This window comes from Thrips palmi, unplaced genomic scaffold (assembly GCF_012932325.1).
Source record: "Thrips palmi isolate BJ-2018 unplaced genomic scaffold, TpBJ-2018v1 HiC_scaffold_7, whole genome shotgun sequence".
Taxonomy (NCBI): Eukaryota; Metazoa; Arthropoda; class Insecta; order Thysanoptera; family Thripidae; genus Thrips; species Thrips palmi.
The window spans coordinates 31047-100890 of record NW_023144634.1 but is presented as its reverse complement, the minus strand read 5'-3'; the positions used below and the strand labels follow the sequence as shown (position 1 = coordinate 100890).

The following is a 69844-nucleotide window of genomic DNA, read 5'->3' as shown; positions in this document are numbered from 1 at the left end:
GACCAGGTCCATTCATCTTGTCTCGTCGCCCCGATTCCAAAAATACCCCTATGTGCCCTGCTAGCACCAATAATGGCGGAAATCCCCCTCCCGCTCATGTAAACCATGATGCACCTGCAGCAGCCCTTGTGCGACCCGGACGGGATTTGCACCACCGGATTATTTGTTTGGACGGTACTCCTGAAGTACCCTCCAAATCTGGTTACTCTAGCTCAACTCCTTCCTTGTACACAGACGCCAACAACAACAACAACAACTACAACAACAACAACAACACACAGACACAAAGGCAAATGCATAGGCCCTCCCCCTATTTTTTGAATAGAAGGGCGGGCCAAAAAGTACTGACAAAGTCTCCGTTCACCACTTGCATAGCAAGGAGTTGCTGAAACAACCCTGGGACAGTTTTTACAGCAGCATCTACGTGTAACTCGGCCTGTCTAGTACCATCATTGATCAATCGTAGAATTTGAGGGCTTCCAAAAATGACGTGCATGTACTCGCCGGAAGTGACCGTGTCCAGGTGCAACGGTTCACCGGCTGCACTGTGGTGTAGGGTCAGTTGGGGTAATTATGGGACGCGGGGTAAAAATGGGACAGCTGATTCCCAGTCAAGAATCGAGAGTTTAGAACTTGTGCCGTAGGAAATATTATTTTCTCAGTAAAAACATCACATTTGGTATGTCATGGGTTCAAAAATGTCAAATCTTGACTAAGAATCAGCTGTCCCATTTTTACCCCGTGTCCCATAATTACCCCAACTGACCCTAGATCAGGGCGTTGTTGGAGGTCCCCGGTCGAGCTGCTCCACAGCGTGCGGCACATTTAATCACCTTTTACTCATTGCCTTGCCGATGGGTGACTGGTAGCCATTCCACGTGATTAAATGACGCACTGCGGCATACCTGCAAAACGAAAGGTCAAATGTGACATGCTCCTTGAGAAACGGTTCATGCATTATGCTGCGAATAAAAGGAATGCAGGGGCACACAGTAAAATTTTCAGAATTTATTTTCTGTGCGTGCAGTTCCAAATACTAACGCCTCATTTCAACCTCTCATATCACCCAAAATTGAGTATTTTCGCTCTCTAAAGCGGCAGAAATCCCCTCAGAAACGCTCCCTGCGTCCCCCCCCCATGTGTGATTTATCGTTTTCCACAGAGCGCGTGGTACACCAAATTATCAAAACAGCGAACGCTGTTAGCACAGACATAAAGCGCTGCAAAGTCAAAATCGGTGCCGCAAGTGCAGAAACTCGATGTCGCTAGTTCTAAAGGCCGGTCTGTGCTAATTCCGCCCAGGCGGCCGACCGCAGCGAGGTTGACACCAAAACCAACCCAAAACCAGCCCAAGAACCATAACCAAAATTAAAGTCGGCTCTCATCCATAGGTGTAGGTGTATCCTTCCTTATAACTCCACGGCGTGGTGTTATCCTGGTGCGCCCCTCCGGGTGCGCAGTAGTTCGTCCTGTGTCTAAGGATGTGGCAACACGGGACGTTGTCGCGCTGACCACGAGTGGATACGCGCAGGAAGATGCCGCGGCACCGCCGATCGGAGCGCCCCCAGCGGCAGTGGTGGGGACCTGCGCGGGGCACCGTGAGACTAAGGCGCCTCTGGCGGACGAGACGGGAAGAATGGTGCTTTCAGATTCGCGCGAAATTTCAAACTGGCGCGGGGGAGGGAACACACCGCTTGAAAAAGGAGGGAACTAATCAAGTTGGCAGAACAAAAGAAGTGAGTAGCAAAACAAATGTTGGGGAAAGCGATTATCGGTCATTTCTGTTCTGTCTGTCAACCTGTGAGATGTCGTCAAAGGAAGCATGTTCACTGTGAGTAACAACACTGGCAGCCTTAGACTACTTTGATAATTTTTCTATAAAATATTCTCTTGTCTGGTCTCAGGTGTCCAGCTACATATGCACACAAGAAAACCTTGTACAGGCACATGCGCTCCAAACATGGTCTGGATCCAACAGAGTCAAGCAGTGAGCCCAAGAAGGGAGCGGCTAGTTACGTGTGTGACAAAGTTTACTCTAGTGTTTCTGCGCTCAACCGCCACTTAAGAGTCCAACACCACCTCAGTCTACACACAAGTCGCAGCAAGCTGCTCTGTCCCGATTGTTCGGCCGAGTTTCCAAAGTCCAGCAGTATGGACTTACACTTGGAACATGGTCATGGAATTGAATTATCTTCTTCTCACATTAATTTTGAGAATATGGATGGTAAGGATGATAGGACTGTTCACTTCATATTGTTTCACAGGTACTTAAAAGAAACCTTTTTCCTAACAGATTTCTAAGCTTGGAAAGAGGAGACGGAGAGGAAGACTCACTCTTTATTTGTAAAACATGAAGGAACGAAATCAGTAGAGGATGGTGACCGAACTTATTATTACTGCCATCGACCAGCACTGAAATTCCAAACGCTATGAGTATTGCACTTGTGGTGCAATGCGTCGAGATATCGCACCATACGTGCAATGCCTCAGCCATATTGCACCTTACGTGCAATGCATCCCGAAAATGCCCTATGCTAATGCATGGGAATAGAGAGGCATTGCACTTCATGTGCAATGCTTTTGCATTGCACCAATTGACGCTATACTCATAGCGTTTGGATTCTCAGTGAGGTCACTCAAGAAAAATGCAGGATCCAGACCGCATCAGGTGGAAGGGGTCTCCAAAGACAAGCCATTACTGCCCAGCAAGACGAACTGCAACAGAATCAAATGGAAAAGTATCGGTTATCTACAAAGAAAAACATGTTGGTCATGACTTCAATTTGGGTCATTTGCGTCTCCAGGGTTTATACGAACCTTGAAAACCTTGAAATCAGGGAAAAGTCAGGGAAAAAAATAAGGTCAGGGAAATCAGGGAAATGTCAGGGAATTTCGCAAAATGCAGCAAAATGTCAGGGAAAAATATATTTACTGCGACACTGGACCTGTTTGATGGACAACTGCGGAGGGAGCGCGAGACATCGGTCATTCGAGTTCAACTCAATCAATGTTTTGATGCGCTCAAATGTCAGGGAACTTTGCAATTTCGCGTCAGGGAAGTCAGGGAAAAGTCAGGGAAATTCTCAATTATTTTTTGTATAAACCCTGGTCTCTCAAAAAATCAAAGGGCCATCCTTGCTGCCAAACCGCAATCGAAGGTTAAAATGGATGACATTCTGGACGAAGTAAGAGACAGTGTGAGTGAAGAACACGGACTAACAAGAATGCACCTGCTTGAGAAGCGTGACCTGCTCAATGTAATTTGAGAGTTTAAACTAGATAAGAACCGAGCTCATGATAATGATGCCTTAAGTGTAGAGTTGTGGGTTGCAGAACAGCAAGAAAAGATCCCGAACATGGTAGCCTATTACAAAGGTCAGCACAAACAAGATCCATCTGAAGTGCTAAGAGACGAAGATTTTATGATTGTTTTAATGACAGAATATCAAAAGGAGCTCGTTCGAAAGTATAGCAGTGACAAAATCCTTATTGACAGCACTCATGGAACAAATAGCTATGACTTTCAACTGACAACTCTCATGACTGTCGATGAGTATGGAGCTGGCTGTCCAGTAGCGTTCTGCATCAGCAACCGCATTGATACCGAGAGCATGGGAGTATTCTTTGAAGCAGTTAAAAACCAAGTTGGCAGAATCAAATGCAATCACTGCAATTTGGATGGAAAGACTTCACGCCAAAAAATGGCGAGACATTAAAGTCTCGCCAAGATTTGGTCAGATCTGAAAGTCTCGCCAAAATTTGGTCAGACAAAAAAGTCTTTAGGCCGTAACCGTCCGGCGCATTACGGCCTTTCGGTGGTGGTCAGACACAAAAGTCTCGCCATTTTGGGGTCAGACTTTTGTGAATGACCGTTTTGTGGCGAGACTTTTTTGTCTGGCCAAATTTTGGCAAGACTTTCATACCAAATCTCGGCGAGACTTTGCCTCTGGAGTGGCGAGAAGTCTGACCTTTGGATTTGTGATGAACGTCTTCATGTCTGATGACTATCCAGCCTACTATAAAGCATGGGAAGTCGTGACGGCCCCAGCAAATCACAGGCTGCTATGCACATGGCACGTTGACAGATCCTGGAGGACGCAGCTGAAAGAAAAAGTTAAGGACAACAAAGCTCCTGAAGTATACAAAGGATGTAGAGTGCTTTTGGAGTGTAAGCAGGCTGAAGACCTGGAAGAGCTGGCTGAAAGCTTCATTCAGATGTGTGAAAATGATCCCCCTCCCCCTCGTGATTAACCATAGTAGTTTGCATACACCCCCCCCCCCCCAAACCGGTCACGTAATATGGGTACGACCTTGGCTCGCCACACACCAAAATTCAGCTTTCTATCTCAGTCCATTCGGTCATATTAGCCAAAAACACTAAAAAACGGCAGAAAAAAGACTACTTTTAAGGTACTTTCAACTTTGTGCCAAGTTTCATATCGTTTCATATGTTTTTGAGGCTGCTGATGTCGCAAATAAAACTCGTTCGTACCCCCGACCGAAAGTTGAATCCCATTGATGTAGATTTTAAAGACCAAATGCTAAGTTTTGAGGGGATCACGCCCATTTCCACGGTCTGCCTAGGCAAGCAGCCTCCCGAAGGCAGGTTAGCGCCGCAGGTCAAGGTAGGTGTATACGCCAGGCGTGGATGGTCGAAACTGGCGCAGCATCGCGAAGCCTGTTACGACAAGACACGGTCTGGCGTACGCCTACCTTGTTATTCTGGGCTGCCTTACGAGGAGAACAGCGGACTGGTGGTGTTCTAACTTTAACTTAGTTGTTCTTCTTCTTCTCTTTTGGGGGTCCCTCAACACTCTGGTCGTTGCGTTTGCTTCCTCCACTGAAGCTCAGAGACTTCACCGCCTTAACAGAAGAGCCCTGAAAAACATTGACAGAATGAGAGATGAAACTTAAATACAGCCATTAAAATGTCCAAGAATGTGGTTGTCTGTTCCTTATCAAAGAGTTTTAAAATTTACTTCAGTACAAGGTAGGTTTACGCCAGACCGCGTCTTGTCGTAACAGGCTTCGCGATGTCTCGCTGCCTGTTCCTCCAATCTAGATAGTTGCTTTATCTACGAATTACACGATCTTGACCCTTGTAACTTTTTAACTTGTCGAGGCTGGGGGGCTCCGCCGCCCACACCCCCCTACCATCAAGACAGGGGAGATCTGTCTGCAGAAAACTAGATTTTTCGCCCTTTATAGTAGTTTTTCGGCGATAAAAACTGAACCTGTTGAGCTAGGATAGAAATTTCGCGTGTGGCGAGCCAAAAACATACCTAATGACCCTGCTAAATCTCAGCCAGATCGGCCGAGCCGTTCAGGAGGAGTAGTGCGCACAGACACGTGCACACACACACACAGACAGAAAAGGTTTTTTAACCCCACTAGAGTAACGGGCTTAGTGATGTGACTCGTTTGAATCAGAGTATTGAAGCCTACGTGTCCAAGGTAACATTCTTCCCTGCTTTTGTCTATGTATGGTATTAAAAAGATTTCTGTATTTCTGTCTATTCTAAATTGTCTTGCCAACTACTGTCTCAGGTTTGTGGTCTACAAAATGAGTTCAGGGAAATCACTGCGGAGAGAGATCAACCTATCAGCCAGATGTGAGTCTCTCCAAAATAATAATCGCCATGTCACTCGTTTCAATGAGAGTATTGAAGCCTACGTGTTGGAGCTAGCAATCCCGCCTGCTTTCCCCTCTTGCATGTTTTTTTTTTTTAATCCATCTTGCTTTTTTCTTGCCAACTAATTTGTTTCACGTTTTGTATCTTCAGAATGAACTAAATAGAATTATTAAGGAGAGAGATGTGTTATCAGCCTAATGCAAGTCTCTTCAGGAAGGAAAGGAGTTAAAAGAAGAAATGAGGAAAATGAACAAAAGAAAATTAAGTTACTCACAGCAGACCCGCAAGTAGCAAGAGTGAATGTTTCAACAATGTATCCAATTTTAGTGTCATTAAACCCTTTTTTGTAGTGAAATTTCATTAACAGGACAAGTGTTATGCTGGGTTTACATTAATATTTCATTAGGCTAAATGAATATATTCAAATTCATTTAAAAATTGTTTTAAAACAGTAATTAATAATAAAAAATGTAGAGATTCCACGTGGTAAACAAACACCACAATAGTCCAGAAAGGTATACATTCAAACACAAAAGGATCACTAAAAGCCACTGAAAATCTATCGGCGTGACTTCGTGCCGCTGCAGGGGCGTGAATAAAGTGTCACGCCATTAAACGGCATGACAGAAAAGTCACGCCAAAAATCGGCGTGACTGAATTTCTTGTCATGCCGCTTTTTGGCGTGACTTGTCTCAGAAAACGCGTTGTCATTCACGCCAAATGAGGGCGTGACTCACATGTCACGCCGTTTTTCGGCGTGAATTTCGTGTCACGCGAATTCAGTGGCGAAGCGGATAAAGGGGATAAGTCGAAAAACACGATATTCAGGAGAGGCGAAAAACATGTTCCCGTATAATATTCTATACTTCGGGTGCGCCATCTTGTTCGCTTTGCAATGCTGATCAACGTAGAAAAAGTCATTTCAACAAAGCGTTAATGGTTTTGTAGACATGTCAAGACTCTGACTTATCTCGTTTGGTCGCGCCTGTCAAAACGAGACAAGTCGATTTGTCCCACTGCCCACTCACGCACCCAACGAGTTATTTCGACTTATCTTCCCGGACCTGAGAGCACTTGTAGCTATGTCGACTTATCCACTAGGGTGGGCCGTGAAACACGATTTTTCGATATCGCAAACGTAATAGCGCGCCAAAGTTACTTCATGGCCATACAAACTCAACGCGATCCGGGCCAGGTCTGTAACTTAAAGCTTGACCCTCGCGCATCGACGTTGAAAATTCGAAAATTCGACTTTTACGGATTTTTCTAAAAACAGCCATAGAAACTGAACCAGATGTCCAAATGATGTTTTTGAGACGGAAATGGAAACGTCTGATCATGCTTTATCAGTTTAAGACCACCGGGACCCTCTACGAGCAGTAGGGGGCCGATGGGAGACAATCACAAAATTACAATTTTTTTTCGCTTTTTACCAAAATGCAAAAATTGGCTTCAGGGTTTGATACGGCCATCCTGACGTCACCGTACCCGAACCATACCCCGAATCATCTTCTCTAAGGGCCCCTTTCCCGTTTTAAGCACACGGGGTACCCCGGGATCCGTTCACACGTTAGGATTTGGACGCCGAAAACACATGTTTCACTAAAAATGCAAATTATCGGCACTCAGGGCACTGTAGGGCACTCGTCTCGTCCGTATGAACTGTAGTGACTCAAAATCGATCACTAGATGGTGTCTTTGCGTCGCAGGAACCCACCAGTATATAGACAATCGGACGAAGAGACCTTTAGAACGCTATTTACACTGTAAGTCTCGTCAATCTGGAGTTTAAACGTATTTTAGGCCGTAAATGGGTCGTCTGGATTAACGACAGAAGGTCGCTGCACGTTTATACAGGTTATTCTTATCCATCGTATAGATTCTCATTTCCTTTCTCTTCGTTATGTCCGCTTGCAACGGCCCAGGGGACATACTTACGCTTGGTGCGCTGGTAGAGCTGAGCCCCCCGTAGACACGCCCCTGTTTCGTATGTAGTTTCTCAATACCGTTAAAATTTGTGCGTAGGACTGCCTGCGACAGCCGCAGGGACATGTTACGCCAGTTGACCATTTTTGGAAGTGATGTCTTCTCACAGGTAAACATTTGCCTTCGTTCTAGCGTACTGTAACTTTTGCGTTTTGCACCATTCTCTTGCATACAGTATCAAGGTGTCAGCTTATACATGCGCTGTAGGAAAAATCCACGGGAAAAAATACAGGCACAGTCTGGTAGAACATTTGCCTGGTACCACCGTACCTCAGCCAGTACGGCTTTTGGGGTACGGAGTACCGTTTTTCATGACATGGGCTCTCATGGGAAGCACGGTTTTGGGGTACAGCTGTTCTGTACATCGTGTGGTACGGTCTAACCGTGCCTTTTTCCTTGAAATGTACGGCCTTTATATCAGTGTGTCGCAGCCCCACCTGTGGTTGGTTGGGTAAGGGTGGTGGTGAATCTCAACGTGCTGCCACCGTCTCGTGGTGAGGGCTGAGTCGTCCGGAGTCGTCTCGGATTTTCCGGGCAAGCCAAGAGCAGTACAGCGGAAACCTAATGTTTGGGAAATGGATTTAACTGAACCCTTTAATGGAAATAGCGTTCTAAAGGTCTCTCCATCAGATTGTCAATATACTGGTAGGTGCCTGTGACTCAAAGGCACCATCTAGTAATCAATTTTGAGTCACTACAGTTCATACGGACGAGACGAGTGCCCTACAGTGCCCTGAGTACCGATAATTTGCATTTTTAGTAAAACATGTGTTTTTGGCGTCCAAATCCTAACGTGTGAACGGATCCCGGGGTACCCCGTGTGCTTAAAACGGGAAAGGGGCCCTTAGCGAAGATGATTCGGGGTATGGTTCGGGTACGGTGACGTCAGGATGGCCGTATCAAACCCTGAAGCCAATTTTTGCATTTTGGTAAAAAGCGAAAAAATTTTGAAATTTTGTGATTGTCTCCCATCGGCCCCCTACTGCTCGTAGAGGGTCCCGGTGGTCTTAAACTGATAAAGCATGATCAGACGTTTCCATTTCCGTCTCGGAAACATCATTTGGACATCTGGTTCAGTTTCTACGGCTGTTTTTAGAAAAATCCGTAAAAGTCGAATTTTCGAATTTTCAACGTCGATGCGCGAGGGTCAAGCTTTAAGTTACAGACCTGGCCCAGATCGCGTTGAGTTTGTATGGCCATGAAGTAACTTTGGCGCGCTATTACGTTTGCGATATCGAAAAATCGTGTTTCACGGCCCACCCTATTATCCACTGCGCATTCACGCGCTGAAAGAGTTAAGTCGACTTAACTCTCTGAAGCTTAAGGTTTTTACGGACATGTCGACTTGTCCCTTGTACACTCATGCACTCTATGAGAGTAGTATGGCTACCCCATAGTCCCGGCCTGGTCCCGTGGTCCCCCATAGTCCCGGGTCCAACCCAACCTGAAAAGTTTGGGGGTGATCATTTTTTTTCGATTTTTTTGGTGATTTGTCCAAGATTCGGGCTGTAACCCAACCTAACCTAAGTCGGTCGTCATCTTTTTCGGCTGTAACCCAACCCAACCTAAGGTGAGTCGGCATCTTTTTTGCCGCTAACCCACCCCAGCCTAAGCCCAGGCGGTGGTCCCCCATAGTCCCGGGTAGCTGGCGACCGTCCCGGAGCGCCGTGCACGCCTGGGTCGCGGGTAGGAGGGGGAAAGGGGGACGTGGTCCCCCATAGTCCCGGGTCTAACCTGTCAAGTAGCGTTGTTGTCAATTTTTTTCTAAATCATGGACTCTTCGGACTTTCTGGAAGAGGACTTGGAATTATCGGAGAGCTCGTCTGACCCCTTATCTGTCGGAATGAATCTCTCCCAGGAGATTTACGCTGAGGTGAGTTTTCTGAATTGTGTGAGTTCATTTTCGCCGTCGTTTCGCTGCTCGCCCCTCAGGCCCTCGCCTTTTTGGCTCTTTTTGAGCTTTCGTCTTGCTAATCCTGTGTTTCCCCCTGTCGCGTCGTGCTCGCGGCGATCTCAAATTCATGAGGGAAGTGTTATTTCTGTGGTGCTAAGTGTGTAAGCGGGGCGTTGGCGCGTCGGGCCGTTCGGGGTCGCACGTGTTTTGGAGGTTGGAATCTTTCTGGCTAGTTGATTATTAGTTCTGGAGCTTCGGCGTGCGTTTCCGAAGCGAGGCGCGCACTGTTATTCAAATTGCGATAACCACCGTATATATTTTGCAATAAAAAACTTATCACATTTTTTTTGCTTTAATGACAATTAAATATCTGCAATAAAAAATTTATAGCTAAATTTTGCAATAAAGTATCACATTTTTGCGATAATGACTACAAAGAAAATGCAATAAAAAGTTATCGCAGAAAAAAATGTGATAAAAGTTACTACAAAACGGAGATGGGCTCAACTCTACCATGCACGATCGGCCGAAAAAAATAATTAAAAACCCAAATTTTTAAATTTTTTTTATTTTTTTTTGCGTTTAAATTTTAAATTTTTAAAAAGTCTTAATTTGTAATTTTTTAAATTTCTTTAAAAATAAAAATTTAAAAAAAAATAAAATTTAAAAAAAAATTTTGGCCGGCTGCAGGAAGATGAGGTTAAGCAGCGGTGGTGTGATGGGCGACCAGGCAGATGTTTCAGGTTGGGGTACACCAAAAAGAGACCCCCCGGACGAGGCTACCTGTTCGCGAGACGTAGAGAAAAATTTGAAGTTGTCCTCTATGGCCCCTGGGTGCGAGGGTACTGTGTCCGGGAGACGGTGAGAATTACAGCGTTTCACGCTACTCGACGCCAGCACCCCAGGGAAAGGTGCGGTGAGTTCCAACAAGCGTCGCAACTTCGCAAGTGAGAGACTTTCATGAGTGAGGAGGGTATCGTCGGTATCAAGAAATCGAGAAATCCAAACAAAATCTGTCATGTGAAATGAGCAGACGCGGATCCGGGTTATCACAGACGCACTGCCCAGGTCACACTGGTCAATGCCGCAACCCCCGGCCAACGTGTGATAGGGTGGAGGGGGGAAGAGGGGGTGGCGGCTGAAAGGTAGGCAACAAGTCACACTTAGCCCCTGTAGGGAGGTAGGCAACCCTTCTGCGACATCCCCGAACACGCCTCTGGATCCGCCTTTGGAAATGAGACTATCACAGGTATTCCTTAGTTTTCTCCTAGCAGTAACACACTCTTCGATTGCTGACGACACACTGTGGCAGGCAGTGCGGATGTCACTGGGACAGGAACCAAACGACCTTGTGGTGGTGGCCGACGGCAAGGGTGCGGCAGGGCGTGCACCACGAGGGCAGTGGGGCGTTGGCCCTTTTATTTGCCTCATGCGGCACGGTGACACAACTTTTGTATCACTTCGACCCTCCGAGGTGGAGTCGACTTTGCCGCATGCGTATCATCGTACCGGGTGTACCGGGCATTCACAACAAGTTTCCGAGGTCACCGCGGCGATGTCGTTGCGCACCATGCGCTGCCCTCGGCCTGGGCACCCTCTGCACGGGTCCCCGGCCTTGCAGTGGCGGATCCAGAGGCGGCCTATGGAAAGGGGGAGGGGGAAAAGTAGCTCTTTTCGCCTACTTGCAGGGCAAAGGAGCACTTTTTGCCTGCCTTTCAGAAGGCTTTCTAGTGGCTATGAGGGGCAAAAACCACACTGCCCCCACCCCCCGAATCCACGCTTGCAGCCTTGGTGCGCCAGCAAGATCGGACTTGCGTCATCCCTTCTGTGAGTCTTTGGCACTGCGCTGTGGCGCTGCGGCACTCCCCGGTTCGGAGCCAGAGTCATTGTTTCGTCTTTACTTCGGCTTTCTTTGGTTTCCGCAGAGAGTCCGTTTGAAGCGCGGCAGAAGACGAGAGCAATGGTTATTCATGGCGCGCGCGAGGGCTACACGAGGCTTAACAAAGGTTGAGAGCAGGCGGAAAAGAGACACGGCGCAAGCTTATCTGTTTCGTCTTGAAATTGTCTATGTCGCGTTTGGATTTAGGCTCGCGAAAGCCGAAAAAAAGGCGAGAAAAAGACGAAAAGAAGACTCGTACGAGCGCGGCAAAAGAGCCAAAAAAGACGAGATTGAGCGCTGCCGGCCTCCGGTCGGCAAAAGGGGGGGGGGGGGGGGGGCAGCGACAGCACTGGCGAAAAGTAAACACATCTTGCGCCTCGGCGCAGCGTCGAACTGTGAACCATGAGACTCGGAAATCAGTGCCGCAAGCCGCTGGGCCAGGGCGACTTGTTGGAGGGTGGGTGTCTGAACTTGAGTCCTGTCTCACGCTACCGCAGCGGCTGGGTGTTGACGAGAAACTCGACGGCTGTGGTGTGTCGGTTCAATACCATTTATTCACTTATCGTTCGATCTATTCAATGCGTATGATTTCGCTAAACGGTAATAGAGAGCACGAACAGTAAAGGCAATAAAAAACATTATGAAGTGTAAAATAATATTAAACTGACACACCACAGCCGTCGAATTTCTCGTCAACACCCAGCCGCCGCGGCGGCAGCGTGATACAGGACTCAAGCTCAGACACCCACCCTCCAACAAGTCGCCCTGGCCCAGCAGCTTGTGGCACCGATTTCCGAGTCTCATGGTTCGTAGTTCGACGCTGCGTCGAGGCGCAGGCGCGATACGCAATAGAGACAATTTCAAGACGAAAAAGATAAGCTTGCGCAGCGGCATACAGGACATGAGCCCTGTCCCGTTTGAGCCCCGATGGTCTGAGCCCCGACCTGAGCCCCCTTTCATGACCATAGCTCTCGTCTTCTGCCGCGCTTCAAACGGACTTTCTGCGGAAACCAAATATAGCCGAAGTAAAGACGAAAATATGAATCCGGCCCAGACCCGGGTCACTTGCAGACTACGGCGCGTCGACGCACACTCGCGTCGGGAACCGCATCCTCTCCGATGGGACGGTAAAGGGTGGTAGTGACACGGCGCCGGACACGTCCTTCGTCACCACGATCATGTCCAGGAGACGTGCTTGCTGCCATTCCGCGTCATTCCGCGTGCCTGGCGGAGCAGTGCGCCGAGAGGATCGGCAGGCTGATTCCGAGCATTGCTCTAAGCACGCAGTCTCTCTCGCAGCTGGGAACGTCTTTGTCATTCTCGCTGAAGGCTCTTACGACGGTCCTCCTTTAACGACCGATCTTGCTGGCGCACTAAGGCTGCAAGCGCGGATTCGGGGGGTGGGGGCAGTGGGGTTTTCGCCCCTCATAGCCCCTAAAAAGCCCCCTGAAAGGTGGACAAAAAGCGCTCCTTTGCCCTGCAAGTAGGCGAAAAAAGCTACTTTTCCCCCTCCCCCTTTCCATAGGCCGCCTCTGGATCCGCCACTGCAAGGCCGGGGACCCGTGCAGAGGGTGCCCAGGCCGAGGGCAGCGCATGGTGCGCAACGACATCGCCGCGGTGACCTCGGAACTTGTTGTGAATGCCCGGTACACCCGGTACGATGATACGCATGCGGCAAAGTCGACTCCACCTCGGAGGGTCGAAGTGATACAAAAGTTGTGTCACCGTGCCGCATGAGGCAAATAAAAGGGCCAACGCCCCACTGCCCTCGTGGTGCACGCCCTGCCGCACCCTTGCCGTCGGCCACCACCACAAGGTCGTTTGGTTCCTGTCCCAGTGACATCCGCACTGCCTGCCACAGTGTGTCGTCAGCAATCGAAGAGTGTGTTACTGCTAGGAGAAAACTAAGGAATACCTGTGATAGTCTCATTTCCAAAGGCGGATCCAGAGGCGTGTTCGGGGATGTCGCAGAAGTTGCCTACCTACCTACAGGGGCTAAGTGTGACTTGTTGCCTACCTTTCAGCCGCCACCCCCTCTTCCCCCCTCCACCCGGATCCGCGTCTGCTCATTTCACATGACAGATTTTGTTTAGATTTCTCGATTTCTTGATACCGACGATACCCTCCTCACTCGTGAAAGTCTCTCACTTGCGAAGTTGCGACGCAGTTGTTGGAACTCACCGCACTGTTCCTGCGTGGTGAAAACGGAACCTGGTTTTCCCAGGAACTCCCTGGAAATCGCCTATGCCTTCACCATTGGCTTCCTGGGAAAACCATGTTCCGTTTTTACCGTGTGGGGTGCTGGCGTCGAGTAGCGTGTAACGCTGTAATTCTCATCCGTCTGCCGGACACAGTAGCCTCGCAGCCAGGGGCCATAGAGGACAACTTCGAATTTCTCATACGTCTCGCGAATAGGTAGCCTCGTCGGGAGGGTCTCGTTTTGTGTAGCCAACCTGAAACATCTGCCTGGTCGCCCATCATAGCAGCAGCTGCTTAACCTCAGTCTCCCTGCAGACCGGCCTAAATATTTTTTAATTTATTTATTTTTAGCAGATGACACCGTTGCTAAAGCTGAAGCAAGCTATACAATTGTCATGAAGGTGTCAGCTTGCTTTTACTCTCGAGATAGTCTTGAGGCGGGGCGGGACCATGCGTGCGTCTGTGCGTCTGTGCGTGAAGCTGGCCTGGGCCGGCTCAGGGCATGGGGGGTGGGGGCCCCCCCCTCCCCCCTCTACCTCCCCGCCGCCAGCGCAGGGCGCAGTGGTGCGGCGTGCTGCGTAGTAGGCAAGGCTCGGCCGGCTCGGCTCGGCCCTCAAGCAGGGGCCTAGCGTGGCCTGCTCAGCTCGTATCGCCTTCGGAGCTAGGTCGGCTTCGCTCGGCCGATACCGATGCAGGATGCAGCGTGACACCGCCGCCGGCGACGCCGCATGCCGCTGGAGGCGAGGGGAGCGGGGCCCTCGCACTGCACAACAACAACAACAGTGTCGCCGGCTGGCCCGAAGGAGCGCGTTGCGTGTGTGGAGTACACAGACAAGAAATGTGGGAAGAAGCACGTGAAGCGGCAATCACTGCCCAAAGCTATGGCCCCCAGGAAGCTGACCGAAGAACAACGCGAGCGTAAACGTAAAAGGGCCCGGCAGCTATGAAGTGATAAACAAGCATATTAAAATAAACATTCTCATTACAATGTCATCTGCTTCCACGTTAGCGTTAGCGTTAGCGTTTTTAATTTTATTTTTAAATTAATTAAAATCACAAATTAAAACTCTTATTCAATTAAATTAACGCAAATAAAAAATAAAAATAATTAAAAATTGGTTTAATTTATATTTTCGGCCGATCGTGCATGGTAGAGTTGAGCCATCCCCACAAAACGCTCTATTATCGCAAAAATTATGGGCATGGCTCACATGATATACGCACACTTGTCCGAAATTACCCTACAATTACTAATTCCTCATTTTTCTACCAAATGTGCCATAACAGACGTATTTTTAACTGACTTATCACGCGTGACCGAAACTATTTCGATGAACTGTGCACAATAGGCTCAGAGTTGGGCATGGCTCATTACTTCCATGCACGATCGGCCGAAAATATATATTAATGTAATTTCTAATTAATTTATATTTTTAATTAATTATAATTTCATTAATAAACGGTTAGTCTGAAGCGGTTAAACGTTCCCAGAAATAAAATAAATTATAAAATTATTTATTTAAAAAAAATTATCGCTGTTGTGAGCGAAGCGAAGGGACGTCGGGGGAGGGAGGGTGCCTTGGCAAAGGTTTCAGGTTGGACGCACAAGACGAGATGCCCTCCACGAGGCTACCGAGTCGTGGGTCGTATGAAAAATTCATCGCAGTGAATATGTCACCTCCCAGGAGACCCTGGCTGCGAGGCTAGCGATACAGCAGCGCCCCAGGAGCGGTGCGGTGAGTACGTGAAACAGCAGTACAACTGTGTCGTCCTGTCGCTACCCCGCGAGTGAGAGACTTTCGTTCGCTCAGAGGGGTATTGACAGCATCAAGAAATGGAGCAACCTGCCGTCATGGCCATGTCTAAAACAAACTGTCAAATGTTAGATGAGTCAGATCATCGCGAGTGTCCGTCCCAACAGAGACACTCCCTTCCTCTTTACGTACTGTTACTCTCACGAATCCACGACTGAAGCTGCTTTAGTTGGACGTTCGCACACGATTGGAGGTCCAATCCTTGACATTGGGTGTTGCTTGTTTTATCACACTACTGGCCGAGCGCTGGCTGTTGGCAGTTAACGTGGAGGTCTGCGCGTAGTTTTGTACGTCACGGTGACACTTCCTAAAGAAGAATGATGTAAATACTCGCACCGGGACGACTGTTTGTCAACACTTTGGGGATCAGAGCTGTTGCTTCGGCTGCAAGTAGTTAGTTTTCGGACGCGTCTCTGGCGTTGCCATGGCGACCAAGTCGTTCTCGCAGCGACGGGCAGTTTGCCCTGCCGCTTCCGCTTTATACACGACTTGAGCTAGGCGAAAGAAGAGGAAGAAAATATCTTCCCGAACGGACGGCCGCCGTCGGCTGCTAGGACCAATGAGGGGCCGGCCGCCATGTTCGGGAAGGTATTTTCTTCCTCTTCTTTCGCCTAGCTCAAGTCATCTATTGAGAAGTGAAAAGTGCTGTCTGAAAGGGGAAAGCTCAGAGTTTAGGTTCCTCCTGCTGCAGTGGCGTCATCGCGACGCCAACACTGTAAATACACAGCAAAAATTTCCGCAGTTTACCGACAGATTTTCCACGGAACAGGATAGGTACAGACACACTACAGAGCACTCCTGTAGCAGACATATTCAGTGCACGGAATCCTCAATGTCAGTCCGTTACAGAGATGTTCCGTAGTTTCAATTTAAAGGTGGCCTTACAATGCGTGTCCGCCCTTGTCCGACGTCCCAATATTGGCGTTTATCTTGAGAATAGTTCGCATGTGATGGTTTACAAGGGTGAAGAATAGTAATTTACATCACATTCCTGTTACATTTGTTTCAAATAGTGTAAATAATCGGAGGGTGGACATAGCCGGACACTCATTGTAAGGCCACCTTTACAGACTCTCCGTACACCGAGAATTTCTGTGTACAGAAGATCCGTACCTGATCCCGTAGTAGATTACAAATTTAACTGGCTTATATGATAAACTCTTGAGGAAAAATAAGAATAAAGTAACAAAATTTTTGTCTTGCATAGCTCTGGCAAAGGAGCCAGTTGACAAATGTAACTGAAGTTTCATTGTTCAGTCCGTTGCTAACATATCGCTTATCTGCCAAACATCATTTGTAGCAGCGTGAAGCATTAGAAGCCTGGCATAATGATTATGTACAGGATCAAATTCTGTGCATAGCTGTGTCATTACATTTACTACCTCAACTTTACCGATTCGTCCAAGTTGCATTGAAGGTCGGGCATTTGAGACCCAGTCCGGACAAAATGAGTTGATGATAACCTCATCTGGCATCCATTGTGTCTCCGTGAGCACCTATCACGATAGGCGAAGCTGCGCGATGGGATGTACAAAATCGTACAATGAAATACTTTTCGATTAAACTTTCGTTTTCCGATCAACAAAGATGGAGGGAGTTTGAAACGTAAATAAAGCGTTCAGTGCAACGTACAACCAAACCAAAGACATCGTTTTGAAGTGACTGCGCTCTGCAGACGACAACAACATCGTCCTTGTTTTGTTTGGGATTTGCGCTATGAGAAATACGAGAGCACTACGAACGAGGGCGTCTCCTCCATGGCCAAAGGAGAAGGCACTCCGTACGATTCGGTGAGAAAACTTGTATAGATCTCATTTTTATCATTTTACTTGCTTCTTTTGTATCTTTTGCGTACTTTGATTTCTCGTCGGGAGTGTGCCTACTGCTAGAGTTTGGTTAAGGAATTTTTCATTCTCACTTCCTGTTAAACGGCCTCATGCGGGAAGATGCCAAGGCTCATCGTCGGCGTCGGCGGTCGGACACTGCAGATGCCGAACGAAAACAAGTCCTTTAATTTAAATAACAACAAGAGCTTGGATCTGTAGTGATTGTTGCGAATGGTTAAGTTTTAAATTTTCAAACCTCTAACCTTTCTTTCCTGCTCAAACTCGGAAGTAATCACAAAAATTTTTAAGAAACATGAAGGCCGAAGGCGACCCGAACCGCCGGAACCGAGAGCCGATCCTAGCAGCCGAATCCATCCGAGCGAACCGAAGCCATCAGGCAACTTGTTGTTTTGTAAACAAACTCTTGGCTGCTGCTGTTGCTGTTTCCTATGGGAATTAGGCGCTAGTTTCCGCTACAATTTTGTATGATTTTTCTGCATTTTCGGTGAACGCGATAGTACTTGCTTTATGCTCCCCAACTAGTCTTTTCAACCGTTGCCCATTATCCAAGTTCGATTTTGCTGTCGAATATGTTTTTTCCGAAGTTCATGCTCGGCAATGTTACCGATCACATTATTCGATACATTCTGCTTTGTTTCTCTCTGATGCTCCGTAATGCATTGTTTTTATTTTTAATTGATGTGTTAAATTGTCATCACATGCATGACTAGGCAGTGACTTGCATGTCTCAAAACTTTGTCTTGTCTTCTACGTGCAACAGCATAATGCTTCAATCATAACCTAACCCATGCCTTACAATTAAAATCTTCTTTTTTTGTTTCAGGTGCTCAAAATGAGAGGAGCCCACGGAACACTGTCTACTCAAAACTACATGAATCATCCGACCATTGCAGGATGAGTGTTTTGATTTGCTGTAGGCGTAATCATGTGAGTACATACAGGATTCCGCTAAGTCAGATATAATTTGCATGAAGTTTTATTTATATGTAATCACCTAACGAATGTCAAGTTAACTCGTAATCACATTACGAATGTCAAATGAACTTCTAGCTTTTGCAGTGATTGTCCAGACAATGTCCACCACAGGGCAAGTTTTAGTCTTAGGTCTTGCCAGATGCCAGTTTGAAGAAAAGTGAAGGAATCTGTTTACTGTTTACTTTTCCAAACAAGGACTGGGACCCAGTCATTTTTATAATTGATTTAATACCCCAGGACTTATTTTATACAGTATTCTACTTATACATGACTGTTTCTTTTAAACCGTTTCCCGTATGGTTACTTTTCTTTATTTCCAAGGCGGTCTTACATTTGACGTTCTCTCATTTGATGCAAAGTTAACGCTAAGACAAATGGGCTGGCTTTATTGTACTATTAAGCTGAGTTTTCCAAATCTTTGTTTCAGCTTTCTTTAAATTTTTTGTCCTTATGTTGCAGGGGACAGGCGCTTTGCAGATAAACTGGCGCAGTGCCAAGTGGAGAGACTGCCAGCCCTAGCTGAACTGGACTAGCATTAATGTACTAATTTGGACTGAAGTGAGTATAATAAAAACCATTGTCTGTAGCTTTGAACTTAAGTAGATTTGAATTTTGATATACTTTATTGTTTCAATTTGTGATTCTTTGGCCACTGTTTGTTACATCATTTGTTATTCAAAGTCATCACAGAATAGCAACAGAAAGTCAATTAATAGTGATTAAGTTTTAATTCAATGGTTTAGAATGAGACAAATTGTATTTTGTCTCTGTGACTCAGGCGCCATAAGCATGACCTTTTAAAATCTTATTAACAAACTTAAATTGCAAAGTCACAGATCTGTTAATATGTGTGGCTACTTTAATATTGTTTCATTTCATTTTTGCAGGGAAATCAATTACCATTCCTCCCATTGGATTGAAGCTCTACATGTATCTGGCAGACTCTTCATCTTTTTGGCTGAAGATGAATTCAATTCTTGCTTACGTGCCCAAAGATTTTGCAGGTAAGCTTGCCCCAGCAGCACTTTTCATGTCTGCTTTTGTTATTGTGCTGTATAGAGTAGAAATCTAATTAGATCCAGTTGCAATCTCTTGTGCATGTCTGTTACTTGTTTTATTTATATCTAACTTTTATTTTGTTTGATTACTCTTTGAGCATTCAAAACACAAATAAAATAAGTCAATACTGTTCTGTTTATTGTTTGGCTGTTGTGAGTGATGTGAGTTTCTTTACTTGCAGGTCATACAAGATATCATTCCAGTGTAAATGTGGACACAATGACCGGACAGTGTCATCAGTGCTGCAGCAACTATATTGGAGTATTTTCCTACATTAATTTTTCTGTATTTGATTCATGTAGGTATTGAATTTGCCTCATCAAAAAAAAGTGCTTTGCTTATAGTAGGTGATGAAACAGTATGAGAGATTGGATACAATCATGGCAGTGGTGCTGTAATACCACTGTATCTCTTTCTCTGGCTTTCGTCTCTTTATGTTGAAGTCTAGGCTGTTGCATTTGGATTTGTGTCACCCATTGTGCTAATTTAATTTTTTGTGTGTGATTTTAGGTTTATGTGAGTACCTAAGTACCTTCATTATCTCAAGGCCTCATCATTGGGAAGGAGTCAGGCCAATTGGTTTTTGGCAAGAATTAAGCTCTAAGGAAGTGTTCTAGTGGAGCAGGTATGATTTGTGTAGCATGGCAGTTTGTGGCAAGTTTATTTCAATGCACCAGATATTACAAGTTCTTTCTCGCTTTGTTTATGCCCAAAGAGCTGTACCTTGTTTAAAATCAAGTAATAGTTGTCCCTCTGATATGGCTGATAATGAAGTGTGATGGTGCAGTAAAAGAATTGAATATATTATGTAGTTACAGTACAGTTGTAGTATATGGTTACCTTAAACTAGAATGAACATTTCAAACTCAAGTTTTGTTGTGCATTGCTTTCTTTCTTGTTGCAGTGTGAACGGTTTCATTTTTCCTCAAGGTTTTCTTTACTCAACGAGTAATTATTGTCATGCGGATCAGTTGGCTGCCTGATAAAAAAATTTTCCTTCAAGATGGTTGAATACTGTGTTTGTTTCAATGGAAGAGTCCTTGCAAGGTAAGCTTTCAAAATTTTTTTGGAAACATTTTTGAGACTGTTTCTTTTCTTATTTGCATTCCTTTTTGTTGTTTTCAGTGTGCTTCTTCAAACAACCATACTGGCGGTCAAAAGTATATTGTGACATCAGTTCACTTGTTTCAATTAGATGTATCCTTTTCTGCCTGCCTCCCCTTTGTTTTAATGTGGAGTATATTTGTACTCTTATTCCTGGTGGAAGAGTATAAGATTCTGCATGCTCTTTCACGAATCCACAGTCTAGGTGAGTCAAAGGGGCATTTGTAATTTTTATACCTATGGCCATGTTCTAGTCCTATCATATTTTTCTCATCACCAGCCTTGCAGTGATCTGCTCACTAGAAGAGATACCTTTGTGGGTACTGTTGGCGTGGGCTACCAAGTTATTTAATTGGGTGCTCACTGGCTAGCCTGACCACATCTTGCATGTCCTGGAGTTGTGACTGCTCTGCATATGTCATTGGTATGCTTATGTTATTTTTGTGATACATTTAACATTAAACTAACTGTAACCTTAATTGTACATTTTCATTGCAGGTTTCTTTTACTTGTATTCCAATATTCAGATGCTTTAATGCAAGAAAGGTCATCTGTATGTAAGTAAGGGCACATTTTCGAATGTTGGTGTCATTGTGATCATTTCATTATTAATGCATGAGCTGGGAGTACTTCCCTATTCAAGTGTACTTTATTTGGAGATTGGGATGGTTGCTATTTTCTACAGCTTCCGAACTATTACGCTCCATGAACATTGTTTGGGTGCTCGTGCTCAAACACTTGATCATTGTACCATGGGAGAGGGCCGGTTACTGTATGATTTGTCCACCCCGAGACTGGGCGACAAAGGTGCCCAGAAACTGGGCGACATTTGGCACCCCAAAAAGTGGGGCGGGCGACAAAGGCGCCCAGTTGCTGGGCACCCCATATTTAGAGTGTATGCACTAGCCATGGGCTGCACCAGGATGCGTCTGCCACCGCTGCGGCGCCCGCTGAGCCTGCTGAGCCTGGCGGTGCTGGCCGCCGCGTCTGGCGGGTCTGGCGTCTCGGCGGTGTCCGTGCTGCCGCACGACGCAGCACGACGCGCATCCGCTGCAGCATGGCCGCGGCCAGGGACTGCCCAACGGCCTACACCACCCCAACGCCAACGCGATGGACAGCGCGCCGCGGCAACGCCACATCCCCCTGCTGGACACGGGCTTCTCGCAGTACTTCGCCGTGCTGGACAGCGGCGAGCTCATGGCCACGTCGGAGCTGTCGCCGCTGCTCAACCGGCCCGTCAACCTGGTGGTGACGGCCAATGCCACGGCCACACATACGCTGCACTACGACATGGACCGGCGGCGGGTGCCCCGATTCCTGCACGAGGTGTACGAGGGTGGCTCGAACACCCCCGCCGGCACGCCGGTTGACGGCCTGCCCGCGCTCGCCCCGCACGGTGACTGCGCTGGCGGCGCGCCGCTGCAGTACTCCATAACTTCGGCGACGCCTTCGCGCTGGAGTAGGTCTTTGTCGAGGAGGAGAGAAACCCCGGCATCCTGGAGGGCGTGGTCTCGGGCGTGCGCGGCGCGCTGTGCCGCGCCTCCAGCACCCCCTTGGGCGTGCGCCTTCTCACGACGCGGCCGCTGGACAGCGAGCAGGTGCCGGCGGTGCAGGCGCAGGACGGCCTGGGCGTGTCGCGCGCGCGGGCCCAGGTCTGCGTCGCCGTGCTGGACCAGAACGACAACCGCCCCGTGTTCGTCAGCAAGGACTGCCACTCGTCCGTGTTCGCCGACAACGCCAAGTCGCGGCGCGGCCGCTTCCTCGCCATCGGCAAGGTGGCCGCTACGGCCACCCCGTGGCGCACTCGCTCACGGTGCCGTCCAGGCTGGTGGTCGTGGTGCCGCAGATCGGCGAGCTGCTGCTGGTGGCCGACCCGCCGCGCGACGTGGAGGTGGAGGCGTGCGACGTCCGTCACCCGGACAGCCTGCAGGCCGAGAGCCCCGCGTGTGTGCGACTTCCACTCGGACCGCGCCGTGGACCTGCACGCCGCCACGCCGACCCCGCACCGCGCCTCCCGCCCCCACCCGCGCCGTGCGGCCCTCCAAGAAGGTGGGCCGAGAAGGTCATCGACTTGGGTCATCATCACCAACCAGGGCGACATGGTGAAGCTGCCGCGGCCGCACACTCAGCCGCACCCGCAGCACCGCGACCAGCACCACGGCCACCACCAGCAAGCCGTTGTCGCCGCCAGCGCCAGGAAGAAGAACATTGCAGGACGAGAAGGGAGGAAGGGGACCAGGAGTCAACCCGGGACCAGGGATGGCCCATACCGCCGGGGAAGGACCGAGACAGGCGCCACCACGACCCAGGAGAGGGGAGGAGACAGCATGCTCCGAACGCTTCATTTGAATCGCTTCACTGCCACGCATTCAAACCATCCCTGCATTGTAATGGAACTGTTTTTTCGGCTTGACATTTTCCATTGTACTTAGCAGTGTATTCATTCTTGAAGCAACATCGAGTCCGTGGAAACTATGCCACACTTCTGTGATGAGGCTGGCCGAGAAGGAAAACTTTTCTTTGGGTGATGTCAGTCTTTAGTAAGGTTGATTCATTTACTAGGAATGGGATTGGGACATTTATGGGAACTGTTCTTAAAATTTTTGGTTTTACCAGTCTGATTGGAGAATTACTGCTCAAGTTAGTTTGTTTGTGGGCAGAATCGAGCTGACCCTTAAACTTTTTCAAGTGGTTACATATCGACAACAGTGTACTATCAGTTTCAAGTGAGATGTTAAAATGTGGTGCTAGTGTTACACAAACTGTCATGCCATTTCAACTACCACAATAAACTAAAGCCCTCTCCAGTCTCTCATTCTATTGCACTTGTGGGGATATGGTCTGTCAGGGACGAGGATCAGCTTCCATTGTTTTTAAGACTCTAGTGAATGTAAAAGCAAGCCTTCCTAATATTGTGACCTCTGTTTATTGTTCCCAGGATTATTTTGCTTCAAAGCTGGGCTGTCTGAAGTGGGCCAGTTATTTATCTTTCTTGTACGTAGACCCTTGCACCAGGTGACTCAGTGGTCATTTGCTGGCTGCTCTGATAGAGCCTTTACAATAGAAGTTGGACTCTTGCAATGAGGTTGGTTTTCTTGTTCCTTTTACATGTAACATAGTAACATTTTATATAGTGTTAAAACATATCCCTCTGTTTCAGTTGGCGATGTCTTTTGCTGGAAAGCTCTAGTGAACAAACATGGTAGTGATGAAAACATGCAAAGCTGTTTAGCCCGCCACTACAACTCCACTAGTTATTTATTTTTTCAGGTCCTGGAAACACAAGCCGGGGCCTACTACCCAAGCCTCACTTTTTGTAGAGCAATCTTGGTGCTTGCTGGGACTGAACGGCATCTCTCCTCTGTTCACAATCTTGGCCTTGATCGCAGGTGAGTTTCATTCGATAATCAGTCAGTTACAGGCTTCTTAGTTATTGTTCACACTATACTTTTACTCTAGTGCACCTATCCATGCATTGTTTGAGCAATAATTGATGAAACACCCACTGTTAAAAAAATTCTGAAAATTCAGACTAATTTTTTCAGACTTGATGGTCTGAATCGCTAATTCAGACAAAATTATGAAAAATCAGCATGTATGACTTAATTTTCAGTCACTCCGATCTGAAAGCCCGCGTGGTCTGAAAATTCAGTTCCAGTTTGAAAATTTGGACCAAGCGCATTCTTAAATCTAAGATAAGTGCCAGAACGCCTGCCAGCGGGAGAGTAGGCCAGCCCGCACGACGCGCGTGTGTGGTGGCTGCCTACCCGACGGCCGCTAGAGCACTCTGCCGGGTGGAACGGGTCGAACCCTCCCCTCCCTCGGAAGGGGAAGAAAGGGGAGGGGTGGAAGGGGAGGGCGGGGAGGAGGCGGTGGAGGGCGGGGCGGGGGAGAGAAGGGAGGGAGGGGGCATGTCCATTGCATTGCAGCGGCGTGGCGGGCGGCGGGCGTCTCTTTCTTTGTGAGCCCTCTTCTCGATGGTGACATGTCATACCAGGTGCGTGGATCTGTTGAAACATTTTTAGCTTGAGCTTGCTTCCTGTGTGCGTGTATTTCATTCCATCCGAACAAACTATTAACGGTTTGCCGGAAAAAACATGTGGCGTCCCCAACATCACTCTAGTGTTTCATAACCTTACTTCGAGTTTTCATTGTAGCTTGTGTTACTTTTTCACATTTGGTTCGGGGCAGTCCTGTAACGTTGAGAAAATAAATAGTTCCCAACTTATTGTTAAACTTCTGGCATGTAGTCCAAATTATCCTCTGAAAGTGCTCTCATCAAGTTCTGTATAAGCAGTAGTCCTTGACAAACCTATGAGAAGTTGGAGAACAGATGCAATATCCAGACTATGAATTGCTTATAGCTACTTATATCCTTTGTTTTATGTGCTTTTGATTAATTGGAATTAATGTGTGCTTTCTTTAATTTGCAGGCTCAGCATGTGATTGGACGGCATTACGATTTCTCACCAGCAAGGTGCTCAAACAACTATGACGATTTTAAACCAAGGTAAGCCTCCTTTGAAACCCTTGCTTGCTGCCTTAGGTGTTCCGAGGTTTTGATTGGCTTTCTCATGTTTGATGGGTTGGCGTTAATGTGTGCTTTCTTTCATTTGCAGACCAACCAACTGAGCTTACCGCATCGTCTCTTCTTCGTTATTTGTCTCTCCACCTGTTGCTTTGGTGACATTTTGACTCATCGTATGAATACTACATTTTCTACTGTGTTTCATCAGTTTCATCAAAATGGGTGAGTATCTCACGCTACCACCAAATTACTTCTGTTTGGCTGCTGCCTTTTCCTAAATCAAACTTTCTTTCCTTTTTTTCAGGTGTTGTTATAACAGAAATTTTGCCGCAATTATTTGAAGTCAATTAAATCACAATTTCATCACTTGAGAGTCCACCACCATTACGTTTTCTTACCAGCAAGGTGATCAAACAGCTATGACGGCTTCCAACCATGGTATGTCTCCTTTTAAACGCTTGCTTGCTGCCTCTGATGTTCAAAGGTTTTGATTGGCTTTTTCATCTTTGATGGGTTGGCGTTAATGTGTGCTTTCTTTCATTTGCAGACCAACCAACTGAGCTTACCGCATCGTCTCTTCTTCGTTATTTGTCTCTCCACCTGTTGCTTTGGTGACATTTTGACTCATCGTATGAATACTACATTTTCTACTGTGTTTCATCAGTTTCATCAAAATGGGTGAGTATCTCACGCTACCACCAAATTACTTCTGTTTGGCTGCTGCCTTTTCCTAAATCAAACTTTTTCCTTTTTTTCAGGTGTTGTTATAACAGAAATTTTGCCGCAATTATTTGAAGTCAATTAAATCACAAATTCATCACTTGAGAGTCCACCACGTTTTCTTACCAGCAAGGTGATCAAACAGCTATGACTGCTTCCAACCATGGTATGTCTCCTTTTAAACGCTTGCTTGCTGCCTCTGATGTTCAAAGGTTTTGATTGGCTTTTTCATCTTTGATGGGTTGGAGTTAATGTGTGCTTTGTTTCATTTGCAGACCAACCAACTGAGCTTACCGCATCATCTCTTCTTCGTTATTTGTCTCTCCACCTGTTGCTTTGGTGACATTTTGACTTATCGTATGAATACTACTTTTTCTACTGTGTTTCATCAGTTTCAACAAAATGGGTGAGTACATCATGCTACCACTTAATGACTTTCCTTTGGCTGCTGTCTTTTCCTAAATCGAACTTTCTTTCCTTTTTTTCAGATGTTAAATTTTGCAGCAACTAGTTGAAGTCAATTATCTCACAAATTCATCACTTGAGATTCCATCACCATTACGTTTTCTCACCAGCAAGGTGATCAAACAACTGTGACGGCTTCCAACCATGGTATGTCTCCTTTTAAACGCTAGCTTGCTGCCTCTGGTGTTCCGAGGTTTTGATTGGCTTCTCATTTTTGATGGGTTGGAGTTAATGTGTGCTTTCTTTGATTTGCAGACCAATCAATTGAGCTTACTGCATTATCTCTTCTTCGTTATTTGTCTCTCCAGCTGTGTGCTTTGATGACATTTTGACTCACCGTACGAATACATCTTTTTCTACTGTGTTTCATCAGATTCAACAAAATGGGTGAGTACCTCATGCTACCACTCAATGACTTTCCTTTGGCTGCTGCCTTTTCCTAAATCAATCTGTCTTTCTTTTTTTCAGATGCAAATCTATTGTTTTACTGCAAATTTTGCAGCAACAAATCAAAGTCAATTAAATCCCATCTTCATCACTTGAGAGTCCATCGTCATCTCACCAGGCTTACCTACTGTGGCTTAGGGCACTGTTTAAGTGCTTTCAGGAGTGAGAGCTCTTTTCGGGCTCATGTCATCAGGAATCACAGAATTTTTGTTTCCAAAGGTCACAACAAGCCTTCTCTTCCTCCATCCTCTACTGGAAAGTACAAATGCCCCATAGCAATTTGTGGCAGAGAATTTCTTGTCTATAAACTACTAACCAGCCATTTAAGGGTTCATTTAAGGGAGTTCAGTTCCATTCCCTGTGTTGTTGATGGCTGTTTAAAGAAATTTTCTAGCATCAATTCTTTGAGTGGTCACATCTCCAAGAAACACCGCCAGCAGACCACCATCGATCATGAAGTCATTACTTCTCCAGTCTACGATCTCCCAGAAATTTCACTGGATGAGTATTGTGCACCTGAAGAGGAGGTGACTCAGCAGGAAAGGAAAGAAGAATCCTTAGTGGCTTTGGCTCAATTTCATCAAAAGTTGGAGTTTAAGCACATGGTTCCAGCTTCTGTTAATCAGGTGATTTCTAAGGAGATTCGAACCTTGCTGTCTAGTATGGAAAGATGTTTCTTAAATTCTTTGTCGTCAATTCTTCAAGATGAAAATTTGTCACCTGAAACTATTTCTCTCATTCTCTCTTCAGTGTCTGAACGTAATGATTTACTAGAGGTCTGCCATTCTTTAAGATCTGTCTACATGAGAAAACAGTTCTATGAACGCCACTTTAACTTTGTTGTCCCTGAGAAAGTTCCTCTTGATAATGGCTCCTTCTATTATTACATTCCCATTAAGAAAACCATTCGAGCCGCATTTGCTAACAAATCATTTAATTTTGACTTTGAACTACAAACTTCTCAGTTTGAGGGTGTCTTCAGAGACTTTTTTGATGGAGAAACATATAAAAGCTACAAGTTCTTTCAAGACAATCCTAAAGCAATTCCAATAATTTTATATCAAGATGGTTTTGAATTGGCTAACCCTATTGGGCCTGCCAAAAATTTAAAACATAAGCTTCTTGGTGTGTATATGGCGTTTGGTAACCTACCGTCAGATATTAGATTCAAGAAAGAGAATATACAACTAGTGGCTCTGGTGAAAGATTGTGATTTTAATCCAACTGAAGTGTATAGCAAGATTGTTGAAGATTTAATTTCACTCCAGGAGACAGGCATTGAAGTCGATGGTCATGGAACTGTTAAAGCTAGCCTTGCATTCATTGCTGGCGACAATTTGGGTAGCCATGCTCTGGCTGGCCTAGTTGAAAATTTCAGCAGATCTAAGTACTTCTGTCGGTATTGTTTGATGAGTAGAGCTGAATTTAGGAGAGAGGGAGGCGAGACAAGAAAATTCCCAAGAAGAACTATTGATTCTTACAATGAAGATTTGGAGAGAGTCGCAGATTCCAATGGAAGACTTGGCAACCACCGTGGTGTCAAATATGACTCCCCTTTCAATGCAATTCCTGGCTTTCATGTTTGCGCTCCAGCTCTGCCTTGTTGCATTGGCCATGACCTTGGGCAAGGAGTCATTTCTTGGGATTTAAAGCTGTTTATCCAGTATTTTGTTGCTGAAGGGTGGTTTGATATTGAAACATTAAATGATTTGATTGAGGCATTTCCATACTCAGCAGAAGATAGAAAAGACAAGCCTTGCATCATTAAGAAGTTGGAAAAGGGTCGTCTTGCCGGAGGTGCTTGGCAACTAATCACCTTTATGAGGCTCTTTCCCCTTATTGTCTCTGGGCACATCAAGAACCCCAGAGATAAAGTGTGGAAACTGATGCTTTTACTGAGAGAAATTACTCTGTTTTCCATTGCTCCCAAAGTGCACGAATCTCATCTGCCAAGTTTCCAGTGCATGATTGACGAATATCTGATGCTACGAAGAGCATTGTTCCCTCATAAGCTGTTGAGACCCAAGCACCACTACCTCTCTCATTTCCCTGAATTAATTTTGTTGTTTGGATGCCTAATCAAAGTATGGACACTCCGCTTTGAAACAAAACATTCTTTCTTTGTGAGATCCTGGAAATCTAGTAATAATAGCATCAATATGCCTCAAACTTTGGCTTTTAAGCATGAATTCTTGCAAAGTTGGGTTCGAAGTGGTGGCAGCTCTGTTTGCACTGTTCAATCTGGTGAATCAGTGCCTTATCAACATGTACTGTACAGTGAAGCCATACAGAAAGCTGTGGAGAAGTGTGTTCATTCATTTTCCCAATTTGTCGAGACCAATTCTCTGAGTGTTCATGGTACAAATTACAGGAAGGGGGATGTTGTTGTGGTACGACATGTGCCTCGTTCTAATGACCTGATAGTTGGCATGATTCACCTGATGCTCCTCGGCCCAAATGATGATGTAACATTTCTTGTAAAATTGTGCAAAGCCTCACTTGTTCACAAGTATGGTTGTTACAAGGTTCAGGCTCTACGTGATTTTGAGTGCTGTAGACAAGTTGATTTACTATGCTTTTATCCAATGCACCCATATCTCAGAGATACCCAAACCTACATTTCCTTGAGACATGCTATTGTTAATTCACCTTGCAATTCATCGTTCTGAGAATATTTAAAATATTTGTCATTTTAATTTTTTTATCTTACTTCTAAGAGGTTCTGTTTCAATTTTTAGTTATTGACTTGTGTTTGCTTTTAAACATAATTATAATTTGTGATAGAAATTGTAAATGAACATTTTTTTATTGAATGTTTCTCTCATCTCTTTGACACACTTGTGCACTGTTGTAATCTTGTAAGGAATATTTTTAGATGTAGATATTGTTAAATATGATCAACTTATGTTACCTGACAAATACTGTGCTGGCACAAATTTATTAAATCATTATACCATTTCTCCTCTTTGAAATTTGTTTGGTTCCTCTACCACCCTATTACCCTCAGTCTGGTCTTTCCACAATAATTTACTTTTTATTTAGTAATACAGTTATGCTTTGTTTTTAATACTTAAAGCGATAAGAAAGAAAACAACTCTGAAAGAACTAACAAGGAAGGTTTAAAATTCAATCCTATTCAAATCGGTGTGTACAACCCTCTGGTAGAATTTCAAAGGGTTTTTCAACAGCTAATCATCAGGGATAATTTTGAAATTATAGGGTGACAGTGTTTGATTTCATTGACATGTTGCAACAATTCAGTGGTCAAGCAGACTGTTCAACAATGCATTATTAGTTTCAAAAGAAATGAGTATACTCGAGTCGAGAGAAGCTGTTGCTTGCTTGCTTGCTGTGTATATATTTTGGTTGAAATCAAATGTTATTTGAAAAAGGTGAAATGTAAATAAGTTAAAAGAAAATTTTGAATTTCATTTCCATTCTTTATTTTGTGCTTTACATAAAAATGTTGTCAAACTCAACTAAACTCATCTTTTACCTCACATGCAATTTTACCAAGATGGACCAAAATGAGGGTCAGACAGACAATCTGCTTTGTTAGCTGCTTCCAACTGCTTCTCTTATAGAAGAGGACATTACACCAAATTTTAGAAGAAATCTGAAGAGAATATTCTAATAACTTTGATGTGTAGATGCACTACCGTATCACAGCTGTTAATGTCAATGAAATATAATAAAAACATTTCCTTAATCATCTTCATCAATGCCATCAAAGTATCGGCTTTCTGCTACGCTGTGTCCAAGTAACTTGAATTCTGAGGGCCGTTCACCATTCCATTTAGACAATCTTCTGACGTTCTGGCGGTGGAGATTGCGTCAGCTTCACATTCTAGGGACATGATACATGTAGGTGTAAATCAAGCGATGTTCAAAGAGAGTAAGCTACAGTCAAATAGATGTCGGTGAATGAAAGTTTCATTCATACTCACCACCCCATCCAAGAATAATGGCTGCCTGCTTAGAAGTTTGATGAGTTGGGACAGTCTCACTGGAGAAGATCACCTGGCTCATGAATTCATCCTCTGGAGTCATACTCAGGAATGTACACCACTTGGCCATCAATCAAGTAGAACACCACAAGGTGGATATTTTCCAAAAATAGGTCTGAGGAGTAGTATTCTGCCATTTTACCTGCACAAACCAAATTGTGGTTTAACTCAAAAACATACAGGAACAAACCTCCCGATGCATACTGAAAGAAGCATTAAACCAAAACAGAGCCAAGAAAATTGGAGATGCACTGATTTTGATGCAACACTAACATAAATTACTTTCTTGCCTGGAAATTTGATTGTACTTGGTTCTGAAAGTGTTGCCTTGATGGTCCAGTGTCCAGTCCGATCAGCTGAGAGACTTCTGCTAGCGCTCCCGAGGTGGTGGTGAGGCAGCCATCTTGGAGTCGAATCTCGCCCGAATCGACTATCTGCTCAAACAGAGAAAAATGTCAATTACTGAGAGAAATGTAACGAAATAAGGTCTTCAACTATACAATTATTCATTTAATTGGTTAACGTGTTATCCGGTCACTTGGAAAATATTATTTCGTTGAAAAGAAAATGGTCTTGGCCAAATGACCATGGCGACCGTGGCCGTGACGAGCTATCTACCAGCCAGTCAGGCAGAAGCCGGCGCCGCCGAAGGAACGGATTTGTTTTCTATTTAAGCTATGTTCTCCTGGAAAATTTTCCCTTTTGTTCGAAGCGATCGGATCCCTTATTTGACGACGAGTTGCTCCCAGGTTAGTCTGAACTATCTTCCATCTTTGAATCTCTATGCAGTTTCTTTCCTTTCATCAGCCCTACTGTCCGACTCTCCTAACCTGTACGTAACTCGTTTAGGCTTTCGGTGACTTGAAATAACCCTTCTTTTCTTTCTCAAATTGAAAGTCGTTTCGATGTCTGTTCTCCACGTGTTCTGAACATTTTGTCCGCGTTACTTTCTTTATGTGTGAAGCAATCGTTGCCGAACTCCTTGGGTGGCAACCTGAGCCTATAGATTGCAGCCTTGTCTTGGATCAGCCCTGGCAGTTAAGATGGCCTCTGACACTTAGGATTATTCTATTAGGAAATTTTGTGCCTCCCACATTTCTAGTTGGCTTCCATTCCATTTGTAAGTGGAGTATCAACAGTTTAAAATTCTAACAGTTAAAATTATGTTTGCAGATTCCGAGATGCCTGTTTTTAAGGTACGATGTATTGGCAAGGGTAGCAAGATGACAGTTGTGGCAGCAAACCTTAACCAGTTGAAGGAAGGTGCCAATACTAAGTTTCAATTGCAAGTTGCAAGTGCATCATCATTTAAGGTAATTATACATTCACAACTGAGTCACCTTCTCTTTGCGTTCTCGCCTTCTGTCATCAACTTAAGGCCTTTGTTATAGGTTTTTGATGATTCAGACGGTTCCCTTATTGATGACGATGCCTGTCTAGAGGCTCTGGTTACTTTCGCGAACAACAAAGGGGAGCACCTGTCACTTGCAATCGCCCAGCTGGGTGAGGAGTGGAGCAGGTCTGATCTTGATGTTGTTGCGAACAGAAGTGGAGGGGCTGACACGCCGAACCAAGGCAGTGATAGGGGTAAGTGCTTATATCAACCCTTCCTTTGCAATTAGCCTCGGTATTGTTCCTAATTTCTGATTCCTAATTGCAGTTCCATCTGAAGATGTTGATACAAACATTGCTCCAACTAGCATGACTTCTACAGTCCTCCCAGCATTGCCTTACCGAGAAGTTACCAAGAAGCTCAAGGATGCGCTGAAGTCTCCGAGCCATATCAGGAATCAAGTGATCACTAGGGCCAGAAGAAGTGTTGTGAAAACTTTGACTGAGAAGTTAAAGAACAAGACACTTCTGCCTGGAACTTTAACCCAAGTCTGCAAGAAAATTCATTCTGCTTGCCCGGAAGCTTTTGTAGTCCAACTTAAGGAAGGCAATACAGCCTCTTGCCTTTACCAATTTTCCCGGTCGCTTTACAATGCTTTAGGGTATGCGAAAGAAGTTGAAGGAATACGCAGAAGGCAGAGGAGGTCAACTAGTCATGTATCTGAGGAAGATGCAGACAATCCGGAAGAGGTACTATTTCTTATCAATTTTCAGTTATGGTTTCATGCTGTTTTTCTGTTTTTATTGGATGTTTGGACATTGTTTACATTGGGTCTAGCACATGGTTAATTGTTTGGTTTGCTTACAGTTACCATTCATTCGTATGGATACAAACGGCTGCGCAGAAGGAATGTGGGCTCCGCCTCTTTGTGATGATCTTTTGGATGAGCTGGAAGTGAAGCGAAGGACTCTCTTTGATTTGGCATCTCAGACCTCTGGTGATGATGCCTTAGCACACTCTTTGATGAAATCCACCTATGCGCTTCAAAGGCACTGCATCAATGGAGCTCGCACAGTGGCTCAGTGGCAGGACCTGGTGGAAAAATGGCCAATTATGAAGAAACAGTCATTTCTTATTTGCCATGCCAGCATTCTCCTTGGGAAGGAAGTACTTGCCGTCTGGAACAGTGAACTTTCTTCTTCTGATGTGATCTTCAACTTTCTGGCGGATTATGCAGATAAGCATACAGCTGGTAGAGCAGAGAAGATGAAGAGCTGTCTTGAAGAAGCTCAAGAAGCTGTTGTGAGCTGTGATAGTTCTGTGCCTAAAAGGGTTGCCTTGTTCCCATTGTTGGCATTGTATTTAGGAGATGCTGAAAAAGAATTTTTCCTCTTGGTTAGGGTAGGTGTTTACCTGTTGACATTAATCTTTTAATGTGCATAGAAGTGTTTGTCTCGTGCCTCTAATCAAATCTCTCTTTCCTCAGGATCCCTTAGCAAGTGTGGAAGAAATGGTTCTAAAAGCAAGTGGAGTATCAAAATGTCCCCTTCTTGTTGTGAATGGTGAGTAACATTTCCTTTATTTCCTTCAAAATTGTTTTGACTCCTACCTCGTTATAACTTTCTAAGATCTGATACTTCAACTTTATTTTGTTTTCAGGGTTTTCCATTTTTGATGCTGCTGCAAGAGCTTTCGTTGTGGTGCGAGGAGAGTTGGTGGTGGAGGTGAGAAGCATTCTGGACGGAGTACTGCTGGTGGTGCTAAGCTATTTCGTTTACAACATTGTCTACCCCAAGCGCATTGCTCGCCTACTGGAGTTCATGCAACGGTACGTGCAACTATAGAAGGTTGTTTTTGTGTTGTTCCGATATTTGTTATTTACTTTGTTTTTTTTCCATTACAGCTTCTTCCTCAACATCAATTCACCAACTCGTGTGAATGCAAAGGTTTCTTCATTGGCCAGTGCCCTGGCAGATTTTGAAGCACGGAACAGCAGGTTCAGCAGAGGGCTTTAAATTTCTATTTTGAATGTGTTTGTACTTCGAATTTGTACTTAAAATGTATAGAAATTTATTGATAACGACTGTTTTTATAATTGAATTTGAGTTTTTTATTATATACTTTGAGAGCTTTGTACTTTGAATGTATAGAATTTTTTTGTAATGAATTTTTTAATTGAATTTGAGTTTATAATTATAAACTACAAGAGCTTATACTGCTTTTTTTTTTTACCCATCAATCTGTCAATTAATTTGAGTTCTCACTTTTGACTATTCAGAAATTAAATTGAATACCAGCTCAGAGAATACATGTTGTATCAAGGAGCATGAAATTTAACGGGGAGATTCGTGAAATTTGAGCCTTGGGCAAGGCTGGAACTTAAACTGTGGATCACTTAAAAGTAATATGGGTGTAGTGTTGAATCTCCATCCATGTGGAGTATTTTTATTAAGACTTACAGTCGGCTGGAACTTCATCTGTGGGTCACTTAAAAATAATATGGGTGTGGGTTGAAACTTTTCATGTGGAGTATTTTTTTTAAGACTTATAGTGGCCTGAAAAATTGGAAATGCAATACGAATTTTCAGTTGAGTCAGGGTCTGGAAAATAAGGCGTCATCATGTCTGAATTTTAAGACTTCATTTTCAGACCAAGACGAGTCTGAAAATTAATAACGACTTTATGTAAAAGTACTTCACTCAAATTAGTCTGAAAATTCAGAAATTTTTTTTAACAGTGCCTGTGATGAATGGAACCTTTGAATTAGCTGTACAAACCTTGTAATGGTTTGTTAATTATCTTTTACATTACAGTCGCTGCTCCCATGATGCTATAGAAAAACTGCAGCCTGCACAGCTCTGGCTGTGTATGTTTTCCGCTTGTCTTGCACAGTGCACCCATTCTAGGTGCAAACTTGTGTTCAGAAATAACACGCAAGAATGACACAAACAGTGTTAAGTTGTTTCTGATTTTATTTTTTTTTTGCTATGAAAGAGCATGCATTACCTTAGGTGATACCTCATTGCTTTTCCTTGTCATTAATTTGTTTCCTGTATTTTTTGTTTACAGCTCTGATGGCTTCTTTGTGATAGAACTTGTTTTGCCTTCAAAGGTCTCATCACAGTTGTCAACATTCACCAGGCATTTAATTTCTTAAGCCACATCAAACCTCACAACACTTCTGTAATGATGTTTGTTGTAAGATTTAAAAAAAGAAGAGGAAGAACATGTACAAGAAGATGTAAGTGTCAGAGCAGCTTCATAATCTTTACGTTCAGTACTACTCCATCAGTTCAAGGGTTGAGGCATTTATTCAATTACTACAACTGAATTCAGCTCTTCTTTAACAACTTTAGTTCCAACTCCAGTTAAGTCATTTTGTGTAAGGCCGCCTTAATACTTAATGGAAACTTGGATTAAAAACTTATTTTGAATCATCCAAAAATTGTTTGTGATGACCAAGCTCATGGCACGTCAAAGTCAAAGGAGAGCAAGCTGTTTTCAGTACTTCAAACCATTATGTTTTTTGTTCAGATTTATTTTCACTGCCCTCTCCTTTTAATCTTGTGCACTCACTTATTTTCATTCCTATATCAGTGTTAGGTCTGCTGCTTTGACCGTTCTTTAGTTTCCCAATTACTGATGATGATGTCTTTCTGTTTTGCAGGACTGGGCATTTACTGACTGTTTTCATTTTTTTTATGGCAGCCTCATTAAAGTAAAATGCCCTAAACGACATTGCTCTGATGGAGTCTTTGAGCAGTCAAACTTACTGACAATTATGGTGGATCTATTGGCAGCTGTTGACATTGACATTTTTTACATCATTTTTAGCAATTATGTGTGCCATGGATAAATATACGGTGAGTTTCAATATAAGTCAGCTTTGACTCGTGGCATCATTGAAACGTTGTTTCCAGCTTCCATAAATATAAGTAGAGTAAATGTGGGTGCACTTTTTCATTTTAGAATTGTGGCTGGTTTACTTTGTGATTTTTAGTAGCAAGAGATTAGTTTTCTTTCCCGCCTGCACTGTGTACTTATCAATGTACTATTTTTATCCTATCATTGGTGTAATTTCTTCTTTAAAATAGAAGTTTTTTTTGGTTGCTCATTAAGTAAATAGTCAATCTAAAAGGTTCCCTTTCCTTTGAAATTGTTTCTGTTCTTGTTTCAAAGTTACCTGTTTGGGATTATGATACAGGAATTCTCCCAAAATGGCTTTGTTACCCCACTGAAAATACTGTTAATTTGGATGTTGCTCTTTTTAATCTTATTTTCAATATCTTTCCAGGTCAGAGAGACACCAACTATTTTTGTACATAATTGTACACACTGGTTCCACTTTGCTTCAACATACACTTCCTCAATGTTGCTGCAAGTGAATGCTCCAAAGCCACTTGCTGTGCCCATTCTCACTTCATGTTTGAGGCTCAGTTTTTTTTCCTATGCGTATGTGTTGAGAATGAATGAGCATGAGCAGTTTCATAGATGCTTCAGTGTTTCTTTGAAAGGTTTGTTTTCTTTTGTTGTTTATAAATATTGGTCCTTTACGCTAAGATGGAGGTCAATTGCTCTGATATGGCTGCTGTTTTCATGTGGTAAAGTGGCGTCTTTTTCTTTCAGTTGTTTGCCGCAAGTCTTCGTTGTCAAGGAAGTTGTAAGAGCAGCGAAAGGTCCCCGTCGACTGTCAATACTTTTACTGGTGATTTCAACATTTCATGGTCTAATAGAAATTGAGGATTTAACGGCAGACCAGAATACTTTTACCTGTTCATGCTTGGATGAATAAGTGTTAGCTAACTTCCAGTTCTTAATGATTCTTTTCAGCAGAAGCAATCAATCATTATCATCAGTCTTGGATCCTCAAAGTATATGGGTGTTGCAACTCTATTTGGGTTTCTGCATAGTGAACAATGTCAGCATGTGTCTACCTCTATGAAGCTGTTATGTTTAAGTGAATAGACTAAGTTGGTGTGACATTGTACGTAAAGGGTGAATCATATGGAATAAAATTTGACAGCATTACATTTCTTTAGAACATTTACTTTCTTGATCAGAATTTCGCTCATATTTATCATTAATTCAGAGCAAAACAACATAAGACACTTGCAATCCTTTAGAAATACATGATATGTTAAAACCAACATCTAAATAAAACAATTTAAAAAACTCATAATTTTGACATGATAAGTTCAAGGTTGCAAGATGATATTAATGTCTGTTGCGACGCATGCAGATGGCATCCTGCACATCCCAAGAGCATAAGGACAGCCGCTTGAGTGCTGCTTCCTCGTCTATTTGGGCTGCCTCCATGACTTCGCTCAATTTCGCCTGATACTCTTCTGGGCGGGTTCGAGGTCCTGTGCAAAAGTAGAAAATTATGTACATGTCCCGTTTACAACTTAAATTGCACTGATAACAAGAAATGTTGCTTTCAACTCACCACCGGCATGTACACAACACCACATTGTCACAGTGTTGTTATACAGGTTGATGTCTTCTCGCATCATGATGCTAGCGTCAGCATTGAGGGGACTTCCTGGGTTGGGATCGGCTAGGAGAGATTGAACTCCAACAGCTAATTGCAAAAGAGTTCTACCCGGTTTCCTGCACAGTCAATTAAACAAATTAGATGCTTCAGAAATCAATCATGTGAAACAGAAAAGAAATAAGCCTTAGTGTAGGAATACTTGCCAGTCACTAATGAGATCATAACAGATCTTCCCCGACAGTCCTATGTTTGGGTGCCAGATTGGCGTTTCTAAAACAGCCTAGAAAAAAGAGATTCGTAAGTCACTGAAGAATAAGCCCACAGCATCAGAACATAATTTATAATAGACGCTTACATCAGGAGCCCTCCTTGGGAAGTCGGCCGGCAACTTCAGAACACCCTGGAATACCGAACCCTCATAAAGCGTTTCGGGTGGCCCAGAGACAGCGAACTTCACGAATTTCATTCGTTCTTCGTCGTAGGCAGTCAGAACCACCGACTCAGGAGCGTGCTGTAAGGAAAATACAGGGATCTTACGAAAAAAGCAGTAACAGGAGGAAACAAAACACTTGACTTCTCAGGATCCAGCGAGCAAGCCCAGAACTTTACTTCCTAGCCGCGTGATGTCGGTCGTGATTCCGAAAACGGACTGTTATTTCTACACAGACCCAGTTCCTGAGTCTGCAGTAGTATAAAATCCATATATGAATTAAAAAAAGCTTAAATAGGGCAGAGGCAATTTCGTAGGCTGAAGCGAAGATGCTTATAACCTTTCCGTCCGCGGCGTGGTCCATAAGCGCTTTGCAAGGCCCCATTTAAGAACACAAAGCCACAAAGCCCAGTAACACAGTCTCATATAACTTACCACTATGAAATCCTCCAAATCCCTGCTCAAGCGGATAGTACGAACATTTGCCATTGTTCGAACGGGCAATAGACAAACACAGTCACAGTAGTTGTTCGCCACAAAAGGAAGAGAGAAGTGAGAACAGTGAGAAAGCCCGCCAACGGCACGGTCGTCAGCTATCGTCGCGAGCGAGGGTATGTTCCCAATTTACCAATTCAGGTTGGTCGATTTCTTTAGCGTTCACCTGTTTTGACCAAAAAGCGATCTTAAAAGAAGAGGAAGTGGGCGGTGGGCGGAGTAGTGGGAGTGAGGCTGTTTGTTGGAGGCGTTGGCAGGCGTTGGTGGGGGACAGCGCAAGCGCTGCAATTGGTGAACTAATGCTTGCATTTGACATTTCCTTTAGTGTTTATAGACAACTTAATTTTTTTTAAAGACAAATATGCACTGAATCCAAATGATCCCTCAGACATCTGGTAGATTACGAACTCGGTACCCCCCCCCCCCAGTGCCGCTACAACTCTTTTCCTACCCTTCCTTCCGGCCCTCGCGTCGCTCTTCTGTTTCCGGTTACTGGTCACCCCTCCGCACTCTTTCTTTCCGTCCCTCACCGTTGCCGGCGTCAGGTCAGATTCCCGCCAACTGCCATTGCCGTCCGCCAGCTTGCGTCGAAGTCGAATCCGCAATGAGCACCGGAGAATTTGAGTTTGGTAAGACTTTTGGCCCTGGGCACGCTTTTCTCTTGCCCTTATTTACTATCCATTTGATAGGCAATCTCATTACAATTTGCCCAGACTTGCTTGCTCCGTTCGACGACACATCCTCCGGACTGGGTGTGGCGCTCGCTAGCAGAGAAATTCACGTTTGATTTACATTACCTTTTAAACGTCTCAATAAATATTTCTTTTTAGATCAATTAAATTAAACGCGTCAATCGATCCGCTCTCCACTCTACACTCTTGAAGTTCCTAACCTAGACTTCGTTGGTCGATCCAAGAGATCTCAACGTTCGAGTGCTGGGCTTCTCTCTTGGGGTGAAGTCTTCACTCGGACCTTTGCTTCTTTTCTCCTCTGCTTTCGCTCAATTCAATCGGTATCTTTTTTTTAATTTTCAGAGCCGGATCTAGACGATCCTGTCGCCGTTGGTGATGGTGCCGCTGCACTGGCTGCTGCTCCGGGTGCTCCGGCTACGGCGGCAGAACAGTCTGCTGGCCAGCAACCCGGGTTGCCGCCGCCGGTCGTAAACATAAATTTGTTTGGTAAGTGTATGTCACTCGAGGTGGTGAGTTCTAGCTAAACCATCCTTTGTTCTAGGAATGTTTGGCTATGGCTTTATTCATTGTCGATGAGTTGGAGAACTTTGCCTCGTCTGATAGTTGATTCAGCTTTAAAGGTGCTTGTCTTCGTTCTCATGCTTTAAAACACTTGTTGATTGTTGTTTCATTGTCAGTATTAGCCCTCTTTTTTAAATTTCTCTCACTGAGTCACTGCTGTTTGTGTCCGGAACGAAACTAGAGAAATCAATCAACCTTCGAAGCTCTGTCCCAATGCCTTTGTTCAGTTTAGTCTTGACTCGCCAGATTTGAGAAACAAGAGGCAAGCCTTCCTTTTATTGATTACTTTTGTTACATTGTATCTTTTCTGTTTCAGGCGCCGTAAACCGCAACATGGCGGATCTAATAAGGGATGTCCTGGGGAGTCCTCCCCCTTCACCAGGTCAGCAGGTGCAGCAGGTGCAGCAGATGCACCTGCCAGTTGGCTCTCCATGTAAGTTAATTCAAGTTTTGTTTTTATTTTGTTGTTGTAATTCATTTTATGTTATCCCTATGGGTATATTAAGTGGGGTTTGACTGTACACTTCTAAACATTCCTTAATATTTTCTCTCAAGTTTTATCTTGATTGTGGGGGAGTACTAGCTTAAGGTTGTTCCCTTATGAATGTTACTCACTAGGTACAAGTCAATTCTATTTCCTTAAATGTGTGTGGCAAGTATACTCAAGTACTCTTGAGTATATTCTAAGTTTTCATTGGCTCCTGACAAAGCACTAAAGAACTTGCGAATCACACAGCGTTTTGATCGCAGTTTTAATTAAGAAACCAATCGGTCTTTCTCTGTGTACTTTCAAGTATGCATGTGCGTCTGCATACTGAGTACACATTTCAACTTGTAGAGTTTGCCTGGACCTTTATTTGTTAAAGTTGTAAAGTGATACTTCTAAATATGTTCTTTTCAATTGTAAAAGAAGCCGTTATGTCTTTCACCAGTAAAATTTTTAGGAGCTGTGATAGCTTTGCTATTTGTGAGGAGAGTTTGGTTGACAGTCTATAAAGGATGAATCTTATCTTTTGGATTGCAGTGGCAGCAGCGGCCGCCACACACCCCTGGCGAGTGGCTCCATTAGCCAGGAGGCCCAGGGGCAGGCCTCCGGGACCAAACTCGATCCGCAACAGGCCGGTAGCGGCGGCCCCATTCATGCCCATGGGTCTCGGCGCTCAAGCTCCTGTCTTCCCGCCTCCGCCACCTGTCTACCCTCCGCCGCCTGGGTTTGGTGCTGTGGCTAGGGGGCCACCGAGTGCTACTGCCACAACTGCTCAGCCCGGACCTGCCACTGCTACTGCTCAGCCTGGTCAGCAGGGCTTTGAGTGCGTGGTGTGCCGCGTTTCATCGGACTCCTTAGGAAGTATTCCTTGTGGGCATTTATTGTGTACCCATTGCGTGGAGGGGCAGGTGGGCTTATGCCCTCACTCGCAGTGTTCAGCTACGTTCACTATGGACCAGTACCGCCGCTTCAGGCGCAACTGATTGATTGTTCAATTGTTCTATTTCTTTAATATGAAAAAGATTTTTGTATACAAATCTTATGATTGTTCAATTGTTCTATTTCTTTAATATGAAAAAGATTTTTGTTTACAAATCTTGGGAAACGTCGGGACGTACCCCCGTCGGGACGTTCCCCCCTGTTTTATAGTATTTCTTACAATATATTTAATGAATAAATATATTGGGTGGATATTATTTTAATTCACTCTGGAATAAACAGAAATAATCGTCCGTCGTCCCAAAAATATTTATGAATATTTTTTAGATAGTCAAAATATTTTCCTCTCTCTAATGAGCTACATGCGGAGTTTCTCGCAAGGTCTGTCACAAGTAGACGAAGAGCTGGCGCGAGCAGTGTAAGATCTGTCACGAGTACTAGACTAAGATCTGTCGCGAGTAGAGAAGGACCTGCCACGACTTCAGATCTGTTGTAAGTAGACTAAAATCAATCGCGAGATGAGATCTATCACGAATAGATTAAGATCTGTCGCGAGTAGAGTAAGATCTGTCACGACGTAAGATCTGTTGCGAGTAGCGTAAGATCTGTCGCTAGCCCGTTAGGTTTGGTTAACACAGGTTGGACCCTTTAGTGTCAGAGTTTTAGGGAAGCCATCCGTCGGTCCGCATGCGCATCTACCCCGCACCACCATTAGAAATTCCGCATGCAGCTCGAGGAGAGAAGAGAATATTTTGATTATAAACATATGTAAAAAATATTCCTGGGACGACGGGTGATTATTTCTGTCAACTCGAAAAGAATTAATAACAATATCCATCCAATAAAAATATTCAATAAATATATTGTAAGAAATACTAATAAAACAGGGGGGAACGTCCCGACGGGGGTACGTCCAGGCCGTGCCCCAAATCTTACTAATTGTAGTGATTGTGCCCATTGTGTAACAATTTTTTCCCGTACTCTTATTCTCTTGACTTGACATATGAAAATAAATCATACTGAGTTTATTTGTGCTACTTATTTTATTTACTACTCCTTTATTACTTCATAGATTTTGTCCTCACATTCTTTATTTTGATGCTCAAAGAAGATAATTGCTAAGCCAAGTTTTCTTTTACTTTTTCCAAGTGTATCTGCCTGAGTTGGAAACTTATGTTGCTAACAGGTTGTTGACTTTGATTCAGTTTGGGCAGAAAAATCAATCAAGCGATCAAAATCCATAATTCTGAACAATGACATTTATTAGCTCTTAAATTGCTTACAGCAGTGTCCTACATAATGAAGATAAAGATAGAAGCTAGCTGATATATACTAAGTGACTAATTTTTTCAGCAACTGCATGGAGTAAATTAGATGCTGCTACAGGGGATAGAGGAGCTTTCAATAAGTTAACAACTCGTTCATCGCTTAATACTGCCCTGGTCTTGTACTGCAGTCTCTGACCGTTGTAAACTTTATGAATTGAATCACAGGATTTCTCAAACAAGCTTCTGTTGAATCCTGAAAAAGAAATCAATGATTTGTCATCGCTCATCCCTCTTGCCTTCTTGACTTGATGTCAAATCCTTACGTACTAATGAGGGAATAGAAATCCTTAAAAGTCCTTTCCAGGCTCCGTTTCAGATCCACACTGGAAGAAAATAATATAAAAAGCAATTGACTGATGTAAAGCAACTATAATGAAAGGTTCAATTTTATTACCTGCTAAAAGAGGTTCTCACAACATCACACATCGTGAAGTTGGCATGTTGAATCCAAACCATTTCCAGGTAGTTGAAAAGTCTTGTCGCATCACTGTACACTTCTCCACTTACAGCCTCATTGATAATTATATTAATGCTCATTTGAAGAAGTTCTTTTGGAATAACAGGAAGAGCAGAGCATAGCACCAAAATATTCATTAATTGGGCGTTTCCATTGAGAGTGGCTGGTGAAACTTGTTGTTTCATGAAAGCCTTTATGTCCTGTGACAAATATGTATCATTAATTTGTTTTTGATTTTCCTTCTGTCATAATTTTAACTTACTCACATAAATGTAATCAAGAAGAGAAGGTTTCACATTGACAGCAAAGACTTCTTGAAAAGCATGTGCAACACCCGGAATGCCACACAAAGCTAATGATAAATTCCAGGTTCCAACAGTATCTCTCAGCATAGTAAATCCAGCAACTACAGTATCATGTGTTTCAGTCTCCACTAAGATTAGAGCAGCAGGTATTACCTAAAAAGAAAGTAAATTGTTTTAATATCAAATATCAAAACGCTTTCTTCTTTGCAAGCTGAATTTGGGTGTCAGACACGAACGTTTCCTTCCCAATCCGTCGCAATGGTGTACAGCTGCAGAAATTTAAAAAAAAACATTAATATGAGAATTGCATTCATGATACAAAACATTGCTCCAAATCATTTTTACCTTATATTGCTGGGTCCCTACAGTAATTGGAGAGCACAAAATAATAACTGTCGGTATCATTTTTAGAAATTCATTTGACTTATTGGTCATAAATAAAACCACAGGCCCAAACCGACCATGACTGACTCCTCCAAAAATACTGTCAACAAAATGATCTAAGGCAGTGATGCAAGCATAAGTGGGATTTTCCAGGACATCACACAGCTCCGATAGATTCTGTACATGGGGCCATGAGCTTTCTCGGGCTCTGGTCATTGCTGGATACAAACTGTGGAAATTGAGCTCCCCAGCAAAGCCAAGGTTCCTGGAAAAAAAAAGGAAAAAGAACCAATTAAGCATGCACTTAAGTTTTTTGGCTGCAGTTCTCAATAAACGGGATGTCGATGTTTTGGCCAACAATATATTTGTTTGCCCATTCAAGGTGCAACTGTGTCTACTCACTGTACATCAAGGAAAGCATCACGAACCGTTGCTACGTCTAACCGCCTGGCCTCATTAATCAGTGCCAAACGCTCTGTCATAAGACCTGCTTGAGATGGGTCGGCAAGGTGGTTATGCTCGAAATTGGTTCTGAAAATACCATCGGGTTTCAGGTTGGCTCTTACTGGACAGCCTTGCTTCCAGAGAGTACAGCGATAATAGTGAGTCTCATTGGCAGTCTTGTTCAAGTGAAAGAAAAATCCGTCATGAAAATGATAGAGAAGAGAATTTTCCTGTTTTCCTCTGATGGTGTCCATTGTAATAAGTGGACATAAAGAATTTGAACACCGACAACGAGACGAGCCTGAGCATTGACTTGTTTGTTTACTACTACCACCACCCCTCTCCGTCTCCTCCCCTCCGCAACAGGTCTCTCCGCCTTGTGAAAAGAGGCTTAGGTTGGTCCGGTCCATAGGGCCCGTGCACCGCTGGAGGAAGAACAAAAACTCCTGGTGGGCATTTCCGCGCGAGCCTTCAAACTGGGACCCAGCTGGGGGTGCCTGTTTGTTGTATTTTATTTTTTACCGGTTTTAAACAAAGTGGCTAAGGATCGCGGCAGGTTGCGGTGTCGGTTCACGATAATTGGAGAAGGAAACTGTAGTCGATTACGCCGAACCTTAAGCAAAATAAGTGAACTTGTCAAGATAGTGCAGGTTAGGTTGACTAAGATGTCTGCTAGGTCGACGCCATGTTAACTCCGCGCACCCGTCACTGCTGGTGGGCAAACGAAACAGCCTTTTTCTGCTTTTCCCGATACGAGTATGCCACAAAAGCTCTCAACACGAGTCGGAAATTTTTATTTAATTTAATTTCGACAATGTAAAAGGTTGGATGAATTCCAGTCACTTCTCAAAACGCGAAAACGCGAGAACCAAATTTGAACTTCGCGCTGCTTTCCCACCAGCACGGAAGGGAACGTTATGCGTCGTTTAACAGCACCGTTTCGAGATCCTCGACCTGCACGGGCCCTATTTGTGTTTTCGAGAGCCAGCAGCGAAACAGTTGTTATTATTATCAGCCATTTTGTCACGAATCGGTTAATCTACTTCAGCCCAGGTTACTATTGAGTACTTTAGACTCTCTGCCAATGGCTTATATCATCCAAGAAGAAGGGACAAGAGATGGTACTAGTTTTTATCACATAGGCGATGGCTACCAGTACCATTTCCACAGTGACACGCCTACTGCGATATACTTCATATGTAGAAAATCTTCTTGTCGAGGGAGGGCATTGCTCCGATATAATACAGCATTTGAACATACGCAAGCCCACAATCACTCTCCGGATCTCCTCTACCCTCAAGTAATGGCAGCGAGGAGGAACATTATAAACCAAGCAAGATCTGCAACTTATGTGTCATTCTCCCAAATCCTTTCCACTGAGAGGAGAAGGTAAAGCTCTTCCATGTTGTTTATGCTTTCCAAGCTCTGTGCTTGTAGGTACTTACACAATTGTTCTGTCTGTTCCAGGATTGCGAACAGGATGGTTCGATCAGAACTAACTCTACGCAGACTAAGACCTGCGATGCAAAGGGCTCGATCAGAAGTATATCCGAACCTCCCTGATGATCTTCAAGGGTTGACAGACATACTTCAAGACCCAATTTGGACATCCCTTGTCAACACTTTGGATGGAGAAGACTCAATATACTTAGGTTCAACCTGGGCAATTGATGGTTCTCACAGCATTATTTTTATTAGTAGACGATGTTTGGAGATCATGAGATCGGTAGATATTCTATTTGCCGATGGTACTTTCTTTGTGAAACCATCAGTTCAAGGATGTTTTCAGGTACTTTCAAATTATTGTTCTGTTCCTTCAAATTCATTAGGCTATTGTGTCTATCGTATCATCAGCACTTTCCTTAGCAAATTTTATGAACCAATTGTATTTTACAGGTTTTCACTATTGTAACAGTTGTTGGACACACTGTAAGTGTCTATGATGTTATCGTTTGATAGTAGTCAGCTTAGTTTGGTCTATATGGCCGAGCAATTAGCTATCATCGTTAAAATTATATCACATCACTTGGTTAAAATTTGAAAAACTTCATAACTTTGACTCAACATGTATTTGCTGCTTTTAAATTATTTCTTTGTATGTTTCTAGGTCCTTCCCCTTTGTTGGATTCTCATGGATAGCAAATCTGAAAGTGCATATGTGTCTGTACTCACATTCTTGCGAACCCATCTTGGTCACTGGAGATTCACTACTGTGGTATGTGACTATGAGTGTGCCATTCTGAATGCATTTTTAATTGTGTTTGGTATTATTGCCCAGGGTTGCTTGTTCCATTCAGCCACTGTGAGTAAGAGTTTCCTTTTTGATATGAGTATTGAAGTGTGATGATTTCATTTGACTTGCTGTTTTTGTAAATTGGGTTGTTTTTTCATTGACAGGCAATGAGTAGATGGGCTAGAAATACCATAGGTATTCCCATCATTTCCTATTATGAACCAGTGAGAAATGTCATTCGTCTGTGCTGCTCAATTCCTCTACTTCCTGAGCATTTACTCCAGAGAGGCTTAGATGCCGTTGGAACAGAGGCTCTGAACTTCAATGATCCACCTATCTATGATTTTGTCCACCCATTTCTTACATACATTCAAGGTGAATGGCTCAACCATCCTAGCCGAGGTAGAAGCATTAGTGTTTGCCAAAGCCCACATCGTACAAACAATGCGAGGTAAGGTAAATTATGATTTGTAGCTCAAGAGCTTGCTAGAACAAACACTCATGATCAAACCTTCTGAATCTCTCTTTCACTCTCTGTTTTCAGTGAGAGTAACAATGGACGAATGAAGAGGAAGTTTGGGATTCATCATCCTAATGTGTATCACTTCACTGGTAAGAAACTGCATAAATTCATGTTTTATGGCACATTTATCCTACTCAACTCTACCAGCTTCATGCTTAAGAATATTTGCCGTTACTATTAAATTAATGGGTTCATACCTCAAACCCCGCTGATAACATTCTTAATTGTAACAGAATTTCTCACATGTCAACAGCTATGTGGACTTTCTAGTCAACGCGTGCAAACTACTTCATTGTTTGAACTTTGTTCTTTGAGTAGGGTATTATGCCTTTTTTAAAGAAAGAAATTGGCGTTTCTAAATTATGTCTTTTTAATCCACTCTGTTTCATTTTTTAGGAGAGATATCAAATTTTGAAGATGACACTATCGATGATTACACCAGCCTGTGTAGAGGTATTATTCCTACAAGGCATAGAGCTGTCTCATCAATCAGTAATGATGCTCATATAGCCCGCATCACAGCACAATTGCTCGAACAACCTGATCCTACTGATCAAGATATTTTAAATTTTCTGGCTGCAGCAGCATTTTCTGTTGATGGCATTGTTCAAGAAGGATTGCAGTTCTTTTACAACACTGGGTTTCAACAACAGTTATGAATTGGACCAAGAATTGAATATTCCTTTAATATCAGTTTCTTTGCCTTGACAAAGTCAGTTTGTTGACAAAACAAATGATAGGATTTAGGCTTATCTGTGTCACCAAACTTGGAACCGTAAATAAATATTAGAAACATTGTTTAAGTGGGCCATAGAGGACTTTGCCTAGCCAAGTAGAAAAACAATGTGCTGTTGTCTTTTGTAAGAAGCCTGAAACTGTTTGTGGTTTGTGAAAGATGTTTTTATTATAGTATCAGGTGCTGAAAGCACCCAGTGTGCGTTGTTGTTGAGACAGATGAATGAAAATTTTGGAAATGTGTATTGGTATGTGAGTGCCTGGTTTTGAATGAATAGTCATGTAAATTATAAAAATGTATTTTTTTTTTAGGTTTTATTTTGAAATTCTCATATTGATGACACAGCAGTTATGAGATGTTGACTTATTATTCATTACCAGATCGCAAATCCATCAAAAAGTATAGTTTTGAAATAAGATAGATTTATCATTCAAACTTTACATTGCGATGGATTTCCAATGCTTGGTTGAATGTGACATCATTTCTTATTACAAATCTGGACAAACTGAAAAAAAGACCATATTTGGAACTCAATTATTTCCCCCCTAGTTTTGTGCTACATTATGTGTTTCAAACCTCACTCCGAATTAAAGAAATCCCAAGAAATGGTGCTATCATATTTATTTACAAATAAGTGGACGTACCAACACAAATGCCAATCGTATTATTAAACCTTCATACGAATTCCTCCTGTGGTTCCTTGAAACAGGAAAAGTCGGACAAATATTTCTTCTTAGCCTAAGCAAAGTTGCAGACCCCAATTCATTCTTGTCTTCAAGACTGCAACAGATGAACTTCTTGTGGATTACTTCTGAAGTAAACCCATGATGTGATGCCAAATTAATTCAAAAGACTTTACATGCTGCGCAGTTACATTAAAATTGACGAGCTGTTTCGGGCACAAAGTTGTGTTCTTACAGCAATTGTGGCAACACCATTTGGAAAATCGCTCAGTTTCTATGACAAAATAGGAGAGAATAACATAAAAGTCAAAACAAAGAATGTAAGAGAAAAGCAAAACAAAGAATTATATTTTAACAAGAACTGGGAGCAAAACACTTCATATGGTTACAGAACAGAGGCATGGCAAGGGAAAAGGAGAAAGTATGTAACACTGTTTGGTACAGAGTCATGACTCAAGGACTGGCTCTCAATGCTTCAAATTAAACTTCACAGCACCACAAGAGGAACAAAATATGCTTAACAGCATACACAGACAGTTTATTTCAGTAACATTATTTTCGTTTGAAATCAGATTGGAGCAAGGCATCACTTTCACCGTTTGTGATGAGACTTGAGAAAACGAATGGTTGAAGGCCTGATAGGCACTGTCGTTAATACCACACAATCCAATTCTGTAGATGCCATCAACATATCCCAATATGGTCATCAAATGGCATGCTTTTGATAGCATAGTGGCTAATGGAACATAAATATAACAACAAGTAAAATTACATCCAATTGTTTAACTATGTTAAAATGATACTAAAAATGTCAAGGTTGACCGACAGTAGAAATTGGGATTGCTGAAACGCATAATCTAAGATTGCCTCTCAACAAAATAATTACTCAGAGAAGCTTGCAATTAAAAGACAATGATTTCAGACTGACTTAAAATAATTTGAGCGTAGAGATCAGAGGGGGCTATCTGGATTTGTCATCAACAAAAGGACAACGAATCATTTAAAAATTGAGAGACAGACCATGAACGAAAAAAAAAATGTTCCTGGGAAACTCCAAAGAAAAAGAGTTGCAGCAGACAGCCTGTTGTTTTTCTTGTACAGCGAGGTGACATTGTCCTTAGTCTTCTTACTGTAGTCATTCATCGTGAGCATCACAGTACAAAGAGAGGTGCCATCTGGAGGAAAGGAGGTTTGATGGTTGAAAACAAGTTGAAGCACCAGCTGAAGATAGCCAGCCAGGAAAAGCAGACACAGCAAAACTGCAAAAAGAAAAATTGGATAAGAGTGTTAGAAAAACATATCAAGACCAATGAATGGAACTCCGATAAAAAAGATATTCAGTAGAAGGGTGAGCTTACAGATGTGAGCCTTGACTTTGCTATCAGCGAGCAGAGTTTGGAGTCACAAATAATTCCATGGTATTGAATGGAAACCTGAAACATTAAAGGAGTGTTTATTTTTATTTTTCATAAAATTTTCATCAATACATATACTTGACAATGAGAAAGATGAAACCAACCTTCTGTGACATTTGCTGCAAAGATTGGTCACTGTGCGGTGAAAATAAATACCAGCCATTGAAACATGTCCCATCCGTCTTGTTTGCTATTTACACCATACAAAAACCTGACAAAAAACAAACACCAGATTTGTTAGTTTACAACTTAGGCTCAGAAAAAAACACAATACATGCCCTTCACACAATAAATCTGAAACGGACAGGAAAAAAAAAGATTTCCTTGGACAATAGTGTGTCCCAAACAAAAGGATGTACCACTCGGCACTCACATGAATTAGCAGTAATTGATCTATCAAAAACTGGCGATACTTTTCAATAGACCTTTCCGGGCTAAGCAACTTGTTCAGTAGACTCGAATCTTTGCGCCGCCACACTTTAAGATCCAGCTCATTTGTGGCGAAACGGAATTGAACTCGGTGTCTTCTGGAGTATCAACAACACAACGAGTTTAATGCCATTTCGATGCAAATAGGTTGGGTCTTTCAGTGTGGCGGCGCAAAGATTCGGTTATTGCACAAGAAGCTTAGCCCGGAAAGGTCTATTGTTATAGTATGGTGAAAACGACCAGTTCTGTTCACCGTAACCATAAGGCCAACAAGGCAAAGAATTGGCGACTCACTTTACCTCGAAGCATGAATCTTGGGCGATGAGGGCCACATCCTGAGATTTGCAGGAGACAGGTGACAAGTTCCAGCCCAGGCCGGAGGCTGGGGTTCAAAGTTAGAAGATCCTGCGGCAACGCTGAGATAGGGATCCACCCAGAGGCGCGGTACCGGGGCAGGGGCAGATCGAGACGCTTTAACTTATCGGCCTGCAAGAAGAAAAAGGTTAAAAATGATACCGTTGGCGACTAGCAAAAGGCTACAGGAATAGGTTGGGTGAGCCTTTCGCGCCAGGATTACGCGCGTGCCACGCCGTGGGGCTGTTTTTTCCTCACATGGAGAGGCACAAACTTGTATGGAACGACACTTGGAAGGTGGATTCGTGTGCGGCATTTACTTGGACAAAACCACAAATCTAAAGGTAGCCAAGCCAGCCACAGCGCGGTGTTGTTGTCAAGCAGAACGATGACGGCCGACAACGACAAAGACTCGTCGGTATGAGAAATTTTTACGAAGCGTCTAGGGATTCTACTGTAGAGTCTGCAGAGGGGTAGGAGGGGAGGGAGGGAAGGGGATTGGGGAAGGTGCCCAGTCGGAGTGGTTGCCTACCTCTCGGCGCGCAGCGTAGCCTGCACGCCAAGCGAGTGGAAAAACTAAAACTTACCCTACCGAATTACAAGACCTTACTGACGAGTTGCTGGTACTCGCCTCTTGGCGTTCCGGACCGAAGGGCGGTCTGGGCTGGCCACGATCTGGTGAAGACCAAGGGTACGTCTGGCTCGAAACCCGAGCCGAGGCCGCTCCCAAGGCCTCCTACGGCGCTACCGGCAATCATTGCTCACGAGCTGGCAACCTTTAGGCAGTGTGAGTGAGCCCCGTCCCCTGAAACAGTGAAGGCTTCTGAAAGCATCGCAGTAAAACCTCGAGTGCGACAGGTCAAGGTGTGCGAAGGGGACACCTCGTCACGGCTTCAAGAGGGAAGGAAAAAAAAGTTTCTCTTTACGCAAGACTTGGACTTGGACCCCGGACTGAGAGTAGTGCCATTTTACTGTCCAGGGTTCACCGACTGTCCTTGGAGAGAATCGGTACCCCTTCCTCGGGCCTGCTGCAGCAGTGCCTTCAGATGCACCTGAAGCACAGGTAGGTCGAAGGTGCATACAGTACCATGCAGTCAAACGATTCCGCCGCACGCACTCACGGTCGCCCCCTCTCCCTCACACCCCTATGGTCCACTCCGCGACAGAGACGGAGCGAAAAGTGCGGGCAGCGGAATCGCTCGACAGACCCGACCAGAGCTTCAGCACGTTATGTTCGGCGAAGTGCATAGTGTAAGAAGCAGTCGTTCGCACATCTGATGCGGAATGCGGTTTACCTTGGCTGCCATGCAGGGGTGGATCAGGTTTGGTGGAAGTGGACTGCCGCGTGGCGCGCGAAATCGAAAACACGTCATAATCGGTGCGGAACTCACCTGGACTCGTTCTCACCAACGCACCGCGAGCCCCCGAAGCACAAGTAGCTCTCCAGTGAATCAGACGTGTGTTTATTTTGGCCAAAAAATTTTGGCCAAAAATATCTCAGCTTAGCAGAACCGACTATATAAACATAAAAACCAACCAAAAACGCCATTCGTCGTTGCATAAATTCTAGGACCCCGTGAAATTGATTCAGGACCCCCTAAGGCAATTAATGCAAGTACCAAAAGGTCACTGCAGGGCTGCCAACATTCACATTTGCAAAATATCCCCTGTGGTCGTCTTGCAGCTGTCTTGGCCACACTCTGTGACTTGCATAAATTGTGGAACCACTTAAAAGTGAGAAGTGACCGCCCCGGGAAATTTATGCAAGTGCCAGAACAGCCCGGCAGGCCTGCCAACATTTACTTTTGCGAAAATCGCCTTTTGGCCGTCTTGGAGCTGTCTTGGCCACATTATGTGACTCGCATAAATTGAGGAACCACTTGAAAGTAAGAAGTGACCACCCCGGGCAATTTATGCAAGCGCCAGAACAGCCCTGCAGGGCTGCCAACATTCACTTTTGCGAAAATCGCCGTTTGGTCGTCTTGAAGCTGCCTTGGTCACACTCTGTGACTTGCATTAATTGTGGAACCACTTGAAAGTAACTCAGGAGCACCTCGGGCAATTTATGCAAGCGTCAGAACAGCGCTACAGGGCTGCCAACATTCACTCATACGGAAAATGCCATTTTCGTAGCCTTGGAGCTGTCTTGGACACACTCTGTGACTTGCATAAATTGTGGAACCACTTTAAAGTAACTCAGGACCACCTCGGGCAATTTATGCAAGCGCCATAACAGCGCTGCAGGGCTGCCAACATTCACTTTTGCGAAAATCGCCTTCTGGCCGTCTTGCGGCTGTCTTGGTCACACTCTGTGACTTGCATAAATTGAGGAACCACTTGAAAGTGAGTAATGACCGCCTCGGGCAATTTATGCAAGCGCCAGAACAGCGCTGCAGGGCTGGCAACATCCACTCATACGGAAAATGCCATTTTCGTCGCCTTGGATCTGTCTCTGTCGCACTCTGTGACTTGCATAAATTGAGGAACCACTTGAAAGTGAGGAGTGACTACCCCGGGCAATTTATGCAAGCGCCAGAACAGCGCTACAGGGCTGCCAACATTCACTCATACGGAAAATGCCATTTTCGTAGCCTTGGAGCTGTCTTGGTCACACTCTGTGACTTGCATAAATTGAGGAACCACTTGAAAGTGACTAATATGACCGCCTCGGGCAAATTATGCAAGCGCAAGAAGGACGCTGCAGGGCTGCCAACATTCGCTTTTGCGCAAATCGCCTTTTGGTCGTCTTGCAGCCGTCTTGGTCACACTCTGTGACTTGTATAAATTGAGGAACCACTTAAAAGTAACTCGGGACCACCTCGGGCAATTTATGCAAGCATCAGAAGGACGCTGCATGGCTGCCAACATTCACTTTTGCGAACATGGCCTTTTGGTCGTCTTGCAGCAGTCTTGGCCACTCTCTGTGACTTGCATAAATTGTCGAACCACTTGATAGTGAGTTATGACCGCCTCGGGAAATTTTATGTAAGCGCCAGAACAGCGCTGCAGGGCTGCCAACATTCACTTCTGTGAAAATCGCCTTTTGGCCGTCTTGCAGCTGTCTTGGTCACACTCTGTGACTTGCATAAATTGCGGAACCACGATAGTGAGTTATGACCACCTCGGGCAAAATCGCCTTTTTGTCGCCTTGGATCCGTCCTGGCCACACTCTTTGACTTGAAACACTTGAAAGTGAGAAGTGACCGCCTCGGGCAATTTTGGGCATTTTTCGTGAATGCATCCTTGGCATTGGCAGGGACAGACTTACCAATGCACATGCACTTGTTTAACTCTTCTCGCCGGGATGGAAAGTGTGAAGTGTCCGTCACTGGGCACGTTACTCTACTAGCCGTAACACGAAAATTCGTGTCAAAGTCTTTTCACAGTGTAGTTCTTGGAGGATAAGTAGAAAGTGCTTATCCACCCGCAGACGTCTCACCACGTAAAGAGCAGACCGGCACTGACGCCAGCCAGGACGACCAGCCCTAGAACATTGTTTTCATGCAAGGCGGCCGCCGGGTTCCATCTTGACTAGGAATAATGAGTGTGACTTTAAAACCCCCAATTATGCGCCGTAAGTAGGTCATTTTATGCTCGACTATGCGGACGAAACCACACTTATAATGCGCCATATATGCGGCTTGAAAATTTGAATTGTGCTGTTTAATGCACGCAAAAGCTTTTTCCCCCCGCTAAGACGACACACGATATACGCTAAATTCAGCTTAAGTGCAACGTTAATACTTAAAAATGTGGCCTTTAGAACAAGGCAGGCAGAGGGAATAGTAATAATTAGGGGTAATAAGGGGTTCTAAACACATGAGTGAAAATTCAAATAAAATTTTGAAACAAGCTAGTAAATAGCGCTGAACATTTGAACATAGACGACTACTAGTAATGTTGGCCTCGATTATGGGCCTATTATGATATCAATTGTTTATGCTGCAAATAAGGATTAGTTGTGCGATATTATGCGACTTGAAAATGAACTCCCTGAGTCATTGGAACCCCCAAACGTGTTACCGCATGTGTTTCCTGTAGCAGAGTGCTTGTCAATCACGTGGCGGGTAAATCTGGGAGAAAAACGTTCTCGATAGATTCAGCAAACAGAAGAACAGATTTATTCCAGGGGGGCTCCATTTTTAATCACTGTTATTGGCAGTCAATGCACATTTACAGTAAAACAGTGTAGCCACCTTATGAAAGACAAACTATGAGTCTATTTACACGGGATCAGACGATATTAATATTTACAACATTCCCCCATAATGAGGATGCGGAAAATGACAAGATAAAAAAACATTTAAATCACATGACAAAGTCAAAGTCTAATACTGGTCAGGAATAAGTTACAAACAGTATCACAAAGAATGAAAGAATAAATAAAATACATTCACGATACGAAAGTGGTACTTAGTACATTAAAAAGAAAGAGATCTATAATTACACGAGCTTACACATTTCAAGAAAATGCAGAAAAGATACAAACTTGTCATTTTCCGCATCCTCATTATGGGGTTGTTTCAAAAATTTATTTGAATTTTCACTCATGTGTTTAGAACCCCTTATTACCCCTAATTATTACTATTCCCTCTGCCTGCCTTGTTCTTAAAGCCCCATTTTTTAGGGGTTCCGACGAAGGAGGACCCCTATTGCCCGGGGCTCAGAATTCTTCTTCTACGGACCCTCCACGATGGACATTTCGCTCCCGCCATATTAATCCTTTTCATAATACAATAAAAAGTCCAGAAAATCTAAAAAATTTATCGTGGAAATTTTCCGTAAACGACTAAAACATAAATTTGCAACAATCAAGCACCCTTATCCGTTCACATTTTCCAGAAACGTTTCGAAGAAAAAATGTGCCACTCCTCAAAACTAAACTTCCTGCCTCATCAAAGTGACAAAAACTAATCACTGTTCTAAGAAAATGATAAAAACATGAAGAAAAAGTCTCCATGACAACGTCTCACTGCCATCGTACCAACTGTCAAAATTTTAAGTCTCTGATAAAAAGAAATGAAAACGCCGTAAAATTCGAAAATGCCAATGTTCACTTATTGCACACTGACAAGACATTTAAACATCATTCAAATCTGTCATTAGTAAAAGGTTCGCAGCAGAAAAGACAGAAAAAATAGATTTTCGGGGGTTGGCAACAATTTTCCCGGCGTCTGCGCCCTTTCGAAAATCGCGAGGCAGAAAAAAACAAGTAGTCGCACATTGAAACTGCCTCTCCATTGTGGCTGAGGTTGGGTTGTTTGGCTTGCTTTGAAAGGCTGCGGTTCTCTCTCAGCCCCAAAATATAAAATTTACTCCCTTCTTCGTATTTCTAACTTCAAATCTTCTTTCATTAACTTACATTATTTCCACAACCGGAACACCGTGCAATGCGTAAGCATTGGAATTTTTAAGTATTAACGTTGCACTTAAGCTTAATTTAGCGTATATCGTGTGTCGTCTTAGCGGGGAAGAAGCTTTTGGGAGCATTAAACAGCACAAATCAGATTTTCAAGCCGCATATATGGCGCATTGTAACTGTGGTTTCGTGCGCATAGTCGCGCATTAAATGACCTACTTACGGCGCATAATTGGGGGTTTTAAAGTCACACTCATTATTCCTAGTCAAGATGGAACCCGGCGGCCGCCTTGCCTGAAGACAATGTTCTGGGGCTGGTCGTTCTGGGTGGTGTCAGTGCCGGTGTGCTCTGCACGTGGTGAGACGTCTGCGGGTGGATAAGCACTTTCTACCAATCCTCCAAGAACTGCACTGTGAAAAAATTTTGACACGAATTTTCGTGTTACGGCTAGTAGAATAACGTGCCCAGTAAGTGACGGACACTTCACACTTTCTATCCAGGCGAGAAGAGTTAAACAATTGCATGTGCATTAGTAAGTCTGTTCCTGCCAATGCCAAGGATGCATACACGAAAAATTCCCAAAATTGCCCGAGGCGGTCACTTCTCACTTTCAAGTGGTTCTTCAATTTATGCAAGTCAAAGAGTGTGGCCAGGACAGATCCAAGGCGACAAAAAGGCGATTTTGCCCGAGGTGGTCATAACTCACTATCGTGGTTCCGCAATTTATGCAAGTAAAACAGAGTGTGGCCAAGACAGCTGCAAGACGGCCAAAAGGTGATTTTCACAGAAGTGAATGTTGGCTGCCCTGCAGCGCTGTTCTGACGCTTGCATAAATTGCCCGAGGTGCTCCTGAGTTACTTTCAAGTGGTTCTAAAATTTATGCAAGTCACAGAGTGCGACAGAGACAGATCCAAGGCGACGAAAATGGCATTTTCCGTATGAGTGAATGTTGGCAGCCCTGCAGCGCTGTTCTGGCTCTTGCATAAATTGCCCGAGGCGGTCATAACTCACTTTCAAGTGGTTCCTCAATTTATGCAAGTCACAGAGTGTGACCAAGACAGCCGCAAGACGACCAGAAGGCGATTCTCGCAAAAGTGAATGTTGGCAGCACTGCAGCGCTGTTATGGCGCTTGTATAAATTGCCCGAGGTGGTCCTGAGTCACTTTCAAGTGGTTCCTTAATTTATGCAAGTCACAAAGTGTGGCCAAGACAGCTCCAAGACGACCACAAGGCGATTTTCGCAAAAGTGAATGTTGGCAGCCCTGCAGCGCTGTTCTGGCACTTGCATAAACTGCCCGGAGTGGTCACTTCTCACTTTCAAGTGGTTCCTCAATTTATGCAAGTCACAGAGTGTGACCAAGACAGCTGCAATACGACCAAAAGGCGATTTTCTCAAAATTGAATGTTGGCAGTTCTGCAGCGCTGTCCTGGCGCTTGCATAAATTGCCCGAAGTGGTCCTGAGTTACTAACAAGTGGTTCCTCAATTTATACAAGACACAGAGTGTGACCTAGAGAGCTGCAAGACGACCAAAAGGCGACTTTCGCGAAAGTGAATGTTGGCAGACCTGCAGCGCTGTTATGACGCTTGCACAAATTGCCCGAGTTGGTCCTGAGATACTTTTAAGTGGTTCCACAATTTATGCAGGTCACAGAGTGTGTCCAAGACAGCTCCAAGGCTACGAAAATGGCATTTTCCGTTTGAGTGAATGTTGGCAGCCCTGCAGAGCTGTTTTGGCGCTTGCATAAATTACCCGAGGTGGTCCTGAGTTACTTACAAGTGGTTCCACAATTTATGCAAGTCACAGAGTGTGACCAAGGCAGCTCCAAGACGACCAAAATGCGATTTTCGCACAAGTGAATGTTGGCAGCCCTGCAGGGCTGTTCTGGCGCTTGCATAAATTGCCCGGGGTGGTCACTTCTCACTTTCAAGTGGTTCCTCAATTTATGCAAGTCACAGAGTGTGACCAAGACAGCTCCAAGACGACCAAAAGACGATTTTCGCGAAAGTGAATGTTGGCAGCCCTGCAGCGCTGTTTTGACGCTTGCATAAATTGCCCGAGGTGGTCCTGAGTTACATTTAAGTGGTTCCTCAATTTATGCAAGTCACAGAGTGTGATCAAGGCACCTCCAAGACGACCAAAAGGCGATTTTCGCAAAAGTTAATGTTGGCAGCCCTGCAGCGCAGTCCTGGCGCTTGCATAAATTGCGCGGGGTGGTCACTTCTCACTTTTAAGTGGTTCCTCAATTTATGCAAGTCACAGAGTGTGACCTAGAGAGCTGCAAGACGACCAAAAGGCGACTTTCGCGAAAGTTAATGTTGGCAGACCTGCAGCGCTGTTCTGGCTCTTGCATAAATTGCCCGAGGCGGTCATAACTCACTTTTAAGTGGTTCCTCAATTTATGCAAGTCACAGAGTGTGACCAAGGCAGCTCCAAAACGATCAAAGGCGATTTTCGCAAAAGTGAATGTTGGCAGTCCTGCAGGGCTGTTCTGGCGCTTGCATAAATTTCCCGGGGTGGTCACTTCTCACTTTCAAGTGGGTCCTCAATTTATGCAAGTCACAGAGTGTGACCAAGACAGCTGCAATACGACCAAAAGGCGATTTTCTCAAAATTGAATGTTGGCAGCCCTGCAGCGCTGTCCTGGCGCTTGCATAAATTGCCCGAGGTGGTCCTGAGTTACTAACAAGTGGTTCCTCAATTTTTGCAAGTCACAGAGTGTGACCTAGAGAGCTGCAAGACGACCAAAAGGCGACTTTCGCGAAAGTGAATGTTGGCAGACCTGCAGCGCTGTTATGACGCTTGCATAAATTGCCCGAGTTGTTCCTGAGATACTTTTAAGTGGTTCCACAATTTATGCAAGTCACAGAGTGTGTCCAAGACAGCTCCAAGGCTACGAAAATGGCATTTTCCGTATGAGTGAATGTTGGCAGCCCTGCAGAGCTGTTTTGGCGCTTGCATAAATTGCCCGAGGTGATCCTGAGTTACTTACAAGTGGTTCCACAATTTATGCAAGTCACAGAGTGTGACCAAGGCAGCTCCAAGACGACCAAAAGGCGATTTTCGCAAAAGTGAATGTTGGCAGCCCTGCAGCGCTGTCCTGGCGCTTGCATAAATTGCCCGGGGTGGTCACTTCTCACTTTCAAGTGGTTCCTCAATTTATGCAAGTCACATAATGTGGCCAAGACAGCTCCAAGACGGCCAAAAGGCGATTTTCGCAAAAGTGAATGTTGGCAGCCCTGCAGGGCTGTTCTGGCACTTGCATAAATTGCCCGGGGCGGTCACTTCTCACTTTTAAGTGGTTCCACAATTTTTGCAAGTCACAGAGTGTGGCCAAGACAGCTGCAAGACGACCACAGGGGATTTTCGCAAATGTGAATGTTGGCAGCCCTGCAGTGACCTTTTGGTACTTGCATAAATTGCCTAAGGGGGTCCTGAATCAATTTCATGGGGTCCTAGAATTTATGCAACGACGAATGGCGTTTTTGGTTGGTTTTTATGTTTATACAGTCGGTTCTGCTAAGCTGAGATTTTTTTGGCCAAAATTTTTTGGCCAAAATAACACACGTGTGAATCAGGGGCTCAGACCCGGATGCGTATAGAGATGAGTATCCAACAGCAATAACACGTTTCGATATCGTTTATTGTTGGGACCATATGAGACTGGACGGACGACGCGAGCTCTGGCGGCCACATGCCCGTGCAACAGCATACAGCATCTTGCCGTTGAGCGCATAGTTCGCACCGACCACTCACGCCTCCCCAAAGATACCCAAGGAAAGAGAAGGGCTCCAGTGAAAAGGCTGACTTAGAAAGAGACCGCAACACACACCATGCATGCTGCAGACCCAAGTGAGGCAGTACCGTTACCTCAACGGGGCCAGGCGCGTACACTGCATCTGCCTTCAGGGGGGGGGGGTCATATTCTGCACTTTCTTGCCTACCTTCAGGCGGATTGTGCAGCAAGTTGCCTACCTTCAGGCGGCGTATAGCAAAGCGGCTGCACCGAGATCATCAAGGAGGCATCGGGCAATGGTGATGGACTTCCCTCGCGACCGTGGCGACAACGCCCGACGTGTTCGTTGTGACGAGAGACGTGTCAGTCGGGATGTCGCCGAGCGTGTTGTATTGGTTCACCGTCACTGTTCCCGCAAACTGTCTCAGAGTCGTCTTCGTCGTTCTGTCTCTCTCGCACCTCCACGGGACGCCTGATGAGTACGACAGAGACAGAGCGACGAAAACTTCTCTCAAAATCAGTTTGCTGCAGAGAGGCAATGACCACTGCGAGGCTTGCCCCGCGATGCTGCTGTTCCTGGGCGCACGTCCCACCAAACCCTTCTCGCCTCACCCTTCTTCTCACCATTCTCAACCTTGTTCTCACACTCACGGCTCAGCTGAGCCGGGAGTGCGAGTCGGGATTAATCCCGACCTCACGGCCTGGAACCGGCACAGCGGATGGACAGTGCCCCGGCTCAGCTGAGCCCAATGCGGCAGCGAAAAGGGTGCGCGGCTCCGCCCGCAGGCGGACTCCAGCGAGCCGTCGGTCCACGACGGCAATCTTTTCCACCAAGTCACTGTGAGTGTCCTCGAAGGGTGCCCCGAGCGATTCGAATCGGTTCTCCCGCAGCGCGAGGTGCAAGACACCGCCTCTGCGGCACGCTGCGTGAGCGCCTGAAACATAGACCTCGTCAAACTTCACGAGTAGGGTCTGGCGGTAAGGCGATCGCGCGTACGCATCCGCACGACCGCGGCCCCTAGCGACGCCTGCCTTGATCTTAGCGGACGCCCCGCTGCTATCGCATTGGATTGCCCCGCCAAGTGCTGGCCGCCGATTGCACGGGGCCCTCGGACTTCACCCGCCGTCTTTCCTCGAGAAGGACAGCGCTGTTTCCATGTTTTGTAACTAACTCCAAATTTGGGGGCGAATTCTTTGAAGGCAAAAAGTAGACCTGTTTTTATTTCTTTTGGTTTCGCTCATTTGAAACGCATTTACAGCACTTGACACCCTTTCAAATTTTATGGAAGAAATCGCCCCCCACCCTTCTTCACTCTGCATTCGTTGCGAATAATCGCCATTGTCTTGAGCACCCGTCACCAACGACGGGGATCTGCTTCATGAAGAGCACTGAGTGGATCACGAGAGAACCGCTTGCCGTGCTGCAGCATGCCCGGCAACAACGTGGGTGATGGCTCTGAAGACACACGTCACACAGTCTATGTTACAGCCAGCAGGCGCTTTACCCAGAAAACTCTACTTCCCCGACTAGACCGAATCTCAGCACAGTCACTCGAACTCAAGATGCATTGACCAACCGCAATTTTTTTTTCAGAAAAGTAGGCGAAATATTGTGATCGACGTAAAACGCGTTGCTTGCCTTCCAGCGCTCCCACAGCATGGGACGCGAGCATGGAGCAGCTGGAAGCGCTTTCCTGCACAGGGCAGGATTCCGTCGGATAACACCCTCGGACAAAACCAGCTCAGACGAAAAATTCTTATGCGTTCGGGTGACGGGGAAAATTTGGCCGAGTCGGGCGAGATAGAGGGATAAATGAAGAGCCCCGCTTCGGACGCGCGTGCTGGACACCACTAATGGTACTCACGCCCACATCGGCAGTCACTCATCCTGCGTGCCATAGCCTTCAGGTCCGTGATCTCGCGATCGAGCGACGCGCGTTGGCGCATCTTCTCTATCGCCATGCCCTGAAGGAATGCCGAAAATACGTGTCAGCCAGGTACTTACCTAGTGGACCTGCAGCCGCGCATGCGGGCTTGCCTTTGCTCCGGTCTGCGGGCGCCGCCGGGCCGCTTGAGAGTGGCCACTCGTCCGTGACTCCGGTTGGTGGAGCCGAGCCCGGGCTGGATGAGGCCACCGCATGGTAGGTTAAGCCAAAAAGGTTGGTTAAATTAAACACCCGCCGCGGGACTGGCGGCCGCAGCGCAGCCCGTCGCGAGGCTTTCCGTCGCGCGCAGCATGACTGTCCGCCGCTGCTGTCCGCCGCTGCTGTCCATCGCCCGCGGCGGATGTTTAATTTAACCAACCATGTTGACTTAACCTACCATGCGGTGGCCTCATCCAGCCCGGTCTCGGCTCCACCAACCGGAGTCACGGACGAATGGCCATCCAAGTGGACCAGAAACCCTGAGACCAATGCGGGCTTGCCTATGCTCCGGTCTGCGGGCGCCGCCGGGCCGCTTGAGAGTGCACTCGTCTCAGGGTTTCTGGTCCACTTGGTATTTTCAAAGGGCCCCTAGCTTCTAATTTTACCAACCACAATTCGCTCAACAGTGCGCCTGTTTCTCGGGGTAGCGCTTCTTACTATCCTCTCCAACGCTAACATGTCTTGCAGAGGGATGGACATTGCGTTGACAGTCCAGTTCGGCGCTCGCCGGGCTTGCCAGTGGCTCAGGCAACTGTGTGCCCATGGTTTGCCATCAACAATGAAGCTGATGGCCGCTGGGCCGCTGACGGCTGCCTGCCTCCACTCCCTGCCCGGCTTCGTTTCGTACCTCCAAACGCCGCCGGGCCGATGCCGCGGGGGCAGCGGTCGCCGCGATCTCCCTGGCCGAGATCCTGGGCTTCCCTGTTTGACGCTCTCCCCATTTTGGGCGCGTCACATGCAGGAAAGGAGTTCCCAGTGACCAGCGGGCGAGCAGGAAGGGAAAAAGCAGCACATGTAGAATGATTCCGAGAGTCGTTTTTGTCGCTCTATCTCTCTCGCACCTATACGGGAAGCCCTGTCATTGCACTGGTAAAACTGAACCGTGGTTGCACGCTCCGTTCAAGCTTACAACTACGCTCGAAGACTTCACGCTTTAGTTTGTACCATTGTGCAAAGGAGACATAGCGGAATTGGTCTGCAGGAGCCATTCCGCCCCGAGGCCTTGTGACATGCGCCAGTGGCGCAGCGCCACGCATTTCGTGGAATCGTCCGGCAAGCCCTGCTATTCGTAAGCGAGAGAGCCCGGCGCACATTGCAACTATAACGAATGCAAGAAGCGGTGTATGGAGCGAGGGATAGGTTGCACGGTGCGGGGAATGCCCCAAAGTGTTGACAAACAGTCGTCCCGGTGCGAGTATTTACATCATTCTTCTTTAGGAAGTGTCACCGTGACGTACAAAACTACGCGCAGACCTCCACGTTAACTGCCAACAGCCAGCGCTCGGCCAGTAGTGTGATAAAACAAGCAACACCCAATGTCAAGGATTGGACCTCCAATCGTGTGCGAACGTCCAACTAAAGCAGCTTCAGTCGTGGATTCGTGAGAGTAACAGTACGTAAAGAGGAAGGGAGTGTCTCTGTTGGGACGGACACTCGCGATGATCTGACTCATCTAACATTTGACAGTTTGTTTTAGACATGGCCATGACGGCAGGTTGCTCCATTTCTTGATGCTGTCAATACCCCTCTGAGCGAACGAAAGTCTCTCACTCGCGGGGTAGCGACAGGACGACACAGTTGTACTGCTGTTTCACGTACTCACCGCACCGCTCCTGGGGCGCTGCTGTATCGCTAGCCTCGCAGCCAGGGTCTCCTGGGAGGTGACGAATTCACTGCGATGAATTTTTCATACGACCCACGACTCGGTAGCCTCGTGGAGGGCATCTCGTCTTGTGCGTCCAACCTGAAACCTTCGCCAGGGCACCCTCCTTCCCCCGACGTCCCTTCGCTTCGCTCACAACAGCAATAATTTTTTTAAAATAAATAATTTTATAATTTATTTTATTTCTAGCAACGTTTAACCGCTTCAGACAAACCATTTATTAATAAAATTATAATTAATTAAAAATATAAATTAATTAGAAATTACATTAATATATATTTTCGGCCGATCGTGCATGGAAGTAATGAGCCCATCTCTCAGAGTTATATGAAATTTGCGCTCGTTTGACCGAAAATGAACCAGCTTCACACTTTCGGACTTAGAGTTTTTTTAAAATTCCGATTACATGTCGATGAGACGTGCAAAACTACCAAGTTAATATCAATGTTTAATTTTAAATGAAAAATGTTACTTTATGTTAATTGCGTCAAACATGTACAAAGCCAGGGACTATCCTGCTTGATTGACCGAAATTAAATTATTCAATAAATAAAATAGAGAATTTAAAAAAAATGTATTTTAAAATATTGTATTTTATTAAATATTTTATTTTGGAATGCGTGCTATTTTATCCAGGAGCACACCTAGAGTGCTTGGAGTGGCTCTCTAAGCACACCCCACCGGAAGTACCTGTGCGGGATGCTCATTTTCGCATACCACCGTGTGGGGTATGTGAGAAGTTTACTACACCGCTACACGGTGCGCGTAATCTCTCGTAGAAGCCACCGTAGCCCCGCTAAAGGTGAGCCACTTCAATTCTACAATTTGGCATAGACTATCAACTGTGAAACCGTCCACCTTGCGGGGGCTGAGGGGGCTGCTGCGGGTGTAGTGGGACAGAGCGCTCTACCATCCTCTTGGCAACCATGCGTCGACTTTTTTCTTTGGCTTAAACGGCCCATCGTATCAGGCATCTAAAGCAGCTTTTGTGTCACTTGGACCACCGAGAAAATTGGCTTTCTCCATACGGTCCATCGTATCGGGTGTACCGCGCATTCACAGCAAGTTTCCAAGGTCACGGTGCACGCGCTGGGCGGCCGCGGCGGTGTCGTTGTGCACCTTGCCGAGACCTCGGCGTCGGCACGGGTCCCCGGCACTGTGCTGCGGCGCTTGGGCACTCGCTCGCGGACTGCGGCGCGTTGACGCGTACCCTAGGCGGGAACCGCGCTCTCCATGACGGGGTGGTGAAGGTTGGTAGTGACACAGCTGCACACAGCCGGACACGTCAAAACGAGCGCGTCCGGGGGTTGTCGAGGGGGAAAGCACTCGCGTAATAGTCGGGTCACTCTGTCCGTAAAAGCACGCGTAATAGTGTTCGTAATAGTAGCGCAATAGCCGAAATTCTCAAAATTTGATCTATTTTAAGGTATTTTTAGTCTGTTTTCAGCTAAATCCCTATATTTTGAGGCGTAATAGAGCGTTATAGGCGTAATAGTCGGGTCGCAGGTTTTAAGAGTGATTTCCCTCGGGCGTTGTGCTTGCTGTCGTTCCGCAAGCGCGGCGTGGAGCTGTGCGCCCGGAGGACCAGCGTCGTTGCGGTCCTCGCTGCACGATGCTCGACGATCCGACCAAAGCTGCAGAGAGCCAGCTAGTGCGACATCGCTTCGAAGTGCCTTATGTGAGGCGTGCATAGCGGAGCGAGCAATGGGCGCATCGGAGGCGGTTTACCTTGGTTACAAGCACAGACGGATCGAGTGTGGTCGGGAGCGGAGGCCGCGTGCGAAATAGCAACATGACACAAAGTGTGACGTGCACGCGGTGGGACTCACCTGGACTCCGATTCATCAACGCACCGTGAACCCCCGAGGCGACCAGCCCTCCGGTGTGTCGAAGGGCTGGCGTAGCCCAGGCGCTCGAACTCAGAGCGCAGCGAGAGGAGTGTCCCTACCTGTGCCACTTCTACCATGCTCCCCACTGACGCACAAGGGGGGAGAAGGACTGTACTCAACAACTCAGTCATGGCAAGGCTACAATAATGAAAACTGATGCGCGCACCGCACGCACGCTGCTGCATCAGACCAGAGAACCTCGCCGCCAAAGTGGATGGCGATGATGGTCTACTGCGTCAGCGCCAAGCTCATCTCTGGTTGCACTCGCGATACTGCTGGACTTCCCCCACTCTTCGCGACAAAGCCCTACGCGGTCCGCGTCACAGACCAGGACGGGTCCAGCGGAGCGTTGACGGCCATCCATTCACAATGTGGTGCTTACTCTTGGTTAAAACATTATATGTGTGGCAAACAGTCCCCAAGATGCGCCGGAACCTGCACCGTACAAAGGGATCGAACCCTTATAATGACCGGAACGGGCGCAGTTAGCACTCAGACAATGAGACCCCCTGAAAAGAGTCGGCTGTTTCAGGTTTTCTTTGATCCTAGTCCCGCCAACTTTCACTGAACCAACTATACCTACTCGGCGTCCTGAGGCTGCGACCTTTACAATTCACAACTCAGTTTCACTTTTCAACTCAAAGAGTGTACCCGCGGCAAGGATTGTTTGCAGGGACACGGGACGTGATGAGAAATTTCGCTTTCTGTAGAGATGGGTAGGGAGGGTAGGGTAGGGTAGGGCAACCCCTAGAGTGTTAGATATGGTGGAGCCAACTTCTCATACGAGACCACAATACACAGCGTGCTATGAAAAAGTAAACATTCTTTAAAAAAACGTGATTTATTTAATTGTTTAAATATTAAATTACTTATTTTAGTTTTTAATTTTTGAATTTTTAATTAAGTGATGGATGTGTTGCACTCTTCATCGAAATAGTTAATCAATTATCGGCTAAGCGTGCATAAATCACAAAACATGGCCCGTTTCGTAACGGGATGACGAAACTAATTGATTCCATGTAATTGAAATAACGCGCATAAATCAATCATTCTCGCATCTATTTCGGGCAATCGTGCTAACTTACGATCTTATTGAAACAGAGTTACGCACGCTCTACCGAAAAATAAAATAGCTCATTTTAATTTTATTGCGCTATTTCAACGATAATTATGCACGTTTAATCGAAAAGCCAGAATAACGTGAAAAATACGTTTCGGCCAAGTGTGCGTATATCATGTGAGCCCATCCCCTCTAACATGTGTCAAAAAATTGGGAGAGTTAAATTTGAATTGCCTTTAAAATAATTTTTTTCCACTTTTTTCAAAGAAAATTTTCACTGAAATGACTCAATTTATCAAGTTTTCAGCAAGACTTTTCAAGTCTCATGGCTCCTGGGTCCTCCTGGATGGGCAGGGATGTTGGAAATGTATTACTGAGTAGATAGTAGCTTCAAGATGTTTATTTTTAATTATTTTAGATGGTTGACAGGCAATACCGGTAAGTTGCCCTAGACTCTGGCCCATAGGCCCCGATCCGACCCCGACCCGGTCCCGACCCGGCCCAGACCCGGCCGAGACCCGGCCCAGACCCGGCCCAGACCCGGCAAAGACCCGGCCGAGACCCGTCAAAGACCCGGCCGACACCCGGTCGCCCCATAGGAATCCGGCAAAGCCTTGGCTAAGCCCCGGCAGAGTCCGACCGAGTCCGGCCACGGTGTAAGAGTGCACCACCCGAAGAGTGGTCTCCCTACACCGTAGGTCCGGACTGGGGCGGGTTCCGCCGGGCACAGTGTAGGTAGACCACTCTTCGGGTGGTGCACTCTTACACCGTGGCCGGACTTGGCCGGTCGGTCGGACTCTGCCGGGGCTTAGCCAAGGCTTTGCCGGATTCCTATAGGGCGACCGGGTGTCGGCCGGCCCGGCCACTTGGCCGAGTCTGAGCCGGGTCTTTGCCGGGTCTCGGCCGGGTCTTTGCCGGGTCTGGGCCGGGTCTCGGCCGGGTCGGGGCCAAGTCGGGACCGGGTCGGGGTCGGATCGGGGCCTATGGGCCGGAGTCTAGGGCAACTTACCGGTATTGCCTGTCAACCATCTAAAATAATTAAAAATAAACATCTTGAAGCTACTATCTACTCAGTAATACATTTCCAACATCCCTGCTCATCCAGGAGGACCCAGGAGCCATGAGACTTGAAAAGTCTTGCTGAAAACTTGATAAATTGAGTCATTTCAGTGAAAATTTTCTTTGAAAAAAGTGGAAAAAAATTATTTTAAAGGCAATTCAAATTTAACTCTCCCAATTTTTTGACACATGTTAGAGGACCAAAAGATGAATTTAAAAACAAATTTTCATGAAAAAATTCGGATGCATTTTTTGGGTATTCAAGAAAACGTTAAAATTTTGTCGTTTTTCATGGTTTTTAGTGGTGTTAAAAATCATTTCTGAGTGGGATAGGATAAAATAGGATAAAATAAGATCAAAAGACGTTGAAAAAACAACTTTGCACAATGTTGGGTCAATTGGACGAAAATTCGATTTTTGGTCCATTTTTTAACACTTTTAGGGGGAAAAAATATTTTTAGAGCAAAAAAAAATTTTCGGGGTCAGAAACTTGGTTTTGGTGACCCAAGCAATGAGTCCACCAAGTTTGGTCCGAATCCGAGACATCGATTTCGGGGGTCGTGCGATTTGAGAAAGAACTACCCGTTGTCATTCACGCCAAATGAGGGCGTGACTCACATGTCACGCCGTTTTTCGGCGTGAATTTCGTGTCACGCGAATTCAGTGGCGAAGCGGATAAAGGGGATAAGTCGAAAAACACGATTTTCAGGAGAGGCGAAAAACATGTTCCCGTAAAATATTCTATACTTCGGGTGCGCCATCTTGTTCGCTTTGCAATGCTGATCAACGTAGAAAAAGTCATTTCAACAAAGCGTTAAGGGGAGGTTCTACTGAAAATATTGCATTTTTCAAATTGAGACCCAGTGTAAAAATTTGTTGCAGATGTAAAGTAATACATAGTTAATGGTCAAACATAAAATTTAGAGCCCAATACCTCCCTCCAAATCCAGTCGAAGAGGTTTTTTCAGCCTATTGTAGCAATATCTTAAAAAATTCTCCTACGCAAAGCATTTCAACGTAAACTGATGTTCTGGACATTTTTCACTTCTTTGGCTCATATGCAATAAAGCGTGGCATCACCAAGACATGGGACCCAACAAATTTATTTTGTCGTTGCTTTTCAGAAAAAAAGTCACTAAAATATCAGAAATTTTAACATTTTCTTGAAATTTTATTGACATGCTGTCTTAAAAACACAGCTTATGGTTTTGTAATGGTCCCAGTATCTTACTAATGCCACGGTTTATCAATTATGAACCAAAGAAGTGAAAAATGCCCAGAACATCAGTTTACGTTGAAATACTTTGCGTAGGAGAATTTTTCAAATTACGACTGGAAATAGCAGAAAATTCCTCTTCGACTGGGTTGGGGGCTAGGTATTGCTCTCCAAACTTCAAATTTAACTATTTACTATGAAATACTTAAAATTTACGATGAATATTGATAATGGGACTCAATTTGAAGAAAGTAAGATTTTCAGTAGAACCTCCCCTTAATGGTTTTGTAGACATGTCAAGACTCTGACTTATCTCGTTTGGTCGCGCCTGTCAAAACGAGACAAGTCGACTTGTCCCACTGCCCACTCACGCACCCAACGAGTTATTTCGACTTATCTTCCCGGACCTGAGAGCACTTGTAGCTATGTCGACTTATCCACTGCGCATTCACGCGCTGAAAGAGTTAAGTCGACTTAACTCTCTGAAGCTTAAGGTTTTTACGGACATGTCGACTTGTCCCTTGTACACTCATGCACTCTATGAGAGTAGTATGGCTACCCCATAGTCCCGGCCTGGTCCCGTGGTCCCCCATAGTCCCGGGTCCAACCCAACCTGAAAATTTTGGGGGTGATCATTTTTTTTCGATTTTTTTGGTGATTTGTCCAAGATTCGGGCTGTAACCCAACCTAACCTAAGTCGGTCGTCATCTTTTTCGGCTGTAACCCAACCCAACCTAAGGTGAGTCGGCATCTTTTTTGCCGCTAACCCACCCCAGCCTTAGGGTGGCCCACGCGAAAAAAAAAGTTTCAAAATCGAGGAGCGCCGCACGGGATCTTAAAGTTCGGCCAAAAATAAAATTTTTCCGCATTTTTTCGATTTTTTTGGAGCATTTTTAGGGGTCGCGCAACGCGCTCAAAGTTTTTAGAAAAATAATGAATTTTAGTGAATAATATTTTTTGGTGCTGTAATTCGAGTTTTGGTCGTAAAGAGAAAAGCGAAACGCCGAATTGTTCGTATTGATGCCTAGAATAAGTTAAAAAATACTGCATACAGAATATGCACATGGCCTACTTTCCATGGGCCAAAAACTGCAAAAAAATAGGGGGAAAATGCCGTATTTTCATCTTTGTAGGCAGATTTGACAACTTTCCCGCATTCGGATCGTCTTCTCCTATGCGCAAATCGATTCCTCACACTGAGAGGACCCCTAGAAACACCTTGGACTATGCAAGTAAACGACTGCCTATTTTCTAGGGGCGATCAATTTAAAGAAACGTTCGAACTTTGTGCCTTTTTTCACCTTAAAGGGCCAGTTTGACACCTTTCTGGGCGTCCTATCGTCTTGCTCTGTGCGCCAATCGACTCCCCATGATGCGATAACCCCTAGAAACAACTTGGACGATGCGAGTAAACGAGTTCCTATGTTTCAGGGATGAA

At 45.0% G+C, this 69844-nt stretch overlaps 5 protein-coding genes and 2 long non-coding RNA genes across 7 annotated transcripts; 4 read left to right on the top strand and 3 right to left on the bottom strand.

Annotated features, from left to right (window-relative positions):
- The first annotated feature begins 25497 nt into the window (after window positions 1-25497).
- LOC117652551 lies at window positions 25498-26035 on the top strand. Its single transcript, XR_004588169.1, has 3 exons — window positions 25498-25596; window positions 25677-25804; window positions 25914-26035. It is a non-coding gene; the product is annotated as an uncharacterized LOC117652551 (long non-coding RNA).
- Window positions 26036-26486: 451 nt separating this feature from the next.
- On the top strand, window positions 26487-29219 carry LOC117652659. Its single transcript, XM_034397742.1, has 2 exons — window positions 26487-26490; window positions 26572-29219. The coding sequence occupies exons 1-2, from the start codon at window positions 26487-26489 to the stop codon at window positions 29217-29219; spliced, it is 2652 nt and encodes an 883-aa protein (XP_034253633.1).
- Window positions 29220-31179: 1960 nt separating this feature from the next.
- On the top strand, window positions 31180-35047 carry LOC117652658. Its single transcript, XM_034397741.1, has 9 exons — window positions 31180-31306; window positions 31731-31870; window positions 31949-32144; window positions 32218-32639; window positions 32758-33291; window positions 33377-33452; window positions 33550-33718; window positions 33794-33886; window positions 34960-35047. The coding sequence occupies exons 2-9, from the start codon at window positions 31739-31741 to the stop codon at window positions 35045-35047; spliced, it is 1710 nt and encodes a 569-aa protein (XP_034253632.1). The 5' UTR covers window positions 31180-31306; window positions 31731-31738.
- Window positions 35048-37488: 2441 nt separating this feature from the next.
- On the bottom strand, window positions 37489-38482 carry LOC117652657 (ubiquitin-conjugating enzyme E2 7-like). The gene is made up of 4 exons (XM_034397740.1): window positions 38250-38482; window positions 37740-37895; window positions 37584-37664; window positions 37489-37500 (listed from the first exon to the last, which is right to left on the bottom strand). Exons 1-4 carry the CDS (start codon window positions 38301-38303, stop codon window positions 37489-37491), a joined length of 303 nt encoding a protein of 100 aa, XP_034253631.1. The 5' UTR covers window positions 38304-38482.
- A 408-nt stretch (window positions 38483-38890) lies between these two features.
- LOC117652656 (ran-binding protein 9-like) lies at window positions 38891-41032 on the top strand. Its single transcript, XM_034397739.1, has 4 exons — window positions 38891-38933; window positions 39344-39487; window positions 39879-39995; window positions 40587-41032. Exons 3-4 carry the CDS (start codon window positions 39896-39898, stop codon window positions 41030-41032), a joined length of 546 nt encoding a protein of 181 aa, XP_034253630.1. The 5' UTR covers window positions 38891-38933; window positions 39344-39487; window positions 39879-39895.
- Window positions 41033-42038: 1006 nt separating this feature from the next.
- On the bottom strand, window positions 42039-44160 carry LOC117652655. Its single transcript, XM_034397738.1, has 9 exons — window positions 43865-44160; window positions 43424-43727; window positions 43315-43347; window positions 43040-43231; window positions 42711-42973; window positions 42584-42639; window positions 42322-42509; window positions 42272-42280; window positions 42039-42167 (listed from the first exon to the last, which is right to left on the bottom strand). Exons 1-9 carry the CDS (start codon window positions 44158-44160, stop codon window positions 42039-42041), a joined length of 1470 nt encoding a protein of 489 aa, XP_034253629.1.
- Window positions 44161-48496: 4336 nt separating this feature from the next.
- On the bottom strand, window positions 48497-50383 carry LOC117652568. The gene is made up of 4 exons (XR_004588171.1): window positions 50225-50383; window positions 49601-49707; window positions 49440-49514; window positions 48497-49340 (listed from the first exon to the last, which is right to left on the bottom strand). It is a non-coding gene; the product is annotated as an uncharacterized LOC117652568 (long non-coding RNA).
- Window positions 50384-69844: the final 19461 nt, after the last annotated feature.

Excerpts from the sequence above, each read along its gene's own strand:
- LOC117652658 (XM_034397741.1), top strand. The coding sequence starts at position 31,739 with ATGCCTGTTTTTAAGGTACGATGTATTGGCAAGGGTAGCAAGATGACA. Across the intron at positions 33,453-33,549 it reads TCCCCTTCTTGTTGTGAATG|GGTTTTCCATTTTTGATGCT; the intron begins GTGAGTAACATT and ends TTTTGTTTTCAG. Across the intron at positions 33,887-34,959 it reads TTTGAAGCACGGAACAGCAG|CTCTGATGGCTTCTTTGTGA; the intron begins GTTCAGCAGAGG and ends TTTTGTTTACAG.
- LOC117652657 (XM_034397740.1), bottom strand. The coding sequence starts at position 38,303 with ATGGCAAATGTTCGTACTATCCGCTTGAGCAGGGATTTGGAGGATTTC. Across the intron at positions 37,896-38,249 it reads ATTTGGAGGATTTCATAGTG|CACGCTCCTGAGTCGGTGGT; the intron begins GTAAGTTATATG and ends TTTTCCTTACAG. Across the intron at positions 37,665-37,739 it reads TCCCAAGGAGGGCTCCTGAT|GCTGTTTTAGAAACGCCAAT; the intron begins GTAAGCGTCTAT and ends TCTTTTTTCTAG.
- LOC117652656 (XM_034397739.1), top strand. The coding sequence starts at position 39,896 with ATGGCGGATCTAATAAGGGATGTCCTGGGGAGTCCTCCCCCTTCACCA. Across the intron at positions 39,996-40,586 it reads CCTGCCAGTTGGCTCTCCAT|TGGCAGCAGCGGCCGCCACA; the intron begins GTAAGTTAATTC and ends TTTGGATTGCAG.
- LOC117652655 (XM_034397738.1), bottom strand. The coding sequence starts at position 44,160 with ATGGACACCATCAGAGGAAAACAGGAAAATTCTCTTCTCTATCATTTT. Across the intron at positions 43,232-43,314 it reads CGACGGATTGGGAAGGAAAC|GTAATACCTGCTGCTCTAAT; the intron begins GTTCGTGTCTGA and ends CTTTCTTTTTAG. Across the intron at positions 42,510-42,583 it reads GGATTTCTATTCCCTCATTA|GATTCAACAGAAGCTTGTTT; the intron begins GTACGTAAGGAT and ends TTTCTTTTTCAG.